The following is a 72,089-nucleotide window of genomic DNA, read 5'->3' as shown; positions in this document are numbered from 1 at the left end:
TTATTGAAATGAAAGATGCAAAACATTGTCTAAATAACAGCAAGCAAATCCTAACAAAATAAATTGACGCTCCAAGCAAAACACATATCATGTGGTGAATAAAAATATAGCTCCAAGTAAAGTTACCGATGGACGAAGACGAAAGAGGGGATGCCTCCCGGGGCATCCCGAAGCTTAGGCTCTTGGTTGTCCTTGAATATTACCTTGGGGTGCCTTGGGAATCCCCAAGCTTAGGCTCTTTCCACTCCTTATTCCGCAGTCCATCGAATCCTTACCCAGAACTTGAAAACTTCACAACACAAAACTTAACAGAAAACTCGTAAGCTCTGTTAGTATAAGAAAATAAATCACCACTTCAAGGTACTGTAATGAACTCATTATTTATTTATATTGGTGTTAAACTTACTGTATTCCAACTTCTCTATGGTTTATAAACTATTTTACTAGCCATAGATTCATCAAAATAAGCAAACAACACAATGAAAACAGAATCTGTCAAAAACAGAACAGTCTGTAGTAATCTGGATCAAACGTATACTTCTGGAACTCATAAAATTCTCAAATAAATTGCTGGACCTGAGGAATTTATCTATTAATCATATTCAGAAAAAATTAACTAAATAGAACTCTCCAAATAAAAATGGCAGCAATTCTCGTGAGCGCTAAAGTTTCTGTTTTTGACAGCATGATCAACAAGACTTTCCCCAAGTCTTCCCAAAGGTTCTACTTGGCACAAACACTAATTAAAAGCATAAAACCACATCCAAACATAGGCTAGATGAAGTATTTATTACTAAACAGGAACAAAAAGCAAGGAACAAAAATAAAATTGGGTTGCCTCCCAACAAGCGCTATCGTTTAATGCCCCTAGCTAGGCATGATGATTTCAATGGTGCTCACATGAAGGATAAGAATTGTAACATAAAAAGAGCATCATGAAGAATATGACTAGAACATTTAAGTCTAACCCACTTCCTATGCATAGGGATTTTGTGAGCAAAAAACTTGTGGGAACAATAATCAACTAGCATAGGAGGGCAAAACAAGCATAACTTCAAAACTTTAAGCACATAGAGAGGAAACTTGATATTATTGCAATTCCTACAAGCATATATTCCTCCCTCATAATAATTTTCAGTAGCATAATGAATGAATTATACAATATAACCAGCACCTAAATCATTCTTTTCATGATCTACAAGCATGCAAATTTTATTACTCTCCACATAAGCAAAATTCTTCTCATGAATAGTAGTGGGAGCAAACTCAACGAAATAACTATCATGGGATTGAAAATTGAAATCAAGATGACAAGTTTCATTGTTATCATTATTCTTTAAAGCATATTTGTCATCACAATAATCAATATAGATAGGAGGCATGCTTTCATCATAATAAATTTGCTCATCAAAACTTGGGGGACAAAAAATATCATCTTCATCAAACATAGCTTCCCCAAGCTTGTGGCTTTGCATATCATTAGCATCATGGATATTCAAGGAATTCATACTAACAACATTGCAATAATGATCATCATTCAAATATTTAGTGCCAAACATTTTATAGATTTCTTCTTCTAGCACTTGAGCACAATTATCCTTTCCATCATACTCACGAAAGATATTAAAAAGGTGAAGCGTATGAGACAAACTCAATTCCATTTTTTTATAGTTTTCTTTTATAAACTAAACTAGTGATAAAACAAGAAACTAAAGGACTCGATTGCAAGATCTAAAGATATACCTTCAAGCACTAACCTCCCCGGCAACGACGCCAGAAAAGAGCTTGATGTCTACTACACAACCTTCTTCTTGTAGACGTTGTTGGGCCTCCAAGTGCAGAGGTTTGTAGGACAGTAGCAAATTTCCCTCAAGTGGATGACCTATGGTTTATCAATCCGTAGGAGGCGTAGGATGAAGATGGTCTCTCTCAAGAAACCCTTCAACCAAATAACAAGGAGTCTCTTGTGTCCCCAACACACCCAATACAATGGTAAATTGTATAGGTGCACTAGTTTGGCGAAGAGATGGTGATACAAGTGGTATATGGATGGTAGATAAAGGTATTTGTAATCTGAAATAATAAAAACAGCAAGGTAACTAATGATAAAAGTGAGCGTAAATGGTATTACAATGTGTGGAAATAAGGCCTAGGGTTCATACTTTCTCTAGTGTAAGTTCCCTCAACAATGATAACATAATTGGATCATATAACTATCCCTCAACATGCAACAAAGAGTCACTCCAAAGTCGCTAATAGCGGAGAACAAACGAAGAGATTATGTTAGGGTATGAAACCACCTCAAAGTTATTCTTTCCAATCAATCCGTTGGGCTATTCCTATAGGTGTCACAAACAGCCCTAGAGTTCGTACTAGAATAACACCTTAAGACACAAATCAACCAAAACCCTAATGTCACCTAGATACTCCAATGTCACCTCAAGTATCCGCGGGTATGATTATACGATATGCGTCACACAATCTCAGATTCATCTATTCAACCAACACAAATTACCTCAAAGAGTGCCCCAAAGTTCCTACCGGAGAATCATGGCGAAAACGTGTGCCAACCCCTATGCATAGGTTCATGGGCGGAACCCGCAAGTTGATCACCAAAACATACATCAAGTGGCACGCGATATCCCGTTGTCACCACAGATACACACGTCAAGACATACATCAAGTGTTCTCAAATCTTTAAAGACTCAATCCGATAAGATAACTTCAAAGGGGAAACTCAATCCATTACAAGAGAGAAGAGGGGGAGGAGAAACATAGGATCCAACTATAATAGCAAAGCTCGCGATACATCAAGATCGTATCATCTCAAGAACACGAGAGAGAGAGAGATCAAACACATAGCTACTGGTACATACCCTCAGCCCCGAGGGAGAACTACTCCCTCCTCGTCATAGAGAGCGCCGGGATGATGAAGATGGCCACCGGTGAGGGATACCCCCTCCGGCAGGGTGCCGGAACAGGGTCCCAATTGACTTTTGGTGGGTATGGAGGCTTCTGGCAGTGGAACTCCAGATCTAATCTCTGTTCTGGAAGTTTTAGGGTACGTGGAGTTATATAGGTGGAAGAAGTACTTCAGGGGAGCCACGAGGGCCCCACGATGCAGGGGGCGCGCCCCCACCCTCGTGGCTTCCTCGTTCCTTCCTTGACATGGGGTCCAAGTCCATCGGATGGCTTTCGTTCCAAAAATAACTTCTCTAGTTGATTTCGTTCCATTTCGACTCCGTCTGATATTCCTTTTCTTCAAAACACTGAAATACGCAAAAAACAGTAAATCTGGGCTGGGCCTCCGGTTAATAGGTTATTCCCAAAAGTAATATAAAACTGGATAATAAAGCCCAATATTGCCCAAAATAGTAGATAATATAGCATGGAGCAATAAAAAATTATAGATACGTTGGAGACGTATCAGCACACTGTACCCACACCACGGAACCAATGGCCTCGCGCTCCCATTCGGGTGGAGCAATGGCATTTCGACAAAACCCTTCCGTTGCCACAGCACTCTCCCGTCCACTCCGACCCAGTCTCCAACGGACTAGTCCTGGGTGGCCCCGTGTCTACCGAAGACACCCCGACCATCATCGTGGCCAAAACAATCCCACTCGGGGACTCGGTACCATAAACTCAACAACGGGCACACAAGATTATGCCTGCTTAGCGGTGCAGGGCAAGCACGACAAAACCTTCCCTAGTTGGAGGCACCGACCAGAGGCCATGTCAATGGATCGAATCAAGGCCTTCCCAAAAAGGCAAATGTGGTTGCACTGGGAAAGAAACTCGATTCAGCAGCACCATGACCCAGTCAACGATATATTCAAGTTGAGTTATATTCATGTTCAACTTTAAAATGAAAATGACCGGTGTCATCCATAAACGCACCAAGCATAAAACATCAACAACTCATATTACTTTACTGCTCAAAATGACTCACAACTTAACCAAAATACTTTGCAACAAGTTTTATTAATTTCTCACGCAAGAAAGTAACTCCGATAAATTTCTCATATGCTTAACAAAAAGATTTCACTATCGACAACTCTTAATTTCTTTATCAACTAAGTTGGGTTCAAACATTCTGTAAGACAAGTAAAGTGACTAAACAAGTATTTAACATAATATTTTCTAGCAAATTTTTATCAGATTATGTATGCAAGAACAAAGCTTTAAACAATTACTAACATGCATAACAAAATCATTTCTAACATCACCACAAATAAATCTTAACTTGCTTTACCCACTAAACTAGTTTCAATCATTCTATAAATCAGTCATAATAACTAACAAATATTAATCAGAATACAAATACACAATAATTATTTAAATGCATGGATTAATCATTTCATTCAAGTAAGAAAATCACAAATATTGAAATGACACCATGAAAATGTTGCTGTGGCTTGCCTTAGTGTTGATGAGGTTCACAAGCCTTCTGGTGATCCTCAAGACAAGCCTCACCTTCTGAAAATAAATTTAAACACAAAAATCAAATATCAAGAACACTTCTGAAATTCACCAGAAATTCTAATCAGCTCAGAAAAATCTCATCTTTGGTGAGATGATAGATTTCTTTTCAAAGAACACAATGCAAAAAGAAACAATTCATTTGGACTTATGGTTGAAGAGTTATAACTGTTTGAAGTTCTCTGGAATATAAATGATTTTGAATTTAAATAAACAGCTGAGGGGGGGTGACGTCGAAGGCGTAAAACCTCAGGGCGCCACCACTCGTACCGCTTCGTGCACATACAGAGTGGCTGACTAGCGGGTCCCGCTAGTCAGGTGGGGGAAAGGGGGAGAAAGAAACAGAGAAGGCCATGGCTTCGCCGGAGCTCTTGCCGGCGACGAGGGCTTCTTGGCCAAAACGAGAGGGAGGGATTTAGAGAGGGGACAATGGCGCACCTGCCCGTACCCGTAGCATGGCTAGGGGTGGTCGGACGGCGTCGGAAACAAGCTCGCAAGCGGAGGCAGAATGTGGAGGTCGCCGGAGTTGAGGAAGATAGCGAACGGAGGCCACTCCAGGGGCTCCAAGCGGGCGAGACGGCCTCACCGGAGAGAGGCGGAAGCCCTGGAGGGGTTGCCCTGGCCTGGGAGAGACTAGAGCTTCCGTGGCGACCAGAGGGGATCGCCGGCGAGCTCGAGCTCGGGGATGGCGGCCCGAAGCCTGCCCGGCTGGGCTACGGCTTCCTATGCAATCGTAGAGTGTGTGGGAGTGCTGGATGGTGCTCGAAGAGGCTGGGGGTGGCCCTATTTATAGGCGAGCAGCGAGGGGATTTCGGGCTCCACCGGTGGACACCTGTCCATGGCGCCCGGCGACGAGCGGCGTCAGTGAGAGGGGGAGAAGGCGACGCAGGTCATGCAGCAACTATGGGCAGACAGAGATGAGCACAGGGTCGAGAGGAGGGCGATGAGCACAGTGCGCTCCGCACTGTTCGGCTGGCCGGACCTTCGCCGTGCTCGCTGCGGCGAGCTCCGGCGTCGGCGAGTGCCAGAGGGAGGTTAAGGGCTTGGAGACGAAGATGGTGGCACGGTTTGGCACGCTCGGGCAGGCGAGGGAAGCGAGCACACGTGAACAGAGAGCTCGACGGCACTCAGAGCGCGTTGACACGCATGCCAACACCCCTGGACGAACGTGGTCACCGCGTGATCTATGACATCAGGTCGATCTAAGCATAAACTTCATGTCTGGCATGTTGTTCATGGTAGTTTTGAGTGTTACCACGATTTGCTTTGGATCCAGGTGCAGTAGAGAGGATTTTACAAGCCAGGTAAGTTTCTGATCAGTAACTTTGAACAGTTATTGTGGTCAAACGGCTGGGAGATTGAGGCTGTGCTTTGGAGGCTAGTTATAAGTTACTAAGGTAAAGAGGCACAAGAAAGTTCAGGTCAAACGGAGCAAGTAAAATGGTAGTTGCTGTAGAAACCACCATTTCTATCCAGAACAGAAAATATTTTCTGTAGTAAAAATATTCCAAAAAGTGATGAAATATTTTTGCTCAAGGAGGTGCCCTAGGGTTCACAGAATATTTTTGAATTATCTCAGATTTTTGTGAGCCATAAAAATTAGGGTCTCTTTGAAGCAAACTGATCTGGCTAGGGTTTCTGAGAGAAAATGAATATTTTTCATTTAAGAAAAACATTCCAAAGATTATTTTGTGGTGGATCAGAAGAGAAATGATGATTTAGGAGGGAAGTGAAGCACTTGGGTGAAAGCCAAGAATGCCCAAGTGGTTAAGTCCATGTGAAAAGATTCAAGAACTCCAAGTTTCAGAAAATTTTCAAATGAAAGTCAAGCAAATAAGAGAGGGCAAAAACCAGGCCGTCATAGTTGTGCCCACCTCGGGTGCCCCCCGAACTGTCTCTTTACTCTATAAATACCCGAATATTCCATAACCCTAGGGTAGTCGACGAAAATCAATTCCAGCCGCTGCATAGTCCAGAACCACAAGATCCAATCTAGACACCATCACAAAGGGGTTCACCACTTCCAGTGGTGCCTCTCTGATGATGCGTGAGTAGTTCTTTGTAGACCTTCGGGTCCATAGTTAGTATCTAGATGGCTTCCAATCTCCTGTTTGATTCTCAATACAATGGTCTCTTGGAGATCCATATGATGTAATTCTTTTGTAGTGTGTTTGATGGGATCTGATGAACTTTGAGTATATGATCAGATCTATCTCTTTTTATCCATGATAGTTATTTGAGTTTTTTTTGATCTCTTATATGCATGATTGCTTATAGCCTCATTTTTCTTCTTCGATATTTGGGTTTTGTTTGGCCAACTTGATCTATTTATCTTACAATGGGAAGAGGTGCTTTGTAGTGGGTTCGATCTTATGGTGCTTGATCCCAGTGATGGAAGGGGAACCGACACGTATGTATCGTTGCTACTAAGGATAAAATGATGGGGTCTATTTCTACATAAATAGATCTTGTCTACATCATGTCATCATTCTTATTGCATTACTCTGTTTCTCCATGAACTTAATACACTAGATGCATGCTGGATAGCGGTCGATGTGTGGAGTAATAGTAGTAGACGTGGGCAGGAGTCGGTCTACTAATATTGGACGTGATGCCTATATAATGATCATTGCCTGGATATTTTCATGATTATTTGAAGTTCTATCAATTGCCCAACAGTAATTTGTTTACCCACTGTTTGCTATTTTTCCTGAGAGAAGCCACTATCGAAACCTACGTCCCCCGGGTCTCTTTCTCATATTATTTGCCTTTGCGATCTATTTTATTTGCCTTTTATTTTCAGATCTATTAAACCAAAAATACCTTGCTGCAATTCATTTTATTTAGCATTCGGTCTATCAATATTTACTACTCTCTCACGTCTGTTTGCCAATTTGTGGCACCGTTACCCGAAAGGGATTGGCAACCCCTTTTACACGGCGGGTTGCGAGTATTTGTTATTTGTGCGCAGGTGCTGTTTACGTAGTGTTTCTTGGTTGGTTTGATAACCTTGGTGTCATCACTGAGGGAAATACCTACTGTCGCTGTGCTGCATCACCCCTTCCTCTTTGGGAAAATACTGATGTAGCTTCAAGCCGCATCAAAAGGAATTTCTGGCGCCATTGTCAGGGAGGATCATCTATATCTACCAGCTTCCTGATCACAAATCTCATCTCCTTGGAATTTACATTATTTGCCATTTGCCTCTCGTTTTCCTCTCCCCCACTTCACAAAATTTTGCTGTTTTATTTGCCCTCTTTTTCGTTTGCCGTTTTCTCGTCAGATCTATCCTTTGCTTGCAATCATGAGTGATTTCGGTATGGCAGCAACATATGATGGCCTAACTCCTAAGACTGGACATATAGGCAATCTGGATGCTAAATTTTTTATCTTGGGCCAAGGGAATGTTATGGAAAAAGAATGTATCCAAGAATTTTTCAATTGTTTGGGAAATCTAAGTATTGATGATGCTCCTATACTCAGAACTACTAGATCTTATGTGGATGCTATTTCAGCACTAGTTTTAAAACTTGAGTCTAAATTTATCCGTACGCATCCTACTTTGCAAAGGTTGTTTTTTGAGCTTCCCGCTATGAAGAATCCTAAAGCTAAAAAGTTGGCCACTCTCGTTCTTATGAATGAGTTTGACTACATCATACGGGAAGCTAGGGAAATCTTTGGTTTTTATGGTATCAATCGTGAAAAGCCCGTGATAGATGAAATTCTTTACAATAGCGATTATGCATTAAGACTTCTGCTTGGGGATAATAAAATCTTTGATGAGAATCTTAAAAAGGAAGTACCCATTCTAGATATAATCCAACAAGTTTTCAATAATGTTAATCAACATTACTCTTGGATTGTTGCCAAAAATCAACGCGGTTATGATAATGGGAAACTTAATAGTGCTAAGGTTTATAGGGATAATATGTTTTATGTTGTTTTTACAAAACCTTCTGATGAAAATACCTCTAAGGGAATTAAGAAGAAGGATGACAAAACTTAGATCCTTGCTTTAGGATCTGGTCAAAGGGGGCTTGATTGCCCATAGATCTTGGAGGCTGCCAGACAGCGAGACCGAGCCACAGCCGCAGGAGGGTGAGTGTGTCCTCCTCGCGACTCACGTTGACCGTGGTTTCTCTCTACCCCATCATCCTTTCTTCCGGGGTTTTCTGAACTTTTTCGGAGCCCAACTTCATCACTTTACACCCAACACCATCACGTACCTCGCTGCATTTGTTTCCATGTGTGAGAATTTCTTGGGTTGTCGACCGCATTGGGGCCTCTTCAAACACATCTTTACCTGTCGCTCTCAATCTGTGAAAAAGGCTATTCCGAGTGATGAGAGGATGCATGTGATCCAGATGTGTGGAGGTCTAGGGATTCAGCTGAGAGGCAAACGTACTTTTCCAGCTGTGATTTTTCCCGAATCAGTTAGAGGGTGGCAATCGACCTGGTTTTACAGCAAGGACCAACCGACTCCTGGCCAGTCGAACAGTCTTCCTCCCTTCTCCATGGAGCGAGTCCAGCAGCCCACTTCTTTGAAAGTAACTCTGGCAGAGAAAGCAGAGGTGAACATGCTGATGGAACGAATAGTCCAATTAGTCTGCGACGGCATGACTAGTTGGACTTACTAGAGGTGTTTCTTAGTCGACGCTTCCATCCACTCCAGGCCCACAATCATCCTATGTGGATGTACTCGGGTATTGAAGACACCACTCGGATCCACCCGGTGTAGGTCACTGAGGAAACGGTGGAGCAGTGGTTGTAGGGCATCACTTGAAACAAAGACAACCCCAGGGGGTCCAGGAGAGTTCTACCATTCAATGCTGACAATGAACCTGAAAAGGTCTGCCCTTTACTACCGAGTGTTTCTTCATTTTGATTTGTAACTGTCCTTGTGCTCGACTGATGCCCAACAGAGAGCAGGATCAGGAAGGAGAGGCGAGCGGAGGTGAAATTGGTGACTGGAAATCCAATGAAGAAGATGGGGAGGAGAGTGAGGACTCAAGCGACGGTGAGGAGGTCGACTCCCCACCCCGTACTAAAAGGCGTTCCAAGCAGACCCATGATCCAGTAAGTATCCGTGGCAAAGCGGTCGCGCAGACCTCGAAGCGCACTCGGACTTCCTCCCCCGTCCTGACTGAAAAGGCCCCGAAGCAATCCAAGGTTGCAGCTTCCAAACCTCGGAAGACTCTGCCTAAGATCAAGGTTGATGTTCCTATAGCCTCCGGGTAAGCGTTTTGTTTTCTCTCTTTATTCAAGAGCCTCTTAAGTAGCTGTCGACTCGTTTTCCTGCTTGACCGAGTGAGTTCAGAAATTTGCAGTGCTGGTACTTCTGGGAATTCCATGGATATTTACAGAGATGAAGACGATGCGGAAATGGAAGATGTGGCCACATCCAAAGCAGGTATGACTCTGCCATCTTGCCTCCATTTTGCCAATTAATTTGTAAGTCGACTGATATCTTACGGTCGAGTCTTTTGCAGCGCCACAACATGTTATTAAACTTCCAGACGGCGATGAAGATATTCCCCAGAGGCCTATGGGAAGGAGAGGAAGGAGCTCGAGAAGGAGGGCGCCAGCCGGCAGAACAGCTCAGACGACATCAATGCTCGAACCGGTGATCCACCAGTCCGGAGACCTCAATCTAGCCTCTATCACTTTTGCCGATCCTGTGTCGACTGATCGTCCTTCAGCGTCGACTGCTCAAGATCCTGCTTCATCTGTACAACTCCATACTTCAGATCCTCAGACTGCTGTGACTGTTCCACCATCTCCGCTGTTCGTCACCCATCATGTCCCGGAGGATCAAGCAAGCGCTGCTAAAGAAGCTATACGCCAAGTAGGGCTTATGATGGAGCGGATGAAGACGGTGCGTGAGACCAGTCAAGCTACCTATGACGCATGTGCAGCTGTCTAAGCCAACGTCCCGGTTAGTTGATTTTCGACTGGTCTTCTAGCTTGACACTTGAAAACTACTTCTTTATTATTCGTAAGATGTTCGTGGATGACCGTTTTCAAACCTTTTTAATCTTTATGTGCATCTGTCATGAGTCTGCATCTGTTCACCCACTGGGTGCCTTCTTTTACTTTGCAACCTTGTTCACTTGAGTCGACTTTGTCTCGTCGAATGAACTTTCAAATCCGTGGGTGCACGCAGAGTGCACCCACTGGGTGTAGTCCCCGAGACCGTTGTCGAATGTTTGATTCGGTGCGGGACTTAGATATTGTTTACAATATATCCACTCGGTCTTGAATGGACCCCGTCGAGTGAACTCTTAAACCAGTGGGGGCACACCAAGTGTACCCACTGGGTGTAGTCCCCGAGATCGCGGTCGACTGCGGGCAGTCGGTGGTGGTCTGAGAATCAATGTTGCAGTTGCTTTTCTCTACTTCTTTTTTTGGGGGCGACTGGACTGAGCAAGTCGAGTACTGAGCCGAACCAGTGGGGGCACACCAAGTGCACCCACTTGGTGTAGTCCCCGAGACTACTGTTGGATGTTTGATTCTGCAGTAATCTTAGAACTCTTTTTGTCGCAATATCCTGAACTTGTACTTCATCACTCAGGAGCAAGTAATCTTCGTTTCTGTCGACTGACATATCTTATTTGCTGACTTCATAAATCCTGTGAGCTCATATCCCAATTTTCTGAATTCGAGAGGAAGCAAATCCATCTGAATCTTGACCTGGACTTGGCCAAGCAGAACTTGTAGAAGGCTAAGGACGAACCAACTGGTATGGAAGTTAAAAGCTTGCTGACTATGAGATTGGACTGTCTCGTGTGTCATCTTTCCTTCCTTCTTTCTAAACCGAGTGTTGTTATTTTTTAGAGAAAATGAGGCAGGCTCTGGCACAGAACGACCTTGATCTTCAGCAGCACAGAAAGAAGCGCAAGAGAAAACAACACTCACTGACGAGAAGCTGGCTTCAGTCGGGAAGTTAGAAGAAAATAACACCAAGCTAAGGACTGCTCTTGATGAAGCCAACAAGTAAGTGTACGTTTGAAGAAGGACAAGGTAGCCCTGAACGACAAGATTGAAGATTTCTCTCGGAAGAGGAATGAGCTGGAGGTTTATCTAGGGGGACTTGCCAAGAAGTTGTTCCTTATGCTTGAAGGTATTTTCTCTTGCTCGACTGGTTTCTCTTGGTAGTTGTTGATTCTTCACACAACTCGTCAACTCATTATTTCGCTATGCTGTGCAGAATTTTCCCAAAACTTCAAAGAAGAGACTGGGCGGATTGAAGCGAGCTTGGACCTCATCAACTCTCCTATTAAGGATGAAGCTGCCATGAATTTACTCTGACTGGAATCTCGCCTTGCCAACGTCGTGGATTATCTAGCTCGACTGAAGGTGGTGGTTTCATGAGTCAACGTGGAGCTATGGCCAAAGGGGAGATTCCAGGATGACCTTGAGTCTCTGATGACTCAACTTAACGAGATCCCCGGTCGAGTGCATGCATGGAAGAAGTCATCCGCCCGATGTGGTGCTGATGTGGCTCTGTCTCTGGTTTGCGTCCGTTGCAAAGAGTCCAAGGAAGAGAAGTTAGCAGTGCTCAAGGTTGCCAACACCAAGCATCTCCAATTCTAGTCCTTCATGGAGACCTTCATTGAAGCAGCCACTCGCATTGCAAACAGAATTGACTTGGACAAATTCGTCGAGCCTGCCAACCCTCCTCCTGCGGAGTGAACAAATTTATGCCTTAATTAAGTTTGCCTTGGAATGCCGAGTGATTTTGTAACCATTAAAACTCCTTCGGGCCTGGTGCCTGAGCACTTTTATCTGCGGTTCTGAACCTCGCGAGACTTATCTGGACATAGCTTTTCTTTGAATATGTTTGTCTACACCTATGCTGCTTTTCAATCCTCTGACTCCGAGTGATACTTGATTCTTCAATCGGAACTGCCATTAAATTTGTGATGCAGCTCTGACGAAAGGGCTGTGGGCATGAGCATTAGGTGCCGCAAACGACCTGCACCTCGTCGTCTTCGAAGATCAGGATGGAGCATACGTCGTACTTGTGATGCAGCTCTGTTAAGTGGGTCATGGACAAGAGCACTAGGTGTTGTGCATGACCTGCACTCGTCGTCCTTGCGGATCGGGATGGTGCGCACATTGTACTTGTAACACAGCTCCATCGAGTGAGTCATGGACAAAAGCACTAGGTGATGTGCATGACCTGCACTTTGTCCTCCTTGAGGATCGGGATGGAGCGCACATTGTACTTGTGGCGCAGCTCCATTGAGTGGGTCATGGACAAGAGCATTAGGTGTCGTGCAGGACCTGCACTTCGTCGTCCTTGCGGATCGGGATGGAGCGCACATTGTACTTGTGACGCAGCTCCGTCGAGTAAGTCATGTACAAGAGCACTAGGTGTTGTGCATGACCCGCACTTCATCGTCCTTGCGTATCGGGGTGGAGTGGACATTGTACTTGTGACTCGGCCACTAGGAGTGGTTTTTAACTTACGCGAGTACAAGACTGCAACTAAGCCTCTGAGTGAGAGGGTTGCCCTTCACTCAGTAGGATTTTAAAACTTAGGCGAGTACGAGACTACAGCTAAGCCCCCGAGTGGGAGTATTGCTCTCCACTTGGTAGGATTTTTAAAACTTAGGCGAGTACGGGACTGCAGCTAAGCCCCCGAGTGGGAGGATTGCTCTACACTCGGTAGGTTTTTAGAAACTTAGGCGAGTACGAGACTGCAACTACGCCCCGTAGTGGGAGGATTTCTCTCCACTCGGTAGGATTTTAGAAACTTAGGCAACTATGGAACTACAACTAAGCCCCTGAGTGGGAGGATTGCTCTCCACTCGGTATGATTTTGGAAACTTAGGCGAGTATGAGACTGCAGCTAAGCCCCCGAGTGGGAGGATATCTCTCCACTCGGTAGGATTTTAGAAACTTAGGCGAGTACGAGACTGCAGCTAAGCCCCTAAGTGGGAGGATTGCTCTCCACTCGGTAGGATTTTAGAAACTCAGGCGAGTATGGGACTGCAGCTAAGCCCCCGAGTGGGAGGATTGCTCTCCACTCGGTAGGATTTCAGGAACTTAGGCAAGTTCGGGACTGTAGATAAGCCCCAGAGTGGGAGGATTTCTCTCCACTCGGTGGGATTTTAAAAAACTCCGGCGAATCAGGTTCACGAGTAAGCCTCCGAGTGAGAGGGTTGCTCACCATTCGGAGTAGTTTTGAAACTTAGGCCAATCAGGTTTGCGGCTAAGCCACCCACTGGGTGTTTTTGAACACATGCATATGCAACAACGATCATTTAGGAGACTGTAAAACTACGTCTTTGATTATCAATCTAAAAGGTACTTCTTATTACATCTCATCAGTTTGAATGTTCAAGTATGAAAATGGCGGAGCAGCTCCGCATTCCAAGTGCGTGGCTCGTCTTTATTCTGTTCCACATTTTAAAGGTGATACGCTCCGTTGTGGAGCACCTTGGTGATGATGAAGGGACCTTCCCAAGCAGGAGCTAGCTTGTGAGGCCGTTGCTGATCCACTCGGAGTACAAGGTCTCCTTCCTGAAATGCTGGACCTCTTACGTTCCTAGCATGGAATCGGCGGAGGTCTTGCTAATAAATGGTCGACCGGATCAAGGCCATCTCTTTCTCTTCCTCCAAAAGGTCAAAAGCATCTTGCCGAGCCTGTTCTTCTTTAGCTTCTGAGAAAAGTTCCACTCGGGCACGTTGTGAACTAAATCGCTTTGCAGCAGGGCTTCAGCCCCATAGACTATGAAGAAGGGAGTCCAACCAGTCGACCAATTTGGTGTTCTTCTCAACCCCCAAAGGACTGATAGTAACTCGTCTACGCAAGCACCTGCTGCATGCTTCAGGCACGCATCAACTGGGGTTTGAGCCCTTGGAGCATCAAGCCATTTGCTCTCTCTGCCTGCCCATTCGACTGCAGATGTGCAACAGACGTGTAGTCGGCCCGAGTTCCTTGGGAGGCGTAGAATGCTCTGAACTCATAAGAATCAAAGTTGAAGCCATTATCTGTGATAATACTATGCGGGACTCCATATCTGAATGTCATCTCTCTGATGAAACTGATGGCAGTGGTTGAATCTAGATTCTTAATAGGTTTGGCTTCGATCCATTTAGTGAACTTGTCGACTGCCACAAGCAAATGGGTGAAAGCGCTCCTGCCAGTCCTCAAAGGTCCAACCATATCCAATCCCCAAACAGCAAATGGCCAGATGAGTGGATTGGTCTTCAAGGCTGATGCAGGTTTGTGTGACATGTTGGAGTAGAACTGGCAGCCCTCACACTTGTTGACTATTTCTTTTGCCATTTCATTTGCTCGCAGCCACTAAAAACTCGCTCGGTATGCCTTGGCCACAATTGTCCGAGAGGACGCATGGTGACCACAGGTCCTCGAGTGCATATCATTGAGAATCATTCGACCTTCTTCTGGTGTGATGCATTGCTGAGTAACTCCACTAACACTTTCTCTGTAAAGTCGTCCACCTATCACGGTGAAGGCTTTGGATCGAGGAACGATCTAACGGGCCTCATCCTCATTTTCTGGAAGCTCTTTTCTGAGCAGATATGCAATATATGGCACTATCCAGTCGGGAGTGACAACTAAAACCTCCATGATCAGGTCGACCACAGCTAGGACTTCGACTTTAGTCGGACTAGTAGAACTTTTGGGTTGTGGAGGTTCTTCTGTGAAGGGATGCTCTTGAACTGACGGGGTGTTTAGGTGCTCCAAAAACACATTGCTGGGAATAGGCTCGCGCTTGGAACCTATCTTCGCCAGGTCATCAGGTGCTTGATTCTTGATTCGGGCTAGTGGTGGAGCTCTAACCCCTCATACTTCTTTTCCAACTTCCTCACTGCATTGCAATAGCCAGTCATAGCTGGGCTCCTGATGTACCATTCATTCATCACTTGATTAACCACTAAATTTGTGTCGCCGTAAACCATTAGGCGACGGACGCCGAGTGAAATGGCCATACGCAACCCATATAGAAGTGCCTCATATTCAGCTTCATTGTTGGAGGAATCAAAGTTAATCTAGAGAACGTAACTGAGTTTGTCACCTCGCGGGAATACTAGGACTACTCCAGCACCAGAACCATTCAACATCTTGGACCCATCAAAGAACATAGTCCAATGCTCGGAGTGAATCTGAATCGGTTGTTGCTGTTCAATCCACTCAGCGAGGAAATCTTCAATTTTCCGGGACTTGATTGCTTTCTTTGCCTTGAACTTAATATCCAACAAAAGGAGTTCCATTGCCCATTTTGCCACTGGACCAGTTGCATCTCTGTTGTTCAGAATTTCTGATAATGGAGCGTCACTGATGACTGAAACTGAGTGGTTAGAGAATTAATGTGCAACTTTCTTCGTGGTCAAATAAATCCCATAAACAAGCTTCTGATAATGCGGATATCTCTTCTTGGACAGAGTCAAGACTTCAGAAATATAGTACACTCGGCGTTGAACTCTGTTGGCTTTGCCTTCTTCTTCCCGCTCGACCGTGAGCACAATGCCGACAACTTGTCCCGTGGATGCAATATACAGTAGTATAGGCTCTTTGCTGACTGGGGCAGCAAGCACCAGCTGGATTTAAAGTAGGGCTTTGATCTCTACAAATGCTCCTTCAGCTTCCATAGTCCACTCGAACTTGTCATACTTTTTCATCAGTCAGTAAAGAGGCAATGCCTTTTCACCGAGAAAAAAAATAAATCGACTCAAAGCGGCCAAACAACCAGTAAGCTTCTGAACATCGTGCACATCCATAGGGCGTTTCATTTGGAGGATTGCAGCAACTTTCTCTAGGTTTGCATCGATCCCTTGTTCAAAAACGAGAAAACCAAGTAACTTTCCTCCTGGTACTCCGAATGTGCACTTTGACGGATTAAGCTTGGTATCATATCTTCTTAGATTGGCAACGGTTTCGGCGAGGTCAGTCAGTAGGTCGGAACCTTTGCGTGACTTGACCATGATGTCATCCATGTATGCTTCCACATTCTAGCTGATTTGAGTGAGCAGGCACTTCTGAATCATGTGCATGAATGTGGCACCAGAATTCTTGAGACCAAAGGGCATGGTAACAGAGAAAAAGCACCCGAAAGGGGTGATGAAAGCTGTTTTTATTTAATCGTGGCCATACAGTCGGATCTGATGGTACCAGGTATAAGCGTCCAAGAAGGACAAACGCTCACATCCCGCAGTCGAGTCAACAATTTGATCGATGTGGGGTAGATGGAAATGATCTTTCGGGCAGGCCCAATTGATATGCTTGAAGTCGATATACATGCGATGTGAATCATCTTTCTTGGGGACCATGACAACATTGGCGATCCACTCGGAGTGGTATATCTCGCGGATGAACTCAGTTTCCAGAAGCCGAGCCACCTCTTCACCAATTGCCTTCCTCTTCTCCATGGCGGACCGACAGAGATGCTCTTTGACATGTTTTGCTTTTGGGTTGACTTACAAACGGTGCTCAGTCAGTCCTCTGGGTACACCTGGCATGTCACAAGGCCTCCATGCAAAGATGTCCCAGTTCTCATAGAGGAACTGGATGAACGCTTCTTCCTATTTGCTGTCAAATGTTGTTGAGATATGAGTCGAAGCAGCAATAGGATGGCCGGGTGAATGTGAACTTGCTTTGTTTTGCGAGACGACTGAAATGCAGATTCTGAAGCAGGCTTCTTAACACATAGCAAATCACTCGGCTCTGCATTCTTCTGGTACTCTTACATGTCCACTGCTGCCATCTGTTCATCGGCAATCTTCGAGCCCTTCCAGAAACACTCTTCCGCTCTCTGCCGATTACCAGTGATCGTGATCACACCCTTGGGACCAGGCATCTTCAGCTTGAGGTATACGTAACATGGTCGAGCCATGAAGCAGGCATATGCAGGTCTGCCCAGAATAGCATGATAAGCATTGTGAAAGTCCACAACTTCAAGTGTCAACTTTTCTTTGTGGTAATTCTTCGAATCACCGAAAACCATGTCAAGAGTGATCTGGCCGAGTGAATCAGCTTTCTTCCCAGGGATGACACTGTGGAAGCGCATATTGCTTTCACTGAGCTAAGGCATTGGGATGCCCATCTCTCGGAGAGTCTTTGCATACAAAATGTTCAGGCCACTGCCACCATCCATCAGAACTTTGGTAAATCGAGTGCCCCCAATGACTGGGTCAACCACCAACGCTTGCCGCCCTGGGGTAGCAATGCGTGTTGGGTGGTTAGATTGGTCGAATGTAATGGGAGTCTTAGACCACTTTAAATATGTTGGCGTTGCCGGTGCAACCTTGTTTACTTCTATGTTGATGACTTTCAGTTGACTTTTGCTCTCAACGTCAGCAAAAATCACCAAAGTGGCATTGATATTGGGGAAACCATCGTCCTCCTTTTGTCTTTATACTTGTCAGATTCCTTTGCTTTCTCACTGGGCTGGCCCTCTCGGAATTGCTGGATAAGGAGTCGACACTATCGAGTGGTATGCTTGGGATAAATCAGGTTCCCCTCTTCATCCACCTTGGTGTGTATATGACACGGCAAATCTAGCACATCAGTTCCTGCTTGATCTTTCACTTCCTTGGGGATCCATGCCCCTTAGGCTTTCCCTTGGACTTTCCTTGGGTTATAACCGCAGCTTCACCAGGACGTGCAGGCTCGGCTTAGCGCTTCTGTTTCCGACTGGAATTCCCTCCTCCAGTGTATTGGGTGACTGGTTTGTTCTTGCCACTGCGGAGTCGGTGTTCTTCTTTGCCGTTAGTGTACCAAGTGGCTATTTCCATCATTTCGGCCAGGGTCATATCTCCTGTCTGACCGACTTTTAGGTTAAGCTCTCTGTAATGAACGCCCTCCTTGAAGGCGCAAACTGCCTGGTGCTGAGACACATTTTCCACTGTATGATGCAAAGTGGTCCACCTCTTGGATATAATCCCTCAAAGTTTCATTCGGTTTCTGAACACAATGATGCAATTCTGTCAGCCCTGCAGGCCGCTTGCAGGTGCCCTCAAACGTCCTAACAAAAACTTGGGCTAACTCTTCCCAACTGAATATACTACCAGGAGCCAATTGATTCAACCAAGCCCTGGCTGGCCCTTCCAACATCAAAGGGGGATGTTTCATGGCTACCTCATCATTACCACCACCAATCTGTACAGCCACTCGGTAGTCCTCCAGCCAACTGTCAGGTTTGGATTCACCGGTAAACTTACTAACCCATTCGCCAACCTGAAGTTGAGAGGGATTTCTGCGGCCCTGATGGCTTTGCTGAAACATGCAGGTCCAGATACATGCACTCGGCTGCTTGTTGGACGATCTCTGTCCTGTCCTTCTCGGTGAGCTCTATTCCAATCGACTAGACCCTATACCCAAATTGGCCTTGCCTCAAATTCGGGTTCTCTGGGGTCGACTGGAAGTCTTCGCTCGTCACCATATGGACGCCTGTCATCATGTTGCTAGGGTGCATACGATCCGCCCCTCGGAGGGGGCGTGGGCACTCGACAACGCTCTTCACGGTCGAACCGATGATCATATTGCTCGTGGTTTTGACCCAGGTACTACTCTTGACGGTGCCCACGTCCCTCATGCCGCAGAGGAAATCTTGGGCTACGAGCCAACTGGACTGTAACCGCCACTACGGACCTGCTGTGGATCCTGTTACGAGACTGAGAAACTGATGTGTTCTGCTCGCCTGCTGCCCGGAGCAATGCTCGAATCTGCACCAGGCCTCTACTAGCCTCAGATTGGGACGGCTGGATCGACTCTGTTGTACGTGCTGTAGCTGTAAGATTCTGAATCAAAGTGCGGTATACCTGGGGTTCAGGCGGGAACAGTTGTCGCTGCCGTCGACAGGACTCAGGGATCTGCCGTCGAGTGTGTTTGTCGAGTGCATGCTGGAGGTCTTCTAGCCGAGTGCGCTCAGCCAAAGTGGCCAGGCACGCAGCCTCCAAGGCCCGAGCCCCGGAGGACTCCCCGATGATGTGAGTGTGGAGCGCCTCGACGTTGTGACGGTGTAGTTCATCCATCTGCTGCTAAGTGAGGGCTTCGGGATGGTATTCCTCATGAACACGCGACAGACCGCTGCCGCCATCGCCTCCTTCGTCACGACGGAAACTTGGCGGGCTGTGCAGCGTATCGACCATCAAGACTTCCGCCGCAGGGTCGCCGCTGTCGCACTCGGACAGGGTCTCGACGGAGCCAGTCAAAAAGTCCATACAGATATTCGTCGGGCTCGATCGCCGTGACTTGAGGGGTGGCCGACTGACGAGCCACCACATGATTTACCCACCGCTGCAGCCATGATCGACCGGATCGCTTGCGGCGATGAGCAGTGGGGAGCGAAGATGCTGCGGGAGCCGACCGATACTGGGTCGACGACTGAGGGAGTCCTGGATTAAGGGGTCCTCGGGCGTCCGGCCTGTGTGACATGGGCCGAACTATTGGGCTATGAAGATACAAGACACAAGACTCTCTCCCGTGTCCAGATGGGACTCTCCTTTGCATGGATGGCAAGCCTGGCATTCAGATATGAAGATTCCTTTCTCTATAACTGACTTTATACAACCCTAGGCCCCTCCGGTGTCTATAGAAACCGGAGGGTTTTAATCCATAGGGACGATCACAATCATACATGCTAGACTTCTAGGGTTTTAGCCATTGTGATCTTGTGGTAGATCAACTCTTCTAATCCTGATACTCATCAATGCCAATCAAGCAGGACATAGGGTATTACCTCCATCAAGAGGGCCCGAACCTGGGTAAAACATCGTTTCCCCTGCCTCCTATTACCATCAACCTTAGACGCATAGTTCGGGACCCCCTACCCGAGATCCACCGGTTTTGACACCGACATTGGTGCTTTCATTGGGAGTTCCGCTGCATCGTCACCAGAAGGTTCGATGACTCCATCAATCGTCTACAACAAAGCTGCCCTGTGGAGGTTTTCCTCCCAAGTCAGATCTTTGTGTTCGGCGGCTTCGCACCGCGCGCCAACTCGCTTGGCCATCTAGAGAAGATCGACAGCTATGCCCCGGGTCACCAGATTAGTTTTGGAAATTTGGACTATGTCGCCGATATCCGAGGAGACTTGATCTTCCAAGGATTCGCACCCTCAATCTCCGCTCTGGCCTTAGATCCGGAGTGTATGGCCAGGTCCTAAGAAAGGCTCCTTGAGCTCGTCGGACTATCTGCGGCCACTAAGGCCATTGTGGGAGAGTCGGGGGAAGTAGTGTTACTGGCAACCATCATGGAGCCGTAACCTTCTCCGGACACGGGCTCCGAATCCTCGGAGTCAGCATCGTGTGAGATTGGTCAAGGAGTTTCCCTGTCGCCGTACTCCACGGGCTCTCTTCTCTCAAGCGAAACCTCGCCTTTAATCGAAGCTCTGGACTTAATACGATCCCTTGTCATTACAGAGGAGCAACGTCTGAACTATGCCCAGCCCGGACTAGGGGCTAAGAGCAGAGACTTTTACGTCCCACCCACCACCCACTTTATAGCCACTATCGAGGACTTAACAGACATGCTCGATTACCACTCTGAAAACATCGACGGTATGGATGACGATGCCGGAGAAGAGGAGGCCCAAAACCCGCCATTTGCTGGACGCTGGACAGCCACCTCTTCGTATGACGTGTACATGGTGGATACACCCAAAGAAGCTAACGGCGATGACAAAGAAGACCCAATCAAGGATAAACCTCCTGAGATACAGCCAAAGCGCCAACAACAGCGGTGCCGCTCTAAGTCACACCACGGAAAAGACAGCAATACCGGCACGGGAGAAAACAATACTCTAGACGATGCCGAGGACAATGAAGACCCCGTTGAGCCAACCTCCGAATAGGGCGAATGGGAAGATGGGCGAGTCAGCCCTGATGAACAGGCCGTAAACGAAGACTCAAAGGATAGTAACTATCCTCCGCTCTTCGAGGATGAGGTGAGCCTCGGCAGCGAGGATTTTATCGTGCCCGAGGAACCTCTCGAGTAGGAGCACTTTAAGCGCCGGCTAATAGCCACTGCAAGGAGCCTGCAAAAGAAGCAGCAGCAGCTTCAAGCTGATCAAGATCTGCTAAATGATAGATGGACTAATGTCTTGGCAGCCGAGGAATATGGCCTCGAGCGCCCAACCAAAAGTTACCCGAAGTGCAAATTGCTACCTCAATTCGATGACGAGGCACTTGAGTTGTGCCATCAGTTGTAATGCATCTGATCGACCACCACGTGGATGGGGCAAAGCGGCAACTCAAGCCGAACACCAGCCCATCCCACCTCGCCGTAAAGGCAGAGATAAAATAGCTCGGGAATATACATATGACCTGTGGCAGGACCCGGATAGTAGAGCAGGACATACCAGATCAATCTACGGATCTCGGAGGCACGCCCCGACATGTGACGACAGCCATCTAGCCGAACGTGACAAGCATAATCACGCCCGGGCCAAAAACCGCATACGAACTCCATCCGAGCTACCTCGGGACATGGCCTGATATAGAGGCACCACACACCCCCTTTGCTTCACTGTTGAAGTGATGGAGCATGAATTCCCAGAAGGGTTTAAACTCGTGAACATCGAATCATATGATGGGACAACAGACCCCGCGGTATGGATCGAAGATTTTCTTCTCCATATTCATATGGCCCGCGGTGATGATCTTCATGCCATCAAATACCTCCCACTAAAACTCAAGGGGCCAACTCAGCACTGGTTGAACAGCCTGCCCAAAAATTCCATTGGCATCTGGGAGGACCTGGAAGACGCCTTCCACGACAATTTCCAAGGCACATACGTCTGACCTCCGGATGCCGATGACCTAAGTCACATAGTCCAACAGCCCAGAGAGTCAGCCAGGAAATTCTAGACTAGGTTCTTAACTAAAAAAGAACCAGATCGTCGACTGTCCGGATACTAAAGCCCTAGTGGCCTTTAAACACAGCATCTGCGATGAATGGCTCGCCCGACACCTCGGCCAAGAAAAGCCGAAGTCCATGGCAGCCCTCACAGCACCCCTGACCCGCTTTTGCGCGGGTGAAGATAGCTGGCTAGCCTGTAGCAATAACAATGCAAGCGAACCTGGCACCTCTGAAGCCATAAATAGCAACGGCAACCCCCAACACAATAGACACAAGCGTCGAAGCCACGATAATAATACCGATGACACGGTGATCAATGCCAGATTCAGTGGCTCCAAGTCCGGCCAGCGGAAGAAGCCATTTGAAAGGAACAATCCGGGCTCATCTAGCTTGGACCACATACTCGATCATCCGTGTCAGATACACGGCACCCTCGATAAGCCAACCAATCATACCAACAGAAGCTGTTAAGCAGGCCGGCAAGTTAAATGCCGAGAACAAGGAAAAGCGGTCACAAAGCGATGGCGATGACGAGGAGCCCCATCGATCGAACACAGGGGGACAGAAGAAGGTTCCCCCTCAGGTCAAGACGGTGAACATGATATACGCTACCAATATCCCCAAGAGGGAGCGCAAGCGCGTGCTCAGGGACTTCTACGCGATAGAGCCAGTCACCCCAAAATTCAACCCATGGTCATCCTACCCGATCACCTTTGATCGCAGGGACCATCCCACCAGTATTCGTCATGGCGATTCAGCTGCACTGGATCTCGACCCAATAATTGTTGGATTCCACCTCACACGAGTCCTCATGGACGGTGGCAGCAGCCTCAACCTGCTCTATCAGGATATAGTGCACAAAATGGGCATCGATCATTCAAGGATCAAGCCCACCAAAACTACCTTTAAAGGAGTTATACTAGGTGTAGAGGCCCGTTGCACGGGCTCAATCACATTGGAGGTTGTCTTCGGATCTCTGGAAAACTTACGAAGTGAAGAGTTAATCTTCGATATTGTCCCCTTCCACAGTGGCTATCACACACTGCTTAGAAGAACCGCGTTTACTCGATTCAATGCGGTGCCACACTATGCTTATCTCAAGCTCAAGATGTCCGTTCCACGCAGTGTAATAATAGTTAAAGGAAACATGGAGCGCTCCCTCCATACCAAGGAACACACCGCGGCCTTGGCAGCGGATGTACGGAGCGGCCTTTTGAGGCAGAACTTTAATTCAGCGGCCAAGCTCCCGGACACTATCAAACGAGTCCGGACTACTCCGCGGCATGGCAGTCCAGCTTGTCAGGATTTAGATTAGTAATCCGACCTCTGTCTCAGTCCCGACCAAGTGACGGCATACGTACCGCGCGTAAATAATAACGCACTAAAAATACCATGGGTAGAGATGGAGGCATAACCAGACTGTAGTCCACAATACGGCAATACTTTCCCTGGACACACATACTTTTACTTTTCTTTTTATCCTTTTTAGGTTTCTTTTCCATTGGCCCCTCTCGATGGCCTGATCATTAGTCCTTTCGAAGGACGGATATACCAAGGCGGCAAGCAGCACAGACGTGTGGGGGAATCTCTAGATGTTCTTCTTAACGATCATTCTACCTATTTTCAGGACCCGTACGCAGCTCCCCCTTGGTCTTGCCATGTTAAGTAGCCACTGTTGCTTATCGCACTATTTGTACAAATACGCTTTGACGTATCAGTCAAAACTATACTGGAAATAGTTTGCGGCCCAACTTATGTGGCACTAGCTTACTACTTCATTTTATTTTGCTATTCTTATCAATTGCACCCGTACACTTTGGTACGCTTTTTGGCCAGGGGCTTCATTGCGCTCCATACTATGGCAGTAAAGTCCGAACACTTCTATAGTATAGTTCAGCACCTCCAATTTTAGCATTATATGCATCGGCTCCGAATCATGTCTTTGGTCAATAGTTGGGTTGCCCGGATCCTGTGCTTGCTACCTTATGTTCCGTCCTATTGGCTAGGGTAGTAAAGGGAGAATTACTGTGATTGTGTTTCTAGTTTATCTGAGCAAACATCTCAATAGAGAAAGCCGAAAACTGACAGTCTTGATGCAGCGAGAGCTGGTCAGCTATTCGGAGGTCAAAAATCTTTTGCGATTTTTTCAGCATTATGCGATGAATCTGCCTTCACCCGATCAGGTGTTTATAGCACCCTAGTCCGGATTAAATGCTAACTAGGGGTTGCGCCTACATTTTTATTGTCAAACTCCTATGGCTAAGTGAGGGTGATAAAGCCACATAGTCCGATTTCCTGGTTCGTTGCACTAAACACCTCCTTCAAGGACCAAATTCTTGGATCAAGAGTGTTTAGATTCCATCCCGAACACCCCCGTACTACCAATGTGGGGGATGAAGCCGACGACTGGCCAACTCTAAGATTTAATAAAAACGGCCACATAGGAGGAAATTTTTTAAATAATAAACAAGAATTATATTACATAACGGCTTTGTCTCATCATACAAGACAAGATAACATGAATGTATTCATTTGAAGATAATGTCTTTTGAACACTGGCCCTCTACAATGCGGGATCCCTTGAGGACATCACCAAAATACCGCTCCAGCGTGCGGTGATCCATGCAAGTGGGCAGTCCCTCGGTCGCGAGCTTGGCGACGTCCATCTTTGCCCACTTCACCTTGACACGGGCGAAGGCCATCCGCGCACCCTCAATGCAGACTAACCACCTGATGACATCAAACCGAGGGCACGCATTAACCAGCCGCTTCACGAGCCCGAAGTATCTGCTGGGTATGACTTCGGCAGGCCATAGCCGGATTATTAAATCCTTCATGAGCGTCGGTGTTCTGGGACCTGTCTGCGGCCTGTAGTGTGGCTCCTCCAGCGGCCCCGTATGGCCCATCTTCACCAGCAAACACCCAAGACCCACGCGAGGGGCCAAGCCTCGCGAGGCAGATGATGCAAGACCTCCTCAGGGGCGGCCTCACCAGAATGGCTCGCGAGGGGTGGAGAGATCAAGGCAAGGCGAACCTCGTGAGGTTCCAATGACGTAAGCCATGACGATCAACACCAGGCGGGCACCAGGACGGGCGCCAGCAAGCGCGGTGTCCTCGCTTCCTCTTTGGTGCTAAGGAGGCAAGCGCAGGCGAGGAGTTCCAAGGGATTAGGCAAATGTTTCCATATCGGTGCAACAAGACCAAGACCAGCAGAACGGCAGGACGGAGGTCATCGTGGAGCCCAAGACGGCGTCACCACCAGAGCCTTTGGCAGGCGAAGACTACTTTTGTCAGGATAACTTGTACTAGTTGTCTTCCTTCAAATTTGGCCGTTGTGGGATCCCTTCCCGCTCAATATTTGGGAAGAGGACCAAGGACACTATAAATAGGACTAGCCACCATAGAAAGAGGCAATTGGTCTAAAGGGGAGAGAAGATCCAGACCATCCTCAACCACACAAGCTCACCGAGCACAAGAACACCTCTCCTCAGGAGGCTGTTCTTCCCTTGTAACTGTTCATCCATAGCCCAAGAGGCAATCCACCACACCACACTGGAGTAGGGTATTACACCACAATGGTGGCCCGAACCAGTATAAATCTTGTGTCTCATGTTCTTTGGGTCCGTGAAGCTAGGCCGTGAGATCATCGAGTGTGTGAGCTAGGGAGGGGGAGATCTTCGTGCGCACCCAGTGTTCGAACCTCAAGGGTTTTGCCGGAACCCGAAATCCGACATTTGGCGCGCTAGGTAGGGGTGCGCTGAAGCTTTCTTCTTCGATGATCCATGCTTCGTCACTCCACCAAGCTCATGGCCGACGCTTGCCGGGCTCGCGCGGAGCGCCGGGCCGCTCTCGCCGTCCGTGTCCCTCAGATGGGCCCAGTAGGCGGGCCTTCCCGTCATTCTCCGTCACCCGCCACCAACGGCGTCACCAGTCCGGCGGCAAACAAGCAGCAAGCCTCTTCGCTGCATCCCTCCGTGCACCCTGACAGCCACACCGCCACCCCGTCGCTGACTCCGGCCGGCTTGTCATCTCACGCTCGCCGTGCGCCCACAGATGCGCAGGCCCCGCTGCTCATGGCATGCGAGCTCCTGCGCTACTGTCCAGTTGACGACCTCTATGAGGACTAGCTGGACCGCATCACCGAGCTCGTCAGCGCCGCGGGGGGCTCTCCTGCACCATCCCTCTCGCTGTCTCGCCCGCCCCCAGCTGCGGGCGATGTGGCTCACGGAGCACCTCCACCTCCTCCGCAACAAGATGTCGCCCTCGCGCCAAGGCGTGCAGCTCACGGTGCACCTCCGCCTCTCCCACGTTAGGACGGCGCCCTCGCTCCAAGGTGTGCGGCCCCGCGGCATGACCCACCGCGCCACGTGCCCACGCATGAAGAAAGAAGCTGCCAAGAGATTCCCCGTCCACAAGGAAACGCTCCATCACTCCCAGCTCCGCTGCGCCAGGATTGCTTGCTGCGACAGGGCCATGCGCCACGTGCCGTGGCGGCACAAGGGCACCACTACCAAGATCTGCCTCCACGACGGGCCGCGGTGGTCACGGCGGGCTATCGCGCCTTCACTCCGGAGTTGCGTAGCGTCATCTAGCCGGGCAAGTTCAAGCCAGATCTGCCTCCTCACTACGACGGCACCCCCAACCCTGCGGAGTTTCTGCAGCTCTACGAGCTCAGCATCGAAGCGCCAACAACGACAAAAAGGTCATGGCGAACTGGTTTCCCTTGGCTCCACTACTAGGAAAACCCATACCAGTAGCGCTGGTTTTTTTGGCTATTAGTAGCGCGGGCAGGCGAGCTACTGCTACGTCGCTATAGCTATTTTGTAGCAGTAGCGCTTGTTTGAACCAGCGCTACTACTATGTATATCTAGTAGTAGCGCGCCTTTGTCCATCGCTACTGCTAATACTAGTAGCTTGCCCCTACAACCAACACTACTGGTAAGGCAGCGCTGCTACTACTCCAATACCCCACGCTACTGCTAGTATTTTCTTTTTTTATGTTTCTGTATTCGTATTTTTACAGGTTTTATACCATTACAACATACACTGAAACTATACGAAAAAGGAATGTCTCGTCATCATCATTGAAGTGGTACAACATAGTCTCATCATATCAACATAGTCTCAACATAAATGATGTCGATCTCATCATCATCTCGAAATAGCGATACAAGTTAACGATCACATGTCTCTTACATTGTCATCGTAGACACATGTTTCATCATCTACCTAAACTATGACATACGAGATAAGAGCGATCACGATGATCAAAAGCGGTATTATGTAGTAGTTTTTGCAACGGCGCTGGTTCTGAATCCCCTGTTGTGCTATGAATCTCAAGTAACTAGCTTCGGCTTCCGCTCTACTATGAAACCCTTTCTGGCTTCTGCCGGAGAAGCCAGAGACTTGGGTCTGACACTCTGGCCACTCATCATACACACACGGAACATGCCCTACATACACGGCATACCACTTCCTCGCCAGCGTTGATCTATATACCTGTCAGAGATGCACACACACACACACACACACACACACACACACACATATATATATATATATATATATATATATATATATATATATATATCATGAAGCAAATTCAACGAAACAGTTATGAAATAGAAGCAACATATATAGTAAACATAGTTAATAAATTTCATCGTACCAAAATTAATTAACTAGAGCGCGGCACCATACATCTATTAGTTTCGTCGTACTGAGAGATTCCAAGTTTGGTCGTATAGAAAGTAACAAGTAACTAAATACATTGTTTTTAAGTAGTGCACTCTTCCCATCTGTCCATATCCGGAAGGGTGCACCCAAGCTTAGTGAAAGGCATCATATCCTGATGCTGTAGGGCAATGCGGGTTCGGACATCAGCTCGCGATATTGGGCCGCCGTAGAACATCCCATTCTCTTCAAGGACATCTTTCATGACGATGGACGCAATTTCCTGCTGGATCCGGTAGAAATCATTTCGAAGTTTATTATCCGGCACGGCTCCAAAGGCTTCGACCCATCTCTGGATATGGGTATCGGATGAAGATTTCATGCAAAGTGATTGCACATCCCTTCTGTCATCATTAGATGGATGACGTAGAATCCATCATTGTCACTTCTTGCCGCTTGCTGGATGCAACAGAAGTCAGTCTTGTGGCCGAAACAAAGCCCGACCCTATTTTTTTGCATTAGATGTAGCCACCCCAAATGCTGAAGCCTAGCATAGCTCTGTCCAGAACATACTTTATGTGTGTGTAATCTTTCTTATGTATGTTCTTCGACGGGCCCAAATATAGAGCATGGGAGTAATGCGGGTAAAGAACGATAAGAACGGCACGATACCCCCGCTGCGCAAAATACACGATCAAGTTAGCCTCCATGCGTGCAAAGTAACTATTGAAATGCACGTATGTGTTATAGTGCTCTCTGCGGATGACTTACCTGGGATGATAAGGTAGGAGAATCATTTCTTTGTCCTTATTGCTGACCAAGAATTCTTTGATGTACTGACTCGCATATTAACGGTTGGCGCCGTTGATTGACAAGAAGCCCTCATGCATGTAGTATGGGTCCGCGACCACAAGACCGGTGACTTGCTCTCTCCTGACGATGTAGTTCATGTGCGGCGCATATAGGCGGACGAACGTAAAATCCAGTGTCCTCATTTGAAATATCTGGAAGATGTAATCAAACCTCATGAAGAAGAGGTCCGCGGGGCATGTGTGGACTTAGTTCTTGCAACTGCTCGGCACATGAACCATATAAAGTGGGTATCCTGGATCATCCTGAGATTCCCTGCTATGGCAGCTAGTGCATTCGACGGTACCATTGGCTCTCCTGCGACATGGATTAACGGCGCATATTTCATCGGTACATGGTCAACCTTGGTCGAAGGCGGCTGGCTGCTAGAACAAACATTGCCAACTTTATTGGATTTTTTCACTGCCGGTCTCTTCCTCTGCTTCTTCTTGGTGGGCTCAGATGCTGGTGGGTTTGTCAGACCCTCCCTGAGCACCACTCCTAGTGTTTGTCGGGCTCAGCATTGGACGACTCTGGCTAATTAGTTGAGCTTGGGTGGAGCCGACATCTGGAGGCATGTCCTGCGGGGATTGCATGAACAAAGACTTCTTGCACTCCCGAGGATGTTCCGGCTCTAGTCCATGCATCTCATATTCATATGGTTGACTCGTTGTTACTTCGTTGTCAAAGGCAGTATTGAAATACTGGTTAGGGTCATCGGCCTCCTCCATGTCATGATCCATATCCTCTTCCATGGGGCAGATGGCATCATCTGCCGGAACAGTTGGCCGTCCTTCCTCATGTCTCTCGACCTCAGCAAGCAGCACAAATGATGGTTGTACTTGTGTAGGTGGTGTTGTGGTCATACATTCCTGAGGTCCCGTTGGTGTGCTCCCGGCCACCTCGACACGAAGAACATTTTTTGGCCACAGGATCGGCCAATTTTTGCATTGGCCAAGCTGTGTGGGGGTCTCGTCATCCTCTCCATCGGTTTGTATCAGACGAGGGAAACCCTTGTAGCCCTCTTTCACACTCGCCACAGAGACCCTTAAGGAATTATCAGGCATCTGTCGGCGGTGAAACAATTGATCCTTAGGCTTGACTATAGTACCCTTCCCCACATCCACCAACCCGCCCTTCATGTGGTAAAGGAGGGTGCACGGAGAGGAGTCGGCCTACAAAGACATATACGTGCGGGGTCAGAGATCCAAAAAGAATGGCAAACAAAGATTAATTAATTAGTTGAGTTGATGAAGGTGCGACGCGTATTTACCGTGAGGGCGTCGAGCTCAGCCAATATCGACGGCCAGACATTCAAGCCAGAGACAGAGCTAGGGCTGCTGTGAGAGCTGGGTGCACGAGTAGGTGCTAGAGGAGGTGTGGGTGCGGTTGCCATACTAGGTACGGGTATGGGTGCGGTGTTCATTAAGTTTCTCCGGTGAAGCTGGGCATGGGAAAATCACTTGGTGGCGCGTTTGGATTTTGTTGCACCCATGTGACCACTGTTGGAATCAAGCTTGTAAAGGTAGCCACCATATCATCTCTACAGGCAGCGATTATCTTTGCTTTGGTCCCAGCTTTTGCTTTCTCCATCGCCCGCACCACCGTCTCGTCGATAGTCGCTTGACTGAAGTTCTCTCTCTATCTTTTGGCCTCGGGGTCCTCGTTATAATAGTACTTCCACGTGGCACCATCCCCGGTGCCATGCACACGTGCATATTGCGGCCGCTAGCCGGGAGGGTGTCCCATCATTATGTTCATGGCCCGGTTGAAAGGAGTGTCCCACTTGTACTTTGCTGACGACTGAGTCGACGAGTCGCTTTCGGCCGCAAGCTTGTGTTGCTCTCTCTGCAAAATGGACTGTGAATCATTTACGAATGCGACTAGAATGTAGTAGACTTCATTGAGTAGAAGCTAATATGTAAGGTGGTAAAAGGATAATTACCAGTATTATCATGAATTTCGTAGTCGGCCCGTCGGTTAAGAAAATCTTTTTTGGGGTCCCAAGAGAATCGGGCTCTGATGAAGTCGTGCTCCTGCTGGTCGGTGAACTCAGCCAATGGGTCTGGGATCACCCGACGTTCATGTTCTGCGTCCTCCTTAGCCCACACGGGCCTCTTTCCAGTTTAACCATGACTTCCAAGGCGGTGGTTCCCCGTGTTCTTTGCCTGCAGCTGCTTGCCTCTCTCCGACCTGGCCTTGGCAGCTTCTTCATTGCAAGTCTCCTTGAACTTTTCAAAGTCCTCTATCGTAATTTTTGGATTGTCTGCAACAATCTCGGCGTAGGTTTCATGGTCTACTTCAATCGCCCTTTTCACCCTAGTTTTCCAAGCGCTCAATGCGTTGCTGAACTTCCCTAGGGCTTTGTTGTTGATTTTTTTCATGGCATCATCATCCCATGGTTCGACATCGTCATTCTGGCCGGGGAACTGGAATCTTGCGTGCAACCTAGTTAGGAGCAGCTTCTTCAAATTTTCATTCTTCTGTATTTTCGTGGTGTTGATGTTAGCTGTATCCCATAGGAGGCATGCTAGTTGGTTCCCATAACACGCTGCCACTTCCCGCGGACCTATTGGCTCGAACTCGCCAGGGTGCACCGCTGTGACCACCAGTCTTCCGGTGCCGAGCTCATTTGGGCGTCATGTCCTCTTTTCCTTCTTTCCCTCACTGGCTTGGGAGGTCTCACCTTCCGTGCTATCATCGTCATCCGCCATGACAAGGGGTTCCTAATACCCAGCTTGCTGTCTCTCCTGATCCTCCAGAAAGTCTAGGTAGGCGTGTGCTCGAACTAATTGGGACTGAGAACCTCCGGCCTCATCGGTGTCAGTCATGTTTCCTAGGGTTCAATGTCGTTGTCGTTTAATTATCGAGCTTTACATAATAAAGTGAATAATGAAAAAAAGTTACCTTTGTTTTGCTGGAAATGTCGTTTCATTCCCGTCGTGACAAATCTCGAGCACTCGATATGTCCAACTTTCTAGCACAAGTCATGCCGAAATTCATGGAAAATTTCGGCATGACCTTTGCTAGAAAGTGCACATATAGAGCGCCTGAAATTTTCCGGAATGGAAATGAATCAACATTTCCGGCAAAACATAGGTGTCAGGACCCCGATTCCAAGTCACATCGATCTAGCCGGTAACACCTCATATCACTTTGCGGCCTCACGCACGGTATTCCCACGGGTGTCGCCTTACCATGGCCCGGGACCGTTTGCGCCTTTTGGCTCACGTATATGATAGTGTCGCTAGCATCCATATGATAGAGAACCCGGGCCGACATGGCTAGTCGTGAACCCAAAGCGACACTAACCCATGGGGACAAGCATACATGAATCAACTTCGAGCATGTCGGTCAGCAGCGTGTGAATCCGGGCTGTAGCACTGGGCTAACAGGACTCCGGTAAACCGGGCTGTAGCAGGCTAGGCAGGACTCCGGATGTCACCGCGTGACATTTCCCCGAAGGGACAGACACAGGAACAAAGTGAAACACATGCCGGCCAGTCAAGTGTCCTGAGCAGTAGTGCTGGGCTAGCAGGACTCCGGCGAACCAGGCTATAGCGGACTACTATGGCTCATGGAAGCACAAGACTACATTTCCCCATAAGAGTGTCTACCAAGGATAAACCACTAGGTTGTCGGATCCCACACATACCAAGCATTTCAATCATACACACAAAATATGCTCGATATGTGCAAATACAACATGGCATCACAACATAACTCTACGACTCAAAGTATTTATTCATTAGGCTCCGAGGAGCGAAATATTACAAACATGGGTCTCATGACCCAACATTCAGAGCATACAAGTCAGAGCACATGTGGAAGCTAAACATGTCTGAGTACAGACATCTACAAATGAAAAAGGCTAAGAAGCCTGACTATCTACCAGATCCTGTCGAGGGCACAAGATCGTAGCTGAGGTAACAAGCTAAACGTCGAAGTCCATGCGGAACTACTAGTAAGACTAACGTCTCTCTGCAAAAACATAAAATAGGCAAACGTGAGTACAAATGTACCCAACAAGATTTACATCAGAACTATCTACATATGCTTCAGCATCAATAAAGGGGGTGGTGGAGTTTGACTGCAGCAAGCCAGCTTTGACTCAGTGGCTATCCTATACTACGATTGCGAGTAACTCTTTTGAGGTGGCGCACACGAGTCCACATATTCACCATACCAATACACCACTATGGATCCGCTCCCGTATCCCTGCGAGAACGCCATCCATAGCACTCACGCTTATCTTGCGAGTTTTAGAGTATCCACTTACACTTGCCTATGAACTAATCAAGGGGTCCAAGTTTCCATATCCGAGGAATCCGGCTATTCGAATAGATAATGATAACCCTGCAGGGGTGTACTTCTTCACACACGCTCTCGCCACTTATCGCCCTGTACACGTCATGTACCTCGGCAACCTTCAAGCGGAAGCCAGGCGAGGGAGTCGGCCACGACCTGACTAATCACACAAGTCTCCCGTCCAGGTTTATCACCTATTCGGGTTCCATCCGCAAGGAGATCTGGCTGGCGTATCGCTCACGGCCCCAAACGACGTGTGCAGGGTTCCCAAGCCCACCTCGACGGATGGATCTACGCTTGGTACACCGTGCCATGGTGCCTAGTCTGTCCCAAGCCCACCTGTACCGGGTACCACTTCGTAGACTACTAACACAACCTACAAACACCAGAAACTAGTTGCAACTCCTGGACAGAGATCAGGTTGATTAATAAGTCGAGAGGGGCACTTAAGCATTCCAATGTGTGATAGTAGCTTTTCATGGATCACAAACACAGAACTCAGTTCCTGAGGACGGCTGCAATGAGACAACCCACCATGTACTCCTACATGGCCTCTCACTGCTACCTTTACCAAATCATGTTGACACACATAGCTCTCAACGGTAGGACATGTTCACCACATTCCAATTCATCCCCGATGAATCAGACCTGACTCAACTCTTAGCAGTAGCAGGCGTGACAAACAAGCATGAATGAGTAGGCACAACAGGGCTCAAACAACTCCTATTCATGCTAGTGGGTTTCATCTATTTACTATGGCAATGACGGGTCATGCAGAGGAAAAGGGTTCAACTACCACAGCATGTAGCAGTTGAATCGGTGTTTTCCTAACGCAGTAAAAGAGAGAAGGAGCGAGAGTGGGATTATATCGGAATGAACAAGGGGGTTTTGCTTGCCTGGCACTTCTGAAGATAACATTGAGTCTTCTTCAGTGTCAACGATCACAGCGTAAGAGCAGCGTCTACCGAGAGGGGACAATTACCGGGAAACAAGGAAGAACACAATCAAGGCGATGCAACAATATGATGCATGATCATGACATGGCAATATGCTGTTTATTGAACTAATGCAACTAGCAACAAGTTAAACGGAGTTAGTTTGAACACTAGGTTCAAATTCAAATTCAAAGCATGAATTCAAATAGTGCATTATCATGTTTTGGACTAAACAGTGGGGTTAAGTTGTTCAAACATGCATGAAAATTCCATATTCAGATTCCTTGGATTTTTCTGATCATTTTTCATATATAATTTATTTAATTCTGAGCTACGGTTGATTTTATATGATTTTTTGAAGTTTGTAACAATTTCTGGAATTTTTTGAATAAGTTTAAATCCAGAAAATTCTTTACTGCATCAGCATGACATCACAGTGACGTCAGCAGGTCAACCGCTTGGTCCAGGTCAAACCTGACATGTGGGGCCCATTGGTCAGTCACACAGTTAATTAATTAACTAATTCAGGTTAGTTTAAGTGCTAAGCTAGGTTAGTTAGCAGACCAGGGCCCAGATGTCAGTGAGTGAGGGGGTTAATTAGCGGGGTCATCAGCGTCTAATGATGTGCCATGTCACCAGCCACCGGAGTTGGACTCTGACGACCTCACAGTGCGGCGGTGGCTCGCCGGAATCGCGCTATGGGCGTCAGTTGGACGTGCCGATGGCACCGGCCGATAGCCCTTGCTCACGTGCATCTAGCAGAGGCAGCAGCAGGTCACGGGGTTACCGGAATCGACACCGGCGACGAGCCGAGCGGCGGCCGGAGCTACGGCGTAATCGGGTTGCAGCTAGGGGGGCACGTGGGGAGAAGCTGGTGCTGGCTATGGGCTCCTGGAGATGCGTTGAGCGCGATGGTATGCTCGGCTTCGAGCTTCAACGGCTCTAGCCAGGGCGGCGACGAGGCACGGCGGCGGCGAGCCTCGGCCATGGTGGGGGATGGGGCTAGAGCATGCAAACGCGAGGGGAGAAGAGGGGTTCGGAGCAGGGGCTCACAGCGAGTCTAATGAGCGCGAGAGCGAGGTCGGGGACGCCTGGTAGCTCCCGAATCGACAGCGAGGGTCCACGGTGACCGACGAGGGGAATGACGGTGTTGGCGGCGTCCAGGGGCTTCAGGCACCATGTGGCTCGATGAGGAGGAAGAGGGGAACGAGGCGGAGCTCTCGGACGCGCCAGGGGAGCAAGGGGGTGGCTGTGGCCGCGCGAGCGCTGGTCGGCGGCGACGGTTTCGCTCGGTTGAGCTAGAGGGAGAGAGCCAGGGGAGGGGAGAGAGAGCGGCGAGTGAGGGAGAGGGGACAGGGGCTTCGGGGCATCTCCGTGGCGTCGCTAGAAGGGGTCGGGGAAGCAGGAGGTGGCCAGAGCAGGGTGGAGGTGGCGCGCGCGTGGCGAGCACATGCCCTCGTGCCTTCTGGCACGAGGTTGAAGGAGGCGGTGCTGTGGCTGGGCCGCTACAGTGGTGGGCCGCAGCTGGGCTGGACAGGTAAGCCAGGTATAGTGCCCTCTCTTTTCTTTTTGTTTTTGTTTTTCTATTCTTGGTATTTTATTTTGATTTAGTTCAAAGACCAAACCATTTTCAAAATTCATGAAAATAATTGTGTGAACTAAATGGACTTCTCCAAAGCTAAACAACAATTTTCAGAATTACTGAACATATATTTATTATATAATAAATATAGATCCAATTCAAATAGTTATTGAATTAATTTCAAATGCCCAAAATAAATATTTCTGAAACTCCAAAAATATTGGTTTGAATTTTACCTCTTGCCAATATTTTTACATAATAACAGGAACATTTCCTTGGACTCATTTGAAAAGATTTTTAATGTTGATTATTTCTAAAGTGATTTCTGAGGGTTTCAATTAACCTCAATTCAACTTTCAGAATTTAGACATGATGCATGGATGCTCTCATATGCAACTATTGCAAACAATTCTATGGCTGTGACAACTCACCCCCACTAAACAAGAATCTCATCTCGAGATTCAAGAAGTGGAGTAAGAAGACAGAGGGGTCACAAAACTATCACATGCTTCTCGATCCAACTGCCCTTCTCGGAGATGTTGATTCATTGCTCCAAATTGATCTTGACATCCTTGCTTTCGAGATCTCCATCCAGCATGACAACGAGAAGAAAAGGAAAATCTAGAAGAATCGATCTTCTCGAAGATCGAGCAATTGACGAACAACTCACGGAATGAGACATGGGCCACCTCTTGGAGTGAGACGCAAAACACAAATCAGGGTGATGGTAAGAGATAGATGTCAAGGGTTCAATTTGGTAGGAAATAATTCCACGCGGTAGTAAGATGGTGCAAGGTTTTAAAGTAGCGAGGAGATAATTGTCATGATCCCATAACAGGGCACCATCGAGGAGGTGACTCATAAAATTATTCCCTTAAGTGGCAAAAGAATTACTTTTGATCCATAGATCATTGAAACTCTCTATACCAGCCTAAGGAAAATCACAGACGACCGTTTAAAGGAGTTCGGAAGAACGACACACTCGGGCTAGAATGGATGATGTGGACTACCTTGTTGAAGACAACGAAATGGATGATTTCTGCTTATCATCGGAAATGGATGGGACTCATGGTAAGTCCACCTTTGAAGATGAACCTGGTCAGCCACTGCTGAGAAGGGGAAGCCCATGGACAATTGGCACAATGGGGTGCAAGCTGGGAACAAAATGCAAATGTTGGGAATGTTCCAACCATCATATCTACCTGAGATTCAGATCTGGTTGGTGTCAGGATATTCCAGACTCATCAAGTCTAGAAAGAAAATGGAAGTTTGCAACACAAATCGATGAGATGACGTTGCGAGATTCTCGGGGAGTGAACTATGATAGCAAGCTCCACAGCATGAGCTGGTTCTGCTACATACATGTGAACACGTTGTCCAAGACAAGCATGACCACATAGTAGTCCTACAACAAAACACTACCGAGTTCTGATTGGGAACCATCATTGCGGAGAGTGAAGTCCTATGCGTGTACCTTTGGGTCCTTAAGGTTTAGCACTTAAGAACTTCTTTCCTTGAACAAATCAATCAATGGCTTGGTGTGCTAGGAAACACATATGGAGTGGAGGCGGCCAACCTATCAAACCATAGAGCACTTCGCACGTGCATGACTAACTTGGGATGATTCTAGAGGAGGCAAAAACAATCTTTCTCGAACTCTTGGCGGCAACTTGCACCAAATGCAGGTGAACCAGAGGAAGTCACTTCTTTCATCCAGACAGATACTTCATGAACGGGGCATGAAGAAAATGCTTACACAAGTTTCCAACACTAGCTGGATGTTCAACATGAATCATGGAGGAGACAAAATGCTATTGATGGGCTCAACAACAACTCATCGGAATTTCCATATCACTGGACTTCCACCATCATGTGAACATGGTGATAGCATTAGTCAGACCAAAAGATGTAATGGTGTATGCTCGAGGGATCAACCACGAGTAAGACAACATTACGAACATCGTTGGTTCTGATTTGAGTTGGCGATAGCCCATACTCAAGTCAAAGTTTTGACAAGACAATAGATCGATCAACTGATCAAGATGACCAATCGATGGAGATATCATCTTTCTTCAACACACACACATACAAAGAGATATCGCTTTGGAAAGAACTAAGTCGGATATAGCCTTTATCTTCCAACTCTCCAAGTTCTTGTTTAGCTTAACCAACTAGCTCAGGGTATCCAACACAGATTCTTGGAGAATGGGTGGTTTGGAGGAAAACCAACATGATCATGAACTCAACATAGCAGTCAGGTGATGACCTGGTGATACTCCCGAGAAGATATTCAGAAAATCACGAACCACCGATATGTCTCTAAGCTCGAGAACAATCTTGCTTTTCAAGGCAAGACGACATGATCAGAAGAGTAAGGGATTGAATAATCCTAACTCATTGATCGAAGAGTGCACCGGAAATAAGGACTAGGTAGCACGATTAATCTTAGAATGATGATTGAATAACCAACATGCTATGAATGAAATTATTGTCCATTAACTACCAAGCAACTTGGTTGCTAGGAGTATTGATTTCACACATCACGATTCACTTGTCGGCATTCCGGTCACAACAACACGGAGACCGAGGAATGAATAATGATGGCGAGAAGTATCACTGCATCAAAAATTCATGAGAGATGGTGCAATTCTCATGACAATCCTGACATAAAGGGGGTAATACTCCGAGGTAGAACAGAACAAAAGCTGGATTGGCATTTTGATCTGCGAAGTACAATTGCCTTGACCCAATCCTAGATATGGATGAGGTACTGGAGTTTGTTTCTCCTAGTCATTCTGAAATAGAATGACTTGACGAACCACTAGAGTAATAGGCATCGATAAACACGATTGCCAACTACTCCTTACTATCAATTGATAGATGAAGGTCGGAATATAACTGAAGGGGGACAACTCAAGGCACATATAACTTTCTGAGTTGTGGATGCATAGATTAGTATGTCGAACGAGTTCAACGTAATTCTTCCGGATAACCCATGCAGAAAGGTAGAACTGGCAGATTCGCAATGTAGAATGGAGAACTCATCAAGAGCACTCTGGTTGTGATCTTTTGGTTCAAAAGAACTTCTGCCATGAGCAGTTCATGGTATTTGGAAGAAGGGAATACCATGGACCTCGAGGACTAATGAAAAGGTTACTGATATCCTAAAGGAACTAGCAACACTATCAACATGAGGTAAGTAGGGTGAATCTCGGGTTCAAGAACCCAGGAATAGAATACCTACTAACTAAATGGCATCACGGGATGCTTTCAAGAATGGTGGCCAGAATCATCACACCGGGAACACAAAACATTGTAGATTACTAGGTGACTCCCTAAGACACCTAGGGTCATAATAAAAACTCCAACATATATGTCGAGGCAATAGAGTACCTCAACTCAGCAATTAGTGTGATTAATTTGGCCCAAAAGGGCGTCAGGAATGGGAGGAAGGGATTTGCAAATGCATCAGACTGTTTAGAAACCTGGGATGACTCGGACAGCATAACGGCTGTAAATGCTCAGAAAAAGATTTGAGACATTCACAATAATTTGCATAGTCACTTAACAACATCATACGAAGGTTCTGGTTCAGCTGACAACATACTAAAAGTAGTAGAAGCTGAACTGGGCTTAATTCCATCAATCCTATAAGTCTATGGGTTAGTAACACGTCATCCTGATAGATAGACAAGAAGGCCTAGTTCTTAATCCCCGTAGAAAAGAAGAGGATGACTCAGATTAGAAGGCCATACGGTAAAGGAGTAAAAAGAGCCTTATGTTCCCTTCCCACAATCAATTCCCTTATATAACTAAAGCATTTCTAGACACCACTTCGACCAGTTTGGCTTGGTAATCCTACAGGAAGTCAGACTCTGATACCAACGCTGTCAGGACCCCGATTCCAAGTCACATCGATCTAGCCGGTAACACCTCATATCACTTTGCGGCCTCACACACGGTATTCCCACGGGTGTCGCCTTACCATGGCCCGGGACCGTTTGCGCCTTTTGGCTCACGTATATGATAGTGTCGCTAGCATCCATATGACAGAGAACCCAGGATGACATGGCTAGTCGTGAACCCAAAGCGGCACTAACCCATGGGGACAGGCATACATGAATCAACTTCGAGCATGTCGGTCAGCAGCGTGTGGATTCGGGCTGTAGCACTGGGCTAACAAGACTCCGGTAACCCGGGCTGTAGCAGGCTAGGCAGGACTCCAGATGTCACCGCGTGAAATTTCCCCGAAGGGACAGACACAGGAACAAAGTGAAACACATGCCGGCCAGTCAAGTGTCCTGAGCAGTAGTGCTGGGCTAGCAGGACTCCGGTGAACAGGTCTGTAGAGGACTACTATGGCTCATGGAAGCACAAGACTACATTTCCCCATAAGAGAGGCTACCAAGGATAAACCACTAGGTTGTCGGATCCCACACATACCAAGCATTTCAATCATACACACAAAATATGCTCGATATGTGCAAATACAATATGGCATCACAACATACCTCTATGACTCAAAGTATTTACTCATTAGGCTCCGAGGAGCGAAATATTACAAACATGGGTCTCATGACGCAACATTCAGAGCACACAAGTCAAAGCACATGTGGAAGCTTAATATGTCTGAGTACAGACATCTACAAATGAAAAAGGCTGAGAAGCCTGACTATCTACCAGATCCTGTCGAGGGCACAAGATCGTAGCTGAGGTAACAAGCTAAGCGTCGAAGTCCATGCGGAACTACTAGTAAGACTGACGTCTCTCTGCAAAACATAAAATAGGCAAACGTGAGTACAAATGTACCCAGCAAGACTTACATCAGAACTTTCTACATATGCTTCAGTATCAATAAAGGGGGTGGTAGAGTTTGACTACAGCAAGCCAGCTTTGACTTAGTGGCTATCCTATACTACGATTGCGAGTAACTCTTTTGAGGTGGCGCACACGAGGCCACATATTCACCATACCAATACACCACTATGGATCCGCTCCCGTCTCCCTGCGAGAACGCCATCCATAGCACTCACGCTTATCTTGCGAGTTTTAGAGTATCCGCTTACACTTGTCTATGAACTATGCAAGGGGTCCAAGTTTCCATATCCGAGGAATCCGGCTATTCGAATAGATAATGATAACCCTGCAGGGGTGTACTTCTTCACACACGCTCTCGCCACTTATCGCCCTGTACACGTCATGTACCTCGGCAACCTTCAAGCGGAAGCCAGACGAGGGAGTCGGCCACGACCTGACTAATCACACAAGTCTCTCATCCAGGTTTATCACCTATTCGGGTTCCATCCGCAAGGAGATCTGGCCGGCGTATCGCTCACGGCCCCAAACGACGTGTGCAGGGTTCCCAAGCCCACCTCAACGGATGGATCTACACTTGGTACACTGTGCCACGGTGCCTAGTCTGTCCCAAGCCCACCTGTACCGGGTACCACTTGGTAGACTACTAACACAACCTACAAACACAGAAACTAGTTGCAACTCCTGGACAGAGATCAGGTTGATTAATAAGTCGAGAGGGGAACTTAAGCATTCCAATGCGTGGTAGTAGGTTTTCATGGATCACAAACATAGAACTCAGTTCCTGAGGACGGCTGCAATGAGACAACCCACCATGTACTCCTACATGGCCTCTCACTGCTACCTTTACCAAATCGTGTTCACACACTTAGCTCTCAACGGTAGGACATGTTCACCACATTCCAATTCATCCCCGATGAATCATACCTGACTCAACTCTAAGCAGTAGCAGGCATGATAAATAAGCATGAATGAGTAGGCACAACAGGGCTCAAACAACTCCTACTCATGCTAGTGGGTTTCATCTATTTACTGTGGCAATGACAGGTCATGCAGAGGAAAAGGGTTCAACTACCACAGCATGTAGCAGTTGAATCGGTGTTGTCCTAACGCAGTAAAAGAGAGCAGGAGCGAGAGAGTGGGATTATATCGGAATGAACAAGGGGGTTTTGCTTGCCTAGCACTTCTGAAGATAACATTGAGTCTTCATCAGTGTCAACGATCACAGCGTCGGAGCAGCGTCTACCGAGAGGGGACAATTACCGGCAAACAAGGAAGAACACAATCAAGGCGATGCAACAATATGATGCATGATCATGACATGGCAATATGTTGTTGATTGAACTAATGCAACTAGCAACAAGTTAAATGGAGATGGTTTGAACACTAGGTTCAAATTCAAATTCAAATTCAAACTATGAATTCAAATAGTGCATTATCATGTTTTGGACTAAACAGTGGGGTTAAGTTGTTCAAACATGCATGAAAATTCCATATTCAGATTCCTTGGATTTTTCTGATCATTTTTCATATATAATTTATTTAATTCTGAGCTATGGTTGATTTTATATGATTTTTTGAAGTTTGTAACAATTTCTGGAATTTTCTTAATAAGTTTAAATCCAGAAAATTCTTTACTGCGTCAGCATGACCTCACAGTGACGTCAGCAGGTCAACGGCTCGGTCCAGGTCAAACCTGACGTGTGGGGCCCACTGGTCAGTCACACAGTTAATTAATTAACTAATTCAGGTTAGTTTAAGTGCTAAGCTAGGTTAGTTAGCAGACCGGGGCCCACATGTCAGTGAGTGAGGGGGTTAATTAGCGAGGTCATCAGCGGCTAATGATGTGCAATGTCACCAGCCACTGGAGTTGGACTCCGACGACCTCACAGTGCGGCGGTGGCTCGCCGGAATCGCGCTGTGGGCGTCGGTTGGACGTGCCGAGGGCACCGGCCGATAGCCCTTGCTCCTGTGCATATAGCGGAGGCAACAGCAGGTCACGGGGTCACCGGAATCGACGCCGGCGACGAGCCGAGTGGCGGCCGGAGCTACGGCGTAATCGGGTTGGAGCTAGGGGGCACGTGGGGAGAACCTGGTGCTGGCTACGGGCTCCTGGAGACGCGTTGAGCGTGATGGTGTGCTCGGCTTCGAGCTTCAGTGGCTCTAGCCACGGCGGCGACGAGGCACAGCGGCGGCGAGCCTCGGCCATGGTGGGGGATGGGGCTAGAGCATGCGAACGCGAGGGGGAGAAGAGGGGTTCGGAGCAGAGGCTCACAGCGAGTCTAATGAGCGCAAGAGCGAGGTCAGGGACGCCCGGTAGCTCCCGAATCGACGGCGAGGATCCACGGCGACCGACGAGGGGAACGGCGGTGTTGGCGGCGTCCAGGGGCTTCAGGCACCATGTGGCTCGGTGAGGAGGAAGAGGGGAACGAGGCGGAGCTCTCGAACGCGCCAGGGGAGCAAGGGGGTGGCCGTGGCCGCGCGAGCGCTGGTCGGCGGCGACGGTTTCGCTCGGTTGAGCTAGAGGGAGAGAGCCAGGGGAGGGGAGAGAGAGCGGCGAGTGAGGGAGAGGGGACAGGGGCTTCGGAGCATCTCTGTGGCGTCGCTAGAAGGGGTCGGGGAAGCAGGAGGTGGCCAGAGCAGTGTGGAGGTGGCGCGCGCGTGGCGAGCACACGCGCTCGTGCCTTCTGGCACGAGGTTGAAGGAGGCGGTGCTGTGGCTGGGCCGCTACAGTGGTGGGCCGCAGCTGGGCTGGACAGGTAAGCCAGGTACAGTGCCCTCTCTTTTCTTTCTGTTTTTGTTTTTCTATTCTTGTTATTTTGTTTTGATTTAGTTCAAAGACCAAACCATTTTCAAAATTCATGAAAATAATTGTGTGAACTAAATGGACTTCTCCAAAGCTACACAACAATTTTCAGAATTATTGAACATATATTTATTATATAGTAAATATAGATCCAATTCAAATAGTTATTGAATTAATTTCAAATGCCCAAAATAAATATTTCTGAAACTCCAAAATATTGGTTTGAATTTTACCTCTTGCCAATATTTTTACAGAATAACAGGAACATTTCCTTGGACTCATTTGAAAAGATTTTTAATGTTGATTATTTATGAAGTGATTTCTGAGGTTTTCAACTAACCTCAATTCAACTTTCAGAATTTAGACATGATGCATGGATGCTCTCATATGCAACTATTGCAAACAATTCTAGGGCTGTGACAATAGGTCACTCGCAATCGGGAAATGAATCAACAACCAAAGTCCGGTAGAACTACAATAGCACAACAATATAGGATGCTCACTATAGCAGCACAACAAACACATGCACATGTACTCTCCTCTAGCATCTGCCTGGATAGAGCTCTATATAGTGTGGGTTTTGGGATGCTCACTATCTGCCTGTCGAGGATGAGGGTGTGGTGTCGATGATCTTCGAGCGGCATGTCGGTGATCTACCTGTGCGTCAAGCATTCACAGGATAAATTATTGTAGACACACAAGATCAATTGTGGACCTACAATCTGCCTAATAAAATGTTCATTTTCATTTTATTTACTCTATCAACAAAATCTAAAACAAGCATATTAACAACATTCTAGCAATAGGCATTTTAACAGCAAGCATTTGAGCAACATGCATTTTAACAACAAGCATTTGAACACTCTAACAATAGGCATTTTTACAGCAAATGAACACTCTAACAAAGCACATTTGAACACTCTAACAACAAACATTTTAACACTCTAACAACATGCATTTTAACAGCATTTTAACATGCATTTCAACATTTGGACAACAAGCATTTGAACAAAATGAGCATATGAAAAGGGAGGGAAGAGGGGGTGGCACACCTCGGCTAGGGTTGGGACCAGGGTCGGGGTCACTGGGGCAGAGGGGCCGGGTGCACCTAGGTCGGGGTCGCCGGGGCAGAGGGGCCGGGGTCCTTCTCCTCCTCGTCGATCTGCAAAGAGAGCAAATTTGGTCAGAGAGAGAGAGCAGGGGCGGCACGAGGGGAGGGGTCGGGCCAGGGGTGCACCTAGGGCAGGGGCAGCACGGGGGGAGGGAGCGTCGAGGTCGGGTGCGGCGCGCGTCGATGGCGGCGTGGGCAGGTGCGGGCGTGGGCAGTGGCGTGGGCAGGTGCGGGCGTTGGCGGCGTGGGCGGGTGCACGCGTCGACGGTGGCGTGGGCGGGTGTGCGGGCGTCGGCGTCGTGGGCGGGTGCGGGCGTCGACAGTGTGGGCTGGTGCGGGCATCGGCCATGGCGAGCTCAGAGAAAGGGGATCGAGCCAGAGAGTGAGAGAGAGAGAGGAAAGAGATAGGAGCTAGCGTACGGTGCTGTAGGAAACTTAGCTATACCGCGTGTTGGCAAAACGCGCTATAGCTAAGTTAGCTATAGCGTTGCCCAAGCCAAAACGCGCTACTCCTAATTTTTTCTTTTTCTTTTTCTTTTCCTTAGCTATAGCGCTGCCCAAGCCAAAACGTGCTACTGCTAATTTTTTTCCTTTTTCTTTTTCTTTTTCTTTTCCTTAGCTATAGCGTTGCCCAAGCCAAAATGCACTACTGCTATTTTTTTTCTTTTTATTTTTCATATTCCACAAACTTCTTTCCTTTTTATTTTTATTTTTCTTTTTCATATTCCACAAACTTTCTTCCTTTTTATTTTATTTATATTTCTCTTTATATTTTTATTATTCTTTTTGTTTTTCTTTTCTTTTTCTTTTTCATATTCCACAAACTTCCTTCCTTTTTCTCTTTATTTTTCTTTCATTTCATTTTCCACAACTTATTAGTTCCTTTTTCTTTTTCTTTCATTTCGTTTTGCAAAACTTCCTTTTTTCTTTTTCCTTTTCTTTTTCTTTCATTTGCACTTTTCTTTTTCTTATCTTTCTTTTGCACTTTCCTTCCTTTAATTTGGTCTGTCGTTGGAGCAGTACCACTGTTACCCTCCGGATAATAATTAGTATAATATATATTACATGATTTGAACGCTAACGCCGGTATACAAAATAGACACACACAAAATTTTGTGGATTAGTTTGTCAGCTTGGGCGACAACGACGCTTTAGACTGTTCTTCTTCCCTCTCTTGTTTGTTGTCCAATAATTAAGCCCATGGTCATGACTTCTCCTTCTCCAGGGATTACGATCTTTCGTAGGTAATGTAGTCTTCATTCTTATTTTGATGTATGTTTCATCATCATCAACATCATCTTCCCTCATCGGATCACCGTACTGGTCGTAGTCTTCCTCGTTGGAGACTCCATCCATTCCGGCGATGCTCCTTTTGCTTCTCCTCACGACAACACGGATGGGAATGATCGGACCAGTTATGAAGAAACATTATGTGACGTGTTTAGCGTGTACCCACGGCTCATTTTTGGCGATGGCTTTGACGGTACCGCAATCGGAGTCGGGTATACACATGGTAGTGAAATGTTGGTTTTCTCTCTGTACATTCTTAGCCCATCTGACATGAAACATCATCATGCTATGCAATCTAGAGTAGTTAATCTCCCATATCTCTTCGACCCTTCCGTAATATCTTTCAATAACATTCCCGGTCATGGCTTCCATCATCACCCCTAAGGTTTGGTATCACTGTTTATATCTTTCTCCTCCGTGTAGAACGTGTATCTGTTGATATCGTATGCTTGATAAGTCGCGAGGTTGGTCGAGGGGCCATGTGCTAAGGCATATATGAGCGTTCCGTTCAGACGGCCCTCTTCCAGGGGATTAGCCAGAACTCACTCTTTGAACCAACGCAAGAAAGTGGAGTTGTGCTCTCTAATAACTTCAGCGTCCGTCCTGTGCACCCCATTGTCACGGTACTTCTTTGCGATGGTCTCTTTGTGCAGTGTCACGATATCTTCTAGCACATCTAGGTGTTGTAGCACTACTAAGTTTTCCCTGTGAAGGTCGTTTTGTCAGCCCGAGCGTAACACATTCAGATCCCTATGACCGTTGGTGTGACCTTCGCCTTCGAGCCTTCCACAGTGCTTATTGACGGGCAAACCAACAACAGGGTCTCCGGTGCCTACTAGATAACTCTCACAGAAAGAGATGCACTCATTGGTCAGATATCCCTAGGCTATGCTTCCATCTGGACGAGACATGTTACGAACGAATCCTTTGATGACGCCATTCATCCTCTCGAACGGCATCATGCTGTGCAGGAATGTTGGCCCTAGGTCGATGATGTCATGCACGATGTGGACACATAGATGCACCATGAAATCAAAGAACGCGGGCGGGAAGTACATCTCTAGCTCATTCAGTATGACAACGATCGCTTCCTGTAGCCTATGGAGTTGCTTCACATAGATCAACTTTCGAGAGATAGCTTCAAAAAAGTGGCATAGGTCAGTAAGTGTCTCATGCACATGTGTGTCCATAATACCTCAATGTCCATAATACCTCAACTTCCGGCGCCTTTTTCTTTGTCTTTCTCAGCAAATGGCACTCTCCCCATTTCTTCAATAACTTATATATTTCTGCACCGCTACGCTTACATGGAGGACCTCGATGCTTAGCCTTACCATTGAAAAGATCTCCACGCTTTTTCAATGGGTCATCCTTCTCGAGCCATCTTTGATGCCCCATGTAAACGATTTTCGAAGACCCGCCATCTTTCAATAGCTGCAGAGAAGTTGTATCATCCATGCACCTCATGCATCCGCAATATCCGTGTCACACCTGGCCGGACCGTCGTGATCAATGCGACTCTCATGTAGAAATACTCTCCTTTGCTTGCATCCCATGTCTTGGCCAGCATTGTCCATAAGGTATGTAGCTCCCAGTAACCCGAGATACAAATTCATATCATTTCCCGGTTGTCTCGGCCCTTGAATAAGCATAGCCATGTGTATGTATTTTTCCTTCATGCACAACCAGGGGGAGGTTGTACATCCATACAAACACGGGCCATGTGCTATGATTGGTGTTCTGGTTGCCAAATGGATTCATGCCATCACTACTTGCACCAAGCATGATGTTCCTTGTATCATTTGTGAAAAAATCAAATTCAGCATTTAATGCTCTCCACTGGCTAGCATATGTGAGGTGTCTCACCTTCGGCTCATCTCCGTCATCTGGCTTCGCCCTCTCCGCGTGCCAGCGCATAAGCTTTGCTTCCTTAGGATCTACGAAATATTGCTGTAGACGCAGAGTGACTGGAAAGTAGCATACAACTTTCTGTGGAGCTTTCTTTCCGGCCCTTTTATATCGTAAAGCGTTGCGCTTTGGACCGATGGTTTTTTCTGCGTGCTCGTTCCGATATATGATGCAATCATTGATGCATGTGTGATATCTAATGTGTGGCAGATCAAGAGGGCACACGATTTTCTTTGCCTCCTCGACACTAGTAGGACACAGGCTTCCCGCAGGAAGAACCTTCTTTAGATACTTCAGAAGCTCATCCAGGCTTGTATCTGTCCATTTTTTTTGCCTTCATCTTTAGAAGTTCTAGTGTGAAACTCAAGCGCGTCACCTAGGGATTGCAACCATCATACAAAGGAGTCATCGAGTCTACATCCAGTTGCGCCAGTTTGGCCTCCTCTCTAGAAGCAACTCTCTCGCTAGTCATCTTCTTGCGAAGCAGGTCTCGAACATGCGGGTCCCGCATGGCTGAACTTAGTAGCAACGAAGACAGCAGCGTGTCCACGTCTTCTCCGCCTTGAACCACCTCTTCGTCATCGACATTTCCGAGGCCGTCCTCCTCTTCGGGCACATAATCAGTCATCTCTTCGTCTGGTGGCCCCATGTCGTTATTTCCTGCACCGTCGACATCCTCATCATCATCTTCACTTATCCACTGAGTATGACCATGCATGGAACCATGCATGAGCAGGTGCACCTTGAATGTGCCACCCTCAAAGGGGTCGAGCCTGACAATTCCTTTGCATTTTTGACACGGACATAAAACATCCTTCAGTCTTTTTTCATAGATGTCATCCACAGCGGATTGCCAGTATCTTTCCACCATCCTTCCATCGACCTTCATGATCACCTGCATGCACAGCAAATATTATAACCACGTATATATGCATGCATGGATCAAATTCATACAAAAAATCGGCATGACCTTCCCTAAACATAGGACATACTGTGTTTGCCCGAAATTCGCCGAAACGGAATTGAATCGACAATTCGGCAAAACATAGGCAACTCATGTCACGCACATTATTTCATCAAATACACATTGTAGGCAACTGAAATTATGCCACACACAATTCGGTATATTCTCATATCGCCCTTATCCACACAAAAACATTTTTTGCTCACCTATGTGTCGAGAGGGATATCGAGCACCTTTCTTCTTAATTACCTAGTAGCTCTAGATATATATAGCTCTAACTAGCTAGCTAGCTAGCTCCCAAGGGAGAGAGAGAGAGCTATGGAGAGAGTGGGAGGAGAGGGAGAGAGGAGAAGAGGGAAGGCATTAATGGAAGGGGGTGGTGGAGGGCAAAGAAGAGGGGCAGGGAGGGCATTAATGGAGGGGCTGGTGGAGGAGGGCAAAGAGAGAGGGGGTGGTGGTAGGAGGGCTCTAATGGAGGGGTGTGTTGGAGGGGCAAAGAAGAGGGGAGTGGTGGAAGGGCCAAGAAGAGAAGAAGAGAGGGCTCTAATGGAGGGGTGGTGGAGGGGGAGCATTATAACAAACAAGGTGCAAGGAAAGGGGGAGAAAGTAAGGGGGAGAGGCAGAAGAAAGGGGAGGAAGGAGCGGAAAGGTGGTAGGTGGCTGGCGACCATAGCAGTAGCGCGGGGACCCAAAACACGGTACTGCTATGGCGGCTTGCAAAATATCTACGGCTATTGTTGCACAACCTATAACGCGGTCTAGAAAAAAACGCTACTGGTAAAATGTTATACATAGAAAAAATAGCAGTAGCGTCTTTATCTAAACAGGCGCTATAGATCCAAAACTAACAGTAGCGCCGGTTGGACGACCAGCGCTGCTAATATTTATTGACCTAGGGGTGTGGTGTGTTACACTTAGCAGTAGCGTGGGGCTAGGTAACAAGCGCTGCTGCTAACACATACCAGTAGCGCGCTTTCTACCGAGTGCTACTACTAACTACTAGTAGCGTGGGGTCATAAACAAACGCTAATGGTAAAATTCTATCTATAAGCATTTTCCTAGTAGTGCTCTCAAGGAGGGTGCCCGCTCATGGCTCCTGAACCTGCCCCCAGGCTCGATTTCCTCCTGGGAAGAGATGCGCAACTGCTTCAGCGCCAACTTCAAGGGCACTCGTGACTGCCCCTGGTCGCGGGTGACCTGCGCCGCATCAAGCAACCACCAGGAGAAACCCTGCAAAAATACATCCAATGCTTCAACAGCATGCGAATCAAGATCCCCAAGGTAACGGACGAGGCCATTATCTCGGCGTTCTCCGACGGCGTCCGCGACATCAAGATGAAGGACGAGCTCACCATCCATGAAGAGTTGTGCACAACCTTGGAGTTGTTCAACATCGCGACCAAGTGTGCAAGAGCTGAGGAGGGGCGCCTCTCCCTCCTCGAGCTCCCTCCTGCGGATCCAGAGGAGAAGAAGGCCAAGGCCAAGAGCTGATGAGGGACACCAAGCGCGGCCGATATCTTCCCTAGTCATCCAAGGGCAGTCATACATTCTGCGCATTCCACAACGTGTGCACGCACAACACTAATGACTGCCAAGAGCTCAGGGCCATTCGAGATGGACGCTTCGGTCGACGCCCTGAGCGCAACGACCGGGGCTACGGCCGAGGAGGTGGACGTGGTGGAGGACGTTGGGCGACCATGGGCCTTGCCAGGAGTGGCGCGACCAACCTCGTGAGGGCGCCTGGAGGGACCAGCCTCTTGAGGACCATCCTCAGGGCAACCCTGGTCTCCCTCCGTTGCCGCCGCCAAGAAGGAACGACGACCATCAACAAGACGAGGGGACTGGGGGCTTCCAAGAGCCACGAGCTATCGCATGTATCTTGGGCGGAGCTCAAGCCCTAGCCTCTCTGCAAGTCTTCATGCAGTTTGGTCGCGAGGTCAACACAGTCCTCCCTAAGCTTGAAGCCACGCGCCGCTTAGGTGGTCCAGGTACGCCATCACCTTTAGTTCGGCAACTAGCTCAAGAGCGCGGCAATGGCCGGCATTCTCCCGATGCTTTGTTCACCCGTCATTAGCAACGTCAAAGTCACCAAGACGCTCATCGACGGCTGCGCAGGGCTCAATGTCCTGTTCGTCGAGACATTTGACAGACTTCAAGTGCCATAGGATCAGCTCCAGCCTACAAAGCCTTTCTCAGGAGTGACTGACAGCTCTACCACCCCGATAGGGCAGGTTCGCCTCCCTGTCACCTTCGGTCAGCGCGACAACTACCACACCAAGCTCATTGACTTTGACGTCACCCACATCCGTCTGCCGTACAATGCCATTCTCGGGTACCCATCGCTGGCCAAATTCAAGGTAGTCGCCCACCATGGCTACAACGTCCTCAAGATGCCCGGAAGCGGCGGAATATCACCATCCCCTGTGAAGAAAGAGACACGGTGTGCTCCCTCGAGCGCGCCTTCCAAGCTCCATCACTCGAAGACCCCGACAGCAATGCAGTGCAGTACCGTCCTGAAGCCAACCCCAAGAAGAAGAAGCACCTGCTCCACACTGGACCTCAAGGGAGCGGCACCTCCGGCGGCACCACTTCATGATCTATGCCCGCGCCTAGGGTGCCTCTCTCCCTCGCATAGGGAGGCACGCCCGACGCCATCCTTGGACAGGGCTCGGGGGCTCTCTTTTGGAGGGCCTTAGACCTGGCCAGCATCACAAGGGAGGCGCTCGGGCACCATGTGGAAGCGTGCTTCGCGGCACGTTTCCCTTAGGAGGGCACTAGGCAAAAAGCGTCTAGCGCTCAGGAGTTCATCGACAAGGCATCTCAGGAGCTTCAGGAAGCAAGAGCAATACGGGGAGACCGCCGCCCACCTAGCGTTGCTCCTCACCCAGGCGAGGGTGGTGAGCTGCGTGTCTGCATCGACATCCCAGGGCTCAACCGGGCCGCCTCTCAGGAGCGCTTCTGGCCTTCGCATGTTGGATGCTGTGAGGGCCCACCTCACAGCTACGTTCGCATGCCGTTCGGCCTACCGAGCATGGTTGCTGCCTTCCAGCACAACCTGTGGAGCGTCATGGTGGGTCAAGAGGACAAGCATCGCACAGTCCTGGCGGAGATGGAGACAGTCCTCCGGAGGCAGCCCGAGCCTCCAGAGCCTCCCAAGGCTCGGGGCCCCGGCGGCTCGTGAGGGGCGACTTCTTCGCTACGCGCCTTCAGCTACCCCAACAATCCTTTGGCAACCAAACCTGGTGACATCTTTCCAAGTTCATTTAGCTGGGCGCCCCTGGGCTGCATCATCCCCAGGCCACGTGGGTCTGTCCCTGTGGCTTGTATCTTCTTGCGTCTTTAGTTTACTCTGCTGGGAGCGCCCCTCGGGCAGCATCATCCCCAGGCCGCTTGGGTCCGACCTAGTGGCATGTATCGTTCCTGCGTTTACCTGAGCCAGTTTGCTTCTCATGCATAATCTATCTATGGTTATAACCTGCTCAATTGTCACCTGCTATGGGAGCCGCGCGCCGATTGTCTTTCTTCAGGATCCTTCGCATTAGAAGGCTAGGCACGGCATCTGTGCTCGGGCCGGTCCCTGCAGCGTTGATAAATCCAACGGTTGAGCTCTGTCTGGCGGGCCGGCCCCGTTCACGTCACCTCCTGGGGTCCTTGGTACTTGGCCTTCTCGTACGATAGCCTCAGGAAATCCACTCGGCGCGGATTGTCTAACCATCTCGCAGGAATGCCACAGCCATCAAGAACCAAGACCAGGCGCAACCCGCCTTGAGGTAGGGCCTCGTGAGTCCTGCGTTGGCTCACGAGTGCCCAGATACACCACCTCCAGCCCTGCCGTGCAAGCCACGTGTCAGGGCGGGGCTGTACACGCCCCGGGGGCTCCACTCAGAGGGAGCCTCCTCCCACGTACCAGTGGAAGCACCATGCTCCGTGCTGGCAGTCGACACTGCAGAGGAGCGGCTATGCCCGTGCAAGTGCGGAAGCGCCATGGTCCGTCCTGGTGATAAACAACTGAGGGTGGCTCACTGCCGCACCAACCTTAGGGAACCTCCGGGCTCGGTGTCTGGCCTCATCGCAACACCTCCCCTCGGGAGAGTCGCGCAAGGGGGCTGCGCTCGGGTCAAGTCCAAGCATACGCCACCCCGCCAGGTCCCTCGGACCTGGTCGTCGCGCGCCCTCCCAAGCGGAGCTAAGGTACGAAGGTCGTTTGAACGTCAAGGGGGACTCCTGAGCATCGCGACTCAGGAGCCTAACTGACCACGTAGCCCCTCACTCATTGGTCCGTACTGGTGATCCGGTCGGCCCAATGGCGGTTGAGGTATGCGCAGGGTCGGGCCCTGACGATGTAGAACACTAGACCTACCCTTGCATTTCCTTTCCACAAGCTGTTTCCGCGTCAAGGGGGACTCCTGAGCATCGCTACTCCCAAGCCTAACTGACCACGTAGCCCCTCACTCCTTGGTCCGTCCTGGTGATCCAGTCGGCCCAATGGCGGCTGAGGTATGCACGGGGTCTGGCTCTGCCGACGTAGAGCATAAAGCAAGTGGGAAGGAAATCGCAAAATCTCAAAGCAAATATTACAAGACATATTGTTCTTCGAGTATCAAACACAAGTTTAAACGCCTCCACAAGGCACGGTACATGTTGCATGAGTTTAAAGAGGAAAGGAGCCGCAAGCAAGTTATACCTGGACACTTATGCGCCCGCAGGAGGCGCCCCCTCCTGGATGGCGTCACCTTAACCTGTAACACCGGTCGAAGGCGCGGCGGGAATGCACGAAACTTCTGCATCACGGCCTCCACCTAACCCTTCACGACTGCGGCGGCAGCTGCGTAGCGCTTGTCGTCCATAGGCTCCAGCAGCTCGTCAAGGCGGGCGGTAGGATCGCGAACATGGAGGTGGCTAAAGACGCGCGTCAGCGCAGCTGAAGAAAGGACTAGAGCCTCATCCTCTGTCATGGGGCCGATGCCGCTCACGACTTCCTCAAGCGCCTCGACCAAGTAGGGAAGCAACTGGGTGGGGGCGTCCTCATCGGTGGCCAGTGGCTTCTCCAAGCCCTTCTCATAAAGTGTCTTCAGAGCCTCGCGAGACCTCTTCTCGAGGAGCACAAAGGCCGCGCGGTCCTCAGCCAGAACCTTTGCCTTGGTGTCAAGTTCAGCTTTCTCCGCCTACACCTTTCGGTCCAGCTCCTCCAGCCGGCCGCGCTCAGTGGCCTGCACCTGCGCCAACTGCTCCAGCTCGGCGTCACGACCCTTGATGGCATCCTCCCAGGCCTTCATCCTCTCTTCCTCCGCCTTACGGCCACGAGCATCTTCGGCACGCTCTTCACGCAGGATCTTCAGCTCGGCCTCCAACACCTGGCAGCGACCTTGTGCGGCCTCGACGTCCTTCACTGCCGCCTCGCGAGCAGCTGTTGCCTGAGCGGTGGCTCGCTTCTCCCTCTCGGAGGTCGTCGCGGCCTGGCTCAGCACCGCCCGAATGAACACGTCAGAATGAAGCAATCTAGAGACCAGCTCCAGGCACCCAGCCGCCAGGAGGGGTTCGGTGCCCTGAAGTTCTTCTTGCAGCCAGGCCATCTCAGAAAGGGCCCGCTCCAGGACGTTAGGAGAAGCGGAGGAACCTGGGATCAGCAGCACGGCAGAAGGAGGAAGAGGTGTCGTCATCACCATGGCCTCGGAGGCAGGAGGCTCCTAAGCCTCTGGGACCCCAACACCTGAGCCGGACATTGGCACTTCCACATCCCTAGTTCTGGTATGATCCTAGGTTTGCTTTGTGCATCATGTTAAGTTTCAAATGAAATTGAAATAGGATGTTTCAAACCCTAGCACCAAAGCAAATTTAAATAGGTCCAAATTAAAAATGGAATTTCAATAAACCCAAAATGCTCTTCAAAAATATTCATGGTCCTTGGAAAATGTTGCAAGCAACAACCAGAGGTGATGCACATTTTTGCTAAACATTTTGGATTTTTGAATGAACCCATATGTATTTGAATTGGAGCTGTTTAAAATAATATAAATATTTTAAAGGCTCCAAAAATGTTGGAATTTGGTGAGGGCCTCTGGTATATCATAACTAGGGGTCACAAGGAATCTCAACATTTTTACTTTTGTGCTAGTATTTATTTTAAGTCAAAACAAATGTCAGAAATGGAAAAAGGAAACAAAAAATAGAAAACACTTACCTAAGGCCTCGCACTATGCGGCCCAGCTGGCCCTGCCAGTCACCCTCAACCTCCCGCCAGGAGGATGAGAGGCGCATGGCCGACGCGCGACGGCGCACGCCCGGCCACCTCCTGCTTCCGCCTCCCTCCGGACGTCCCTGGACTTGCCACGCGGCCTCCCCGACCCCCTCTCACTCTCCCCCATGCTTCTCCTCTCCTCTGTCACCCTCTCTCGCACGCACGCGAGCGCAGCCGACGCCACCGCTCGCCGTTGCCGCGGCCACTGCCTCCCCCTCGTCCCTCCGTCGTGTCCACGCACTCCGCCGCTCTGGGCTATGCCTCCTCGTCGAGATGCACGGCGCCACACGCCCTGGAACGCCGCCATTGCCATCATCTTCCACCTCGGGCTCCGCCGTCCACTACTGTCGATTCGCCGTCACCAGGCCTCCCCCAAGCTCGCCGTGCTGCTTTGCACGATCGCCGTGAGCATACCCCTGTTTCCCCTCTCTTCTTCCCCTCATTCCCGCATCGTAGGCGTTGTTTCCACCCCGGCCGAAGCCATCGCCACCGCAGCCCCTCGCCATCGTGGCCACAGCCGCCGCAGCTCGCAGCCGAGCTTGCCGTTGCACTTAGTGCACTCTGGCGAGTCGAGCGGACCCGCTCGCAGCTGCTACCGTGCCCCGCAACACCCCACGCGCACCTGGCCGAACTCCGGCCGCCGCACTCGTCGTCGCCGGTGCCACTCTGGCCGCTCCCCGGCCGCGCCACCACCACGGCTGGATGCGGACAAGCGTCCGCATCCCGTAGCTGCACTCCGCGCGCCAAATGGCCCCCTGTGGGCAAAACCCACAGCGCACCGCCGCGCCTGGCCTCACCGGCGTCGAGCCGCCGACAGTTTTGCTCGGTTGACCAGGGGATTTGACCTCCCCTGGGTCTATGACATGTGGGCCCCGCCTGGTTAATTAGTTTATATTAGGTTTAAAACTAATTAGTTTAACCTAGGTTAGTGCTAATTAAACTAGGTTAGTTTAGTTAGTCACTGACCAATGGGTCCCACTGGTCAGGTTTGACCAGGGTCAACCCAGTTGACCTGCTGACGCAGTGCTGACCTCAAGCTGATGCAATAATTGATTTCTGGAATTTTTTTAACTCAGGAAATTCTAGAATATTGCCTAAACTTCAAAAAATCATAATAATTCAACCGTAGCTCAGAATGAAAAAAAATTATATATGAAAAATTATCAGAAAAATGCAAGGAATCAATTTATGCCAGTTACATGCATGAAAAACCAACTTATACATGCTGTATAAGTGAATACATAATATGGGCATTTTAAATGCTTCATTTTGAATTGCATTTGAATCTTTGATTCAAATGGGCTTCAACCAACTTGGTAGCATCTTGCATTAGCCCAAACACTAGCATTTGCACATGTCATGTTCATGCATCATTTAGTTGCATTTGTTTGTGTATTGATTGCCGGCACCATTTCTTCTCGATAGGTTCCACTCTGGAAGGTGTTCCCGAGTACCTGTCAGAGGAGGAGTGCCCTTCGTCATTCTATCAGGCAAGCAACCTCCCTTGAGCACTCCGATAAATCCCACTCTCTCGCTCCTGCTCCTTATACTGCATTAGGACAACAACGATTCAACTGCTACTTTTCTGCTGCGGTAGTTGAACGCATTCCTCTGCATGACCTGTCATTGCCACAGTAAATAGTTGAAACCCACTAGCATGAGTAGGAGTTGCTTAAGCCTTGATGTGCCTACTCATCCATGCTTGTTTTCTTTATGCTAGCTATGCTTAGAGTTGTGTCAGGTCTGATTCATCGGGAATGAATCGGAGTGGTGAACATGTCCTACCGATAAAGGCTAAGTGTGTGAACACGTTTTGGTAAAGGTAGCAATGAGAGGCCATGTAGGAGTACATGGTGGGTTGTCTCATTGGAACCGTCCCTAAGCATTGAGTTCTGTGTATGTTATCCAAGTCTAGTTACTACCACACATTGGGTTCTGGTTATCCGGCCCCTCTCGGCTTATTAATCCACTTGATCTCTGTCCAGGAGTTGCAACTAGTTTCTAGAGTTTGTAGGTAGTGCTACTTGTCTACCAGGTGGTGTCCGATGGGACGGGCTTGGGACAGACTAGGCACCGTGGCACAGTGTACCAAGTGGCACCCGGATGGTGGGCTTGGGAACCATGCACACATCATTTGGGGCCGTACTGGAGATTTCGGCCGGAACTCCTTGCGGATGGAACTCGAATAGGTGATAAACCTGGACGAGAGACTTGGGTGGTTAGTCAGGTCGTGGCCGACACCCTCGCCCGGCTTCCGCTTGAAGGTTGCCGAGGTACATGACGTGTACAGGGTGATAAGTGGCGAGAGCGTGTGTGAAGAAGTACATCCCTGCAGGGTTAACATTATCTATTCAAATAGCCGTTTTCCTCGGATATGGAAACTTGGAGGACTTATGTAGTACATAGACAACTTGAAGTGGATACTCTAAAATACGCAAGATAAGCGTGAGTGCTATGGATGGCCTTCTCGTAGGAAGACGGGAACGGATCCATAGTGGATTATTGATATGGTGAATATGTGGACTCGTGTGCGTCTCTCCTCACCTCAAAGAAGTTTCTGATACTCGTAGTATAGGTTAGCCACTGAGTCAAAGCTGGCTTGCTGCTGTTAAAACTCCACCACACCCTTTGTTGATAATGTAGCATATGTAGATAGTTCTGATGTAAGACTTGCTGAGTACCTTTGTACTCACATTTGCTTATTTATGTTTTGCAGTTGGTTACACTAGTGACTTCGACGAGTAGCTTGTATCCCAGCTATGATCTTGTACCCTTGGGAGGGTCGTGTTTAGCCAGGCTTCCTAGTCTTTTCCTTTTGTAGTTGTCTGTACTCAGACATGTAATACTTCCGTTGCTTGTATGCTTTGAATGATGGGTCATGAGACCCCTGTTTGTATTGAATGCTATGTGGCTCTTTTGGGCCTTTATCTATATGAGTTTGAGTTATGTTGTGATGCCATGTTGTACAACACATACTTGCATGTTATGCGTACGTGTAACATGTATTGCTATGTGTGGGATCCGATAACCTAGTTGTTTATCACTGGTAGCCTCTCTTATGGGGAAATGTAGTCTTGTGCTTCCATGAGCCATAGTAGTCCGCTACAGCCCAGTTCACCGGAGTCCTGCTAGTCCAGCACTACTGCTCCGGAACACTTGACTAGCCGGCATGTGATTCACTTCGTTCATGTGTCTGTCCCTTCGGGGAAATGTCACGCGGTGACATCCGAAGTCCTGCTTAGCCTGCTACAGCCCGGGTTCCCGCCTGTTAGCCCAGTGCTACAGCCCGGATTCATACGCTGTTGATCGACATGCTCGAGGTTGATTCATGTATGCCTGTCCCTGTAAGTTAGTGCCACTTTGGATTCACAACTAGTCATGTCGGCCCGTGTTCTTTGTCATATGGATGCTAGCGACACTATCATATACGTGAGCCAAAAGGCGCAAACGGTGTCGGGCCAGGTAAGGTGGCACCCGTGGGAATACCATGCGTGAGGCCACAAAGTGATATGAAGTGTTACATGCTAGATCGGTGTGACATAGGATCAGGGTCCCGACAGGCACCTCCGGGACCAGCGGGGCCTCGAGGGCTGACTTCTCCCGAGGATGCTCCACCCAGCCTCGCGAGAATGATCGGGCTGGAGAAGCACGAGCGCCGTCTCCACCTTCACTCATGGAGAGGGGTGCGGCCGCAGGAGGCCATCTCGGCTCAAGCGGTGCCACCTCGCCCTCCCTTCTCCTCTTCGCTGCAGGCCTGGTTGCACAAGGAAGAAGAAGAGTCATAAGCAAGCATCATAAGCAAGAGCAAGGAGGGACGAGAACACTTACTGGACCACCGCGGCAATGTCCCTCTGCTTTGGGAGCTTGAAGCCGGAGATCTTCGCGACCCGAGGTGCGGGCGCGTCGGCTCCGGGAGCAGAATCAGGGGCAGCAGCTGGGCCGGAAGCAGCTCCAGGCAACGGTGAGGCAGGAGCATCGTCCCGGGAAAGCAGCGCTGACCTGCTCTTCGTTGGAACCTCGGGTGGCTTCCCCTTCTCCGGGAGGATATCATCCTCACCATCGTCTTCAGGCATGAGGCGGAGGATGTCGGCCTTGCGCAAGGGGGAGGTCTCCCCCATCTCCTCGGGGGCTGCCTCTAGGTCGCGCTCCTCCTCCTCTCCGTCCTTGCGGGACTCACCAGAAGATACGTCCACCGTCGCCGTCGCCGCAGGAACCTTGGAAGGCACCGGCGACACCAGGCCGCGCCCGTCAAAGGTGGGCATGGCGGCCACGACCTGCGCCCTGTCCTTCTGGAGGAACAAGGGAGCATGGGGATTCGGCGGATACTCTTGGTCGTCTCCGACCAGGAGATGAAGGGCCGCGGACAGCTCCTCGTCGGACATGGCCTTTGGGCTCAAGCAAAGCTTGTCTTCTCCATCCACAAGCATCCATAGGGGGCGCGTCCACACCTGGAGAGGAGCCACCCACTGCGCCAAGATTTCCTTCAGGAACATGGCCCCCGTCAGTTTCGCCGCCTTCGCGCTGCCTGGTCTTAGGTTGGCATTCGTATTCTCTAGCACCAGCTTAGCCCGCTCGTCCGTAAGCTTCGCGCAGGACTACCCCTCATCAGACTATGGCGTCCCATTCGGCAGCTTCAACCGTGGGTGGACACACTTGGCATCTATCATAACCCACTTGCTCCTGAAGCCATCGGCCTTCTTCCCGGTCTTTGAAATCGCGTTGGCCTTGCCGGCTGTGATGAAGTTGGCACACCCCGTGGTGTGGCCTTCGTTGATCCGGAGGTAGAAGAAGTGGCGCAGGAATGCCATGGACAGCACCACCCCGATGTACGCCTCACATTAGAAGGCAAAGATGGACAAGAGAAGAACGGAGTTGGGATGGAGATGAAGAGCCTGTAACCCGTACTACTAGAGGACCGCGTAGAAGAAGTCAGAGAAGGGGGGAACGAGGCCGGTGGTGATTCTACCCATGAAGAGGGGGTAGAAGGATCTCTTCGGAGCTTCGAGCACGGCGAAACCTGCCCGGAGCACGGTCTCCCCCTGCTCGTTGTTCTCCCCCGCCGTCAGCAGCTGTGTGACAGCAAGGTTCTTCGCCGAGACATTGGGCACCTCTAGGCCCGGCTCGTACCAGGCGGGCAGCGAGTCAACCTTGGTCTTTCGGGGCACCAATGGATGGAAGCTTGGAAGGACATCAGAGCAGATCTGGAGGTTTTGGAAGCAAGGGGCGAGAAAGGGGATATGGAGCAAGGCAGAGGAAAGCAATGAAGACGAGCGCCACCGCACCAGTCTTTTGTCGTGTTGGGCAGTTGCCGAGGCTGCGTGGGGAATCCGAGACGCCCACGTCCAATAAATCACCACGTGTCGACCAAGGCTGCAACCTGTTGGGACCCACGGCATGCCGCACTTGCCCTTTGGCTTCGCCTCGAAGCCAAATTTGAGCGCGCCTTGGGGCCAGGGGCTACTGTCGGTGTTCTGGGAACGGGGGTCCCCAGACTTGCCTGCCTGCGGCCCGCTGCGTGGCTCCTCCAGTGGCCCCATACGGCCCATCTTCACCAGCAAACACCCAAGACCCTCGCGAGGGGCCAAGCCTCGCGAGGCGGACGATGCAAGACCTCCTCAGGGGCGGCCTCACTAGGCTGGCTCGTGAGGGGCGGAGAGATCAAGGCAAGGCGAACCTTGCGAGGTTCTAATGACGTAAGCCATGACGATCAAGACCAGGCGGGTGCCAGCCTGGCGCCAGCAAGCGCAGTGTCCTCACTTCCTCTCTGGTTCTAAGGAGGCAAGCGCAGGCGAGGAGTTCCAAGGCATCAGGCAAAGGTTTCCATATAGGTGCAACAAGACCAAGACCAGAAGAACGGCAGGACGGAGGTCACCGTGGAGCCTAAGACGGCATCACCACCAGAGCCTTTGGCAGGCGAAGACTACTTTTCTCAGGATAACTTGTACTAGTTGTCTCCCTTCGAATTTGGCCATTGTGGGATCCCTTCCCGCTCAATATTTGGGAAGAGGACCAAGGCCACTATAAATAGGACTAGCCACCATAGAAAGAGGAAACTGGTTTAAAGGGGAGAGAAGATCCATACCATCCTCAACCACACAAGCTCACCGAGAACAAGAACACCTCTCCTCAGGGGGTTGTTCTTCCCTTGTAACTGTTCATCCATAGCCCAAGATGCAATCCACCACACCACACTGGAGTAGGGTATTACACCACAACGGTAGCCCAAACCAGTATAAATCTTGTGTCTTGTGTTCTTTGGGTCCGTGAAGCTAGTCCATGAGATCATCGAGTGTGCGAGCTAGGGAGGAGGAGATCTTCGTGCGCACCCTAGTGTTCGAACCTCAAGGGTTTTGCCGGAACCCGAAATCCGATAATGGCTAGTTCGACCAACCTATGCAGTTCGACCAGCTGTTTTAGCTGATCGCTAAAGGGCACCGAATGTTCTGGTGCTAGGTATTGCGACTAGAATAGCTTCTCCGTCAAGCTCCCCTCTTCGGCTCGGAACAACTCCGCAGTGTCGGCAACACTGAACGCTAAATCCACAAATTCTCCTAGAGAACTCCAAATCCGGGTTAGTAAGAGATACCTCTTGTTCACATATTTGCTCTGCATAATGAAGGCCTTACCCGCCGTGATTTTTCTGGCTCTTGGATTTCCTAGAGGGCGCCCTAGGCTTCAACCCGGGCATCTTGTGCGCTTTGGCGGGCCTTGGCAAATTCGGACTCTTGATCCTCAACATTGCACTTCAGGGACTCATATTTCTTCACAGCTTCCTGGAGCTCCTGCTGGACCTCACCGACCCTAGCCTCAAGCTTTTCATGGGCGGCGTGTTCCTTTGCCGCTCTCTCGTCGGCCTTGGCCAGCGCCTTCTTGAGGAACTTCACCACGGTCACCGCTCCTAAACAAATATCATGGTACTATGGTCGGCACAAATCATTCATCCCTTTTGGATCTATGGAAGGTCATTGCATACCTTGCTTGTCTCCTAGCTGCTTTTTTGCACGGCCAATCTCTTCCTCGGCCTACTCTAGACTTTGCTTCAGTCTGGAGACTTCGGTAGAATGAGAGGTCGCAGCCAACAACGACACCTGCTTATTCGCATAAGACATATTTGGTTAGTGTCCTGCGAAAATTACTTGATCCTCTGTCCCGGCTTTTCCTTCCGTACACCGGACAGAATCTCAAGTGCTACTCTCTATACTATGACATTATTTTTATACAATTGCATTGCTTACCTCAAAGCCTGTTAGGAGGCTGGTGCAGGCTTCGGTCAGTCCACTATTAACAAACTAAACCCTCTCAATCACCGTACCCATAAGGATACGGTGTTCCTCAATGATGGAAGCGCTTTGCAGCGCTTTTAGTAGAGTATCTGGTGCCTCTGATTGGACAGAGGTGACCGGTGGAATTGGGGCACCTCCTTTTGAAGGAGGCTGCTTGTTGGATTCCGGAGCCGTATAGGTCCCCGGGATCATATTCGGCTGGGGGCCGACTTGGATATGAATCCCATCGCCAGTCTCCATGGGGATCTGCTCCCCCATGTGTCCGATGGCCAAGGTATCACCCTCTGGCGCCACCGTGATGGCCTCCTGTGCCTCCCCCTGAGCCAGGAGGGCCCTTCGGGATAGCACTTCAGCGTCCTCTATAGTCTTGGGAGAGGAGGCCACCAGAAGGAACTCGCTGTCCATCAGGTTCGGATCCAGGGAATTTTGCGAAGATGGGGATCGCTCGAGGTCGGAACGAGCCGGACTACAAGTGCATGATTTAACATGTTAAAATTATGAAGTAAGGAGGCTGGTATGAACGCGTCAGTGCCTTCGAGTATTCACAATTCGGCTAGGGGCTTATCTCCGGTGTGCCACTCCGAGCTGTTGTCGATGTCCCACGCGGAGTTGTCCGCGAAGGAAACCTTCCCCTTCTTGGATGCCTCTACCTCCAGATGCGCAGAGACCGCCCTTTTCTTCCTTTCCCCCTCTGAAGGAGAATTGCTTTCCCCCTCCTCCTCCTCGTCCTATGTGTGGGAGGAGTGGGTCTCAACGTCTTCGAAAGTCACATCCGAAGTGCCCTTACGGCGGAGACCACTCCTGGTCTCCTTGGCCTTCTTCTTGGCCTTCTTCTCCGATGCTTGGTAGGGCGTCAGAACCAGCATCGTCGTCAGAAGAGGGATTGCTGGGTTTTCTGGCAGCGGAGCCGGACATTGGATCCGCTCCACCTTCTTTGTCCAGCCCTAAAAAAATGAATGGGTAAGCTTAGATGTCTTCCTTGAATATGCAAGTAAAGGATACACCTTGAAAGACGGAAAACCTACTGCACTAGCGGGATGGGCCAGGTTGTGCCTGCGGTCCTCGATCATCACCGGCCACATCTCGTTGGCCTTTAAGAGCACCTTCCAGATGTCTTCGTGCGTAGTGACGAAGAACTGTTGCAAGGTCTGGTGCTTGGCCGGATCAAACTCCCACAGATGGTAAGTCCGACTATGGCACGGAATGATCCGACGAGCAAGCATCACCTGGATCACATTGACAAGCTTGACATTCTTGTCCACCATGTTCCTGATGCGCGTTTGAAGCGCTGTCAGCTCGTCCGACGAAGACTAGTCCAGGCCCTTCTCTAGCCAGGAGGTGAGCCGCATCGGGGCACCAAACTAGAATTCAGGAGCCGCGGCCCAGGTGGCATCGCGAGGCTCTGTGATATAGAACCACTGCTGTTGCCACCCTCTGACAGTCTCCATGGAAGTACCTTTGGGCCATGTGACATTGGGCAGCTTGCTCACCATGGCGGCTCCGCACTCTACTTGTTGACCGCCCACCACCTTCGGCTTCACATTGAAGATCTTCAACCACAATCCGAAGTGTGGTGGGATGCGAAGGAAGGCCTCGCACACGACAATGAATGCCGAGATGTTGAGGAAGGAATTGGGGGCCAGATCGTGGAAATCCAGCCCGTAGTAGAACATGAGTCCGTGGAAGAATGGGTGGAGAGGGAATCCAAATTCAAGGACGAAGTGGGGGATGAATACCACCCTCTCATGGGGCTCTGGGGTGGGGATGAGCTGCCCCGTTGCTGGAAGCCGGTGGGCGATTTCCTTGGCTAAGTACCCGGCCTCCTAGAGCTTGGTGATGTCCTTCTCCTTGACGGAGGAAACCATCCACTTGCCTTGCATTCCAGATCCGGACATGGCTGGAGTGCTTTTTTGAGGTGGAATGGATGGAAGCTTGGGCGCTGGAGCTCGAGAATGGATGGGCAGAGAGAAGGAAGGTGTGGCAAAAGAGGTGAATCCTTATCCCTTTATAAAGGCAGTGAATATCAAGCGCCTCCCCACTCGCCTTAAAACTCACCTATTCTCCAAGGATCGTGCAGGTGGCACAGTTGGATTACCCACGCCCATATTGATGTGAATCCCGCAATAAGGTGACACGATCTTTGCTTTGACAAGACGTGCCAATAAAACCGCATCTTGAAACATGGAGCGGGGGGCTAAAAAGGTTCAAACTAATGACCGGGCTGTGATGTGATGTCATGCTACAAAAGTTGTCAGTGGATTAGACACGTAAAATATTATACTCTCTACATGTGTGTGGTACTCGTTTTGCAGAGCCGAACATGTTTTCTGTATTCGAAGGCTGTTTTGGAGTATTCAGAGGAGGAACCCGCCTTGCAATGCCGAAGACAATCTACGCGCCAGACACATCGTCATTGAAGCCAGGTTTAGGGCTACTGAGGGTGTCCTGGATTAAGGGGTCCTCGGGTGACCGGCCTGTGTGACATTGGTCGGACTATTGGGCTATGAAGATCCAAGACAGAAGACACTCTCCCGTGTCCGGATGGGACTCTCCTTGGTGTGGATGGCAAGCCTGGCATCTGGATATGAAGATTCCTTTCTCTGTAACCGACTTTGTACAACCCTAGGCCCCTCCGGTGTCTATATAAACTAGAGGATTTTAGTCCATAGGGACGATCACTATCATATAGGCTAGACTTCTAGGGTTTTAGCCATTATGATCTCATGGTAGATCAACTCTTGTAATCCTCATACTCATCAATATCAATCAAGCAGGATGTAGGGTATTACCTCCATCAAGAGGGCTCGAACCTAGGTAAAACATCGTGTCCCCTGCCTCCTGTTACCATCAACCTTAGACGCACAGTTCGGGACCCCCTACCCGAGATCCACCGGTTTTGACACCGACAACGGCTGCCGCAGAAAGACGCCGCGAACGTACGCCCGGAAGTGCGTCGCCACGCCGACGGGGAGTGCCTCGACGTCAAGGGGAGCCTCTTGGAGCCAGGCGCAGTCGTCGGCGATGAAAACGAGTGCGCTGAGACGGATCTCGCGGCCCTCAGCCAAACCACCGCCAGAAACCATGATGATGGGGATCGGAAAAACTGCAACCTCACCGGAAGTCGTTAAGACACCTGCGGCACGGTGGGTGCCAACTGTCGTGGTTCTAAGTCTGACAGTAGAATACGGGGTATGTAGGAGGAGGCAAGATCCTAGCTACGATGAGGTTGTGCACGCAAGATTTACGACTTCAGGCCCTTCTCAGAGGAAGTAAAAGCCCTACATCTCGGTGCCCGGAGGCGGTCGATTGGATTATGCGTGAAGTTACAGCGGGTGCGAACCCTTGTGCCAGTGGAGGGGGTGGCTTATATATAGTGCACTAGGACCCCAGCCAGCCCACGTTACAAGGAGTTCAATGTACATTAAGGTGAGACGTTACTAGTAACACCAACAATAAATACATATGAATGATCATTAACGCTATGGAGTGAATGCCTGACCGTTGCCATCCTGAGTGACTTTAGATCTTCTGTAATCCGAGTGGTTTCTAGTACGGTCGAATGATGATATAGTGTTCAAATGGAATTGGGTTATCCGAGTGGAGTTGTTGGTCGAGCGGGTTGCGCTCTAAGGTGATTCCAGTCGGTGGATGCTGATGTGCTTTGAATGCCGATGATCTTAAGGCAGTGTCCTTGGGAAGGGCGTCTAGGTCAGGCCTATTACCCTACCCTAGGTACATGTCATCTTCACTACTCCTACTATGTCACTGGGTGAGGACACCACAAGATTGAACCCAAAACTAACCACCTCTCGCCTTGCAAGAAAAACCAATCTAGTTGGCCAAACCAAACTGATAATTCGAAGAGAAATACAAAGATATCGTAATCATGCATAAAAGAGTTCAAAGAAGGCTCAAATAATATTCATAGGTAATTTGCTCATAAATCCACAATTCATCGGATCTCAACAAATGCACCGCAAAAGAGTATTACATCGGATAGAACTCCAAGAACATCGAGGAGAACAATGTATTGAAGATCAAAGAGAGAGAAGAAGCCATCTAGCTACTAGCTAGGGACCCGTAGGTCGGTGTTAAACTACTAACGCTTCATCGGAAGGGCAACAAGGTTGATGTAGAGGCCCTCTGTGATCAAATCCCCCTCCGGCAGAGTGCCAGAAAAGACCCCAAGATGGGATCTCACAAGAACAGAGGCTTGCGGCAGCAGAAAAGTATTTAGGTGGAAGCTTCTGATGTTGGGGGAATATTTGAGAATATATATAAGTGGTTTTAGGGCTGGAGGACTCCCGAGGTGCCCACAAGCCCTCAGGGCACATCCCCCCTAGGGTGCGACCTAGACGCTGGTGGCCTCCTCAGGACTCTTCTGGCCCTCTCTCCAAGTTATGTAGGTGTCTTCTGGTCCAAGAAAAATTATTCTGTTTGGACTCCGTCTGATATTCCTTTTCTGTAAAAGTCAAGACAAGGGAAAACAGAAACTGGCACTGGGCTCTAGGTTAATAGGTTAGTGCCAAAAATAATATGAAATAGCATATTAATGCATATAAAACAACCAAAACAGATAATATAATAGCATGGAACAATCAAAAATTATAGATACGTTGGTGACAAATCACAGCAGAAGCAAATAGAGGCGTTTACCAGCCAGCACGCTACTGACCATCTCGGCGGCACGAAGATACAACATTCGATACTACCGCCCCATCACCATCTCAGCGAAAAAGCAGCGTGGCTTCCACGAAGCTCGTTTGGCCCATAGATGATATCACGGCTCCTCGCTACCCCGCAGATGATATCACGGAGAGGGAACACTGTGATCTACATGCGAAATGCATGAGCCTATCCTTGAAGGTGGCGGTTGGCTTTGCCTTACCTCCTGCACCTGATGCAACTTACCATAGCTGTCCAATTCCAGATGGCAATGCTGTTAGTGGGGTGGACGAAGTTATCAACTGATTTGAGCAGCTGGAGATTGAGTTCCCAACAGGTGAAGGGGAGACTACACTGGGAGATGCTTGAAGGACTACCATTCTATGGAAAAAGGAACACATCATGTTTCCACATTAGATACCGCGTCAGCAGACTCCGTCGGAGGAGGCCCCTCAGCAGACTCCTCACAGTAGCAATCCAGCTCTATCTCCGCCGCCTCAGCCATCTCCGCCGCGTTAGTAGACTCCGCCGGAGGAGGCCCCTCAGTAGACTACGCCGTGTCTGTAGACTCTGCCTCGTCAGCAAACTCCGCCATGTCAGCAGACTCCGCCGCGTTAGCAGACTTTGCCTTCTCCATCGCCTCAGCACCGGCAGAAGAGAACCGCCACTCCGGCAGCTAGTACTAGTACAACTGCGAAGAAATCTAGAGCAGACAGAAGCGTCAAGAAAGCTCCTGCCAAGTTACCATATGAAATGACTGATGAGGAAACCAAGGAGATCGTGGATGCCGATGTGAAACGCTAGCTTGCATTGACCCGTCCAGATCCAAAGGAGAAAATAGATCTAGTAAAAGTGAAGCATTGTCTAGAAAACCTGACGCGACCACCACCGCTTTCGTTTCTATCAAACTATGACCGCTATATTGTAAAGTCATATAAAGAACATGTGAAGCGGTTGGGAAGTAGCAGTAGTGCAAGGGGGAAAACAATTCCCCATCTCGGCAAACAAAAAAACCAATCGCGCCCCCCGCTAAAGGTGTTTACCGATATCGATTATGATCCTAGAGGCCGATGATATTGGTTTCACTCTCGGTCAATACTTAGGCGAGGAGGTACGGTTCCCCATGGCTGATTTAGCATACAGATACAAGAACAAGATGCCTCTCGTCAGACCTAAGGAGGTCCAACTTCTACCAACACAAATGCGAAGATTGCATTAGTGGTACATGGAAGCCTCAAAGGAAGGGAGCAACATGATCTTGGTGGGAATTAGAGGTGAGCATTACTTCAATGGAATTGAGGAGATGTACATCAAATATGATGAATTATTTCAGTTATACAATCAAGATGCCCTGGACAAATCTATCATCAGTTGCTATTGTCTATAAGTATTATTTCTTTAACTAAGTCTCTAGCTCACCTTCTTCATTGCATGTATAATTATCCTTAGTATATTATGCAGATTGAAGATTCTCGAATGCAAAAGAGGACAAACCTATGACACTGGGTTCATTAACCCAAGTAGCATAAATGAATTTACAATAGCAAAGAACGCCAAGGATACAACGAAAAACTTGCTAAAGGCGCTAATTGGACAACAAAACAGAAGGGAAATACTATTTCCTTACAACTTCAAGTGAGTGTTACTGTCGTGTGCACATTCTAATTCCCTTACTCAAGGTTAAGTGTAATTGATGAATTATGCATGCACATGTTGCACTTTATTTGCTAGTCATTCAGCTTGGCGCATGTGTAGTAATTGTCATGGAATCGAAACGTAAAGACCCTAAGATGTGGGCAGACATGAGTGAAATGCTCCAGAGGTAAGTTTAATCATTATCGCACTATATCGGCAACTTTCATTCATTTCCTGATATGAAGTAATTAATAACTCCTTTATTCATTTTGTTTGCCGAGCAGGGTTTGGAAGGAGTTCACCAAGCAGGTTAGGGGTGAATGGAAAGAGGAGCTGCGTTTTCGACACCCCAATATAAGTAGTACTAGCTAGTTCTGCGCATCTCTCTTTGATTCTAGTTTCAATACCATTATCATGATTGATTATTATTTTGATCGAACTCTATTCTCGTAAAGTGCTTGAGGCAAGAAGACAGGAATAATTTATGTGGATACTATGTTTGCGAGTCCATTCGCCAAACGACCTGTGAGAAGGGCATAGGTTTACAACAACTTGAAGTACGTAAACAATATTCACAATTTTATTTTGTTACCATCTGTTGTTCTCGGAGCGATTGACCATGGGTAGCCTCATATGCACCCCATGAAATTTCAAGACATCGGGGCGAGCAAAGCCCCTCACACCTTCCGGGCATGCGGCCGGCTCCTCGGGCCGGCTGACCCAGGAGGCTGGCTCCCAGAAGATGGCTTACACTCAAAGGGCGGCCTCAGGGGGCCGGCTCCTAGCAGGCGACCCCTCCTCCCTCAGAGTTTGCACTCATTCATTATGAAGAGAAGAGGCGTGGCTACAGGACCACCCCCCCATATCACGGACGAGCGTTGGTATAGTGCGAGCTGACCCGGCAGTCGCATGCCTACTGGGCGCATCACTGTAGCTATATGACTCATGATGCAGCCCACGACAGCCAGGGTCATGTTCCCACCACGGGCGGTCGGTATGGCCCGCAGGTAGCGGGCCCTACCTGTCCGCGAGCAACCAGAAGACGGCGAACCCCAAGAAGGCGGCTTCTGGGGTGGGCCGGCTGAGGGAGTCCTGGACTAAGGGGTCCTCGGGCATCCGACCTATTATCTATGGGTCGGACTGATGGGCTGTGAAGACATGAAGGCCGAAGACTGCACCGTGTCCGGATTGGACTCTACTTGGCATGGAAGGCAAGCTTGGTGACCAAAGATTCCTTCTTATATAACCGACTCCATGTAAACCCTAGATCCCTTCGGTGTCTATATAAACCAAAGGGGATAGTCCGAAGAGGACATCACATATATACTCATTACCATATTCATAGGCTAGCCTTCTAGGGTTTACACATTAAGATCTCATGGTAGATCTACTCTTGTAAAACTCTTATTCATCAATATCAATCAAGCAGGATGTAGGGTTTTACCTCCATGGAGAGGGCCAAACCTGGGTAAACATTGTGTCCCCTGTCTCCTGTTACCATCGACCCTAGACGCACAGTTCGGGACCCCCTACTCGACATTGGTGATTTCATTGAGAGTTCCACTATGCCGTCAGGAAAGGGCTCGATGGCCCCTTCGATCCTCAGTAATGACGTTGTCCAGGGAGAAACCTTCCTCCCCTGACAGATCTTTGTATTCGGCGGCTTCGTACTACGGGCCGACTCGCTTGGCCATCTGGAGCAGATCGACAACTATGCCCCTGGTCATCAGGTCGGATTCGGAAGCTTGAACTACGTCGCGGATATCTGCGGAGACTCGACCTTCGAGGGATTTGAGCCCGCAGCGATCGCTCCCCCTCACCCCAATGAACGTGACTTAAATCCGTCATCAGATCCCACCCAAGAGATGGTTCATGCGGCTGCAACGACCTTAGAACCGAAGCATATCGAGCCGTCTGAGGCCTATAACGCCCTCGATGCGGCTATATCTCCCATGTGTCGAAGCATGACTTAGAGGCATAACCGCATTGAAAGCAATGTCGCAAGTGAGGTAATCTTGGCAAACAACCCATGTAATACAATAGGGGAAAAGATACATAGTTGGCTTACAAGCGCCACTTCACACAATTACATGAATAAAGCATTACATCATCCAAATACAATCAAGGTCCGACTACGGAACCAAAATAAAAGAAGAACCCCAAATGCGACAAGGTCCCCGATCGACCCCAACTGGGCTCCACTACTGATCAACTAGAACGAAACAATGCAAAGGACAAGATCTTCATCGAGCTCCTCCTGACCTTGGTTGCGTCAACTGCACAGACTCATCGTCACCTGCAAGCTGGTTTTGGAAGTATCTGTGAGTCACGGGGACTCAGCAATCTCGCACCCTCACGATCAAGACTATTTAAGCTTATGGGTAAGGTAAAGGTATGAGGTGGAGCTGCAGCAAGCGACTAGCATATATGGTGGCTAACCTATTCGCAAAAGAGAGCGAGAAGAGAAGGCAAAAGCACGTTCGAACAACTATGATCAAGAAGTGATCCTAGAACAACCTATGTCAAGCATAACTCCAACACCATGTTCACCTCCCGGACCCCGCCGAGAAGAGACCATCATGGTTACACACGCGGTTGATGTATTTTAATTAAGGTCAACTTCAGGTTTTCTACAACCGGACATTAACAAATTCCCATCTGCCCATAACGGCGGGCACGGCTTTCGAAAGTTCAAATCCCTGCAGGGGTGTCCCAACTTAGCCCATGACAAGCTCTCACGGTCAACGAAGGATATACCTTCTCCCGAGACATTCCGATCAGACTCGGTATCCCGGTTCTACAAGACATTTCGACAAAGACAAAACAAGTCCAGCAACACCGCCCGAATGTGCCGACAAATCCCGATAGGAGCTGCACATATCTCGTTCTCAGGGCACACTCAGATGAGACATCCTATGAGTAAAACCAAACCTCAAGTTGCCCCGAGGTGGCCCCGCAGTCTGCTCGGTCGGACCAACACTTAGAGGAGCACTGGCCCGGGGGGGGCGTAAAATAATGATGACCCTTGGGCGCGCGACCCCCAAGGGAAAGGATAAAGGCTAGATGGCAAATGGTAAAACCAATGTTGGGCATTGTTGGAAGAGTTTTATTCAAGGCGAACTGTCAAGGGGTTCCCATTATTACCCAACCGCGTAAGGAACGCAAAATCCGGGAACATAACACCGATATGATTCAAACTAGGGCGACAAGAGTGGAAGAAAACACCAGGCATAAGGCCGAGCCTTCCACCCTTTACCAAGTATATAGATGCATTAAATAAATAATAGATATTGTGATATCCCAACAAGTAAACATGTTCCAACAAGGAACAACAACTCCATATTCCAACAAGGAACATACTTCAATGTTCACCTGCAACTAACAACACTATAAGAGGGGCTGAGCAACGCGGTAACATAGCCAAACAACGGTTTGCTAGGACAAGGTGGGTTAGAGGCTCAGTTCAACAATATGGGAGGCATGATAAGCAAGTGGTAGGTATCGCAGCATAGGCATAGCAAAAGAGCGAGCAACTAGCAAGCAAAGATAGAAGTGATTTCGAGGGTATGGTCATCTTGCCTGAGATCCCGCAAGGAAGAAGAACGAGTCCATGAAGAAGACAAATAGGCATACACGAACGGGTCCTCACAAACGCAACGTTATCGAAACCAAGCCGAAGAAGCAAACACCGGAAAGAAGCACACAACATAGT

The sequence above is a fragment of the Triticum dicoccoides genome, chromosome 3A (assembly GCF_002162155.2).
Source record: "Triticum dicoccoides isolate Atlit2015 ecotype Zavitan chromosome 3A, WEW_v2.0, whole genome shotgun sequence".
Classification (NCBI taxonomy): Eukaryota; Viridiplantae; Streptophyta; class Magnoliopsida; order Poales; family Poaceae; genus Triticum; species Triticum dicoccoides.
The sequence above is the reverse complement of the archived record's forward strand: the minus strand, read 5'-3'. Positions refer to the sequence as shown.